This window comes from Microtus oregoni, unplaced genomic scaffold (assembly GCF_018167655.1).
Source record: "Microtus oregoni isolate MIOR12 unplaced genomic scaffold, Mior012 000006F_ref0000085, whole genome shotgun sequence".
In the NCBI taxonomy this organism is placed as follows: Eukaryota; Metazoa; Chordata; class Mammalia; order Rodentia; family Cricetidae; genus Microtus; species Microtus oregoni.
The window spans coordinates 50,111,308-50,183,396 of record NW_024543065.1 but is presented as its reverse complement, the minus strand read 5'-3'; the positions used below and the strand labels follow the sequence as shown (position 1 = coordinate 50,183,396).

Here is a 72,089-nt window from a genome sequence, read left to right as displayed (position 1 = left end):
TAATATTCTAACATCATTTCCACCTTCCCATTCTTCCCTTACAACCCTCACAGCCACAAAACCAAAGGGTAAGCCATAGTCCAAAACTATAAAGAGGAGATGAAACACTTAACAAGGTAGGGGAAAGGAGAAGCAAGGAGGTGACTCAGCCAACAAAAAGAAATCTTTCTTCCAACCTGGGTACTCAGAAGGAGAGTGATAGGAACTCAATGTACCCTAGAGACTGAAGGCACCCAGCTGAGCACAGACTGATGGCCATCACTTCAGGAGGGAACCATAGTGAAGATATAATAGAATGATCACCACAGCATGGGCCTGAGAATGAGGAAGAAGAAACCACCCATGAGAAAGGCTGTCCTTCTAGGGACTTCATTTTTTTTTATGTAGTGACCATTAGCTGTTCACATATCTTATTAGGTCACTGCCTTATCATGTCAGTAGTTACAGAGAGAATTCTGAAGGAGGGAGGTCCTGGGTTCATTATAGCAGTTTTGATACTCAGCTAGGTGTGTTGTCTTGCAGCCTTCCCTGTATTCAGGCAAATATTTCAATACTGGGTAAAGAAAAGAGTGATTAAGAATAGTTGTCCCAGAAAGCTTGGGTTCTGGCTGTATGTCATAACACTCTTCTCTCTCAAATATTTGAGCTGTGCCATTTCCTCCTCCTCCTCCTCCTCCTCCTTCTCCTCTCTCTCTCTCTCTCTCTCTCTCTCTCTCTCTCTCTCTCTCACACACACACACACACATATACACACATCAAATTAGAAACATCCATCAGGAATAAGAATATGTGGTATTGTGGTGAAGGGGGAGGAAGGATCAGAGGAACCAGAGGGGTCAGGGACAACCAGAGAACATGGCCCACAGAAACAATTGACAAGGACTCATGCTGCTCACAGAGATCAGGGAGCCTATAGGGCTCTCACCTAGGATCCCTGAATATACATTATAATTGAGTAGATTGGTGTTCTTGTGGAACTCTGAACAGTGGGAATGGGGGCAGTTGCTGACTCTTTTGCCTACATATGGGACCCTTCTCCTACTGGGTTACCTCATCCAGCTTTGACCTGATGGTGCGTGTCTGGTCTTAATGTAGCATATTATGCTGGTTTTAATTAATATCCCTGGGAGGCCTAGGACGGGACATAGATCTGAGGGAAAGGGGAGAAAGCGGGGAGGTTGGAGAGGAGGGAATGGTAACTTCAGTTAGGGTGGAATAGATGAAAGAATAAAAACGATTAGATTAAAAGGCTCGATGTAGCACACTTCCTGGCCATCCTACAGGGGCTATACTGCCCAAACCGCCTCTCTCTTCCTATCCCATTCATCTTACATCCAGATCCCCACACCCCCTGTCTCCCTCCCTCCCTCCCTTCGTTGGGGCATAGCACCTCCCTGCTCAGCCTGCTAGGGTGCTGGGACCGAACCCGAACCGGGAGGACAAAGGGGTGGCCGGTAGCTCCTTTGTTCCCATAGCCTGCACGCAGCAAGCAGGGTGGGCCCTTTGTTCGCGAGCTAACCAAGCAGCGCTGAGTTTCGATCTGGGCACCGAGTGAAACATCATTGAGGAGAAACATCTCTGGGGAGTGACATCACTGGGAAGGTACATCAGTGGGCAAGAAGACCTGATCCTGTAAAAGAAGATCCAAAGGGGAGTATTGGGAGGAAGAGATGGGCAGACGCCAATGCATGAATTCTCCCAACAATCTGAAAAACAACACGAAACCACCAGAAGCCAGTGACCCCACAACAGGAGGACATGAACACCTTAATCAAGAAGAAGTAGAAAAAACTGACTTCATGAAAGTGATTGACACCCTTAAACAGCATATAAAAAACGCCCTTATAGAAATGGATGAGAAGTATAATAGAAAGTTCGAGCAATTGAGTAAATCAGTGAATGATACCCTAGGAAACCAAGGAAAAACAATCAAGCAGATAATGGAAACAGTTCATGACTTGAAAACTGAAATGGAGGCAAAGAAGAAAACACAAACAGAGGGCCGACTAGACATGGAAAATCTAGGTAAACGAATAGAGACTACAGAATCAAGTATAACCAGCAGAATACAAGAGATAGAAGAAAGAATCTCAGATTCTGATGATAACATAGAGAAAATAAACACTCTGATCAAAGAAAACAGCAAGTCCAACAAACTCTCATCACAAAACATTCAGGAAATATGGGACACAATAAAAAGACCAAACCTAAGAATAATTGGAGTAGAAGAAGGAGGAGAAGTGCAGCTCAACGGTACAGAAAACATACTTAATAAAATTATAGAAGAAAACTTTCCCAACCTGAAGACAGATGTACCTATGAAGGTTCAAGAAGCATACAGAACACCAAATAGGCTGGATCAAAAGAAAACATCCCCTCGCCATATAATAATCAAAACACAAAATATACAGAATAAAGAAAGAATATTAAGAGCCGCAAAGGAAAAAGGCCAAGTTACTTATAAAGGTAAACCTATCAGACTTACACCTGACTTCTCTATGGAAACCATGAAAGCCAGAAGGTCCTGGATAGATGTTCTCCAAAAACTAAGAGACCACGGATGCAAGCCCAGACTACTATATCCAGCCAAACTTTCATTCACTATAAATGGAAAAAACAAAATTTTCCAGGATAAAAACAAATTTAAACAATACGTAGCCACAAATCCAGCCTTACAGAAAATAATAGAAGGAAAATCACTAACCAAGGAGTCCAACAATGACCACAATAACTCAGACATCTAGAGACTCTTCACCAGCACAAATCAAAGAAGGAAAACACACAAACCCTACTACTAAAAAAGTGACCGGAGTTAACAACCACTGGTCATTAATATCACTTAATATCAATGGGCTCAACTCACCTATAAAAAGGCACAGGCTAAAAGATTGGATAAGAAAACAGGATCCAACATTCTGCTGTCTACAAGAAACACACCTCAACTACAAAGACAGGCACCTACTCAGACTAAAGGGCAGGGAAAAGGCTTTTCAAGCAAATGGACCTAAGAAACAAGCAGGTGTGGCCATACTAATTTCTAACAAAGTTGACTTCAAACTTAAATCAATCAGAAGAGATGGAGAGGGACATTTTATACTCATAACAGGAACAATTCATCAGTAAGAAGTCTCAATCCTGAATATCTATGCCCCTAATATAAAAGCACCCACGTACGTAAAAGAAACATTACTAAAATTCAAGGCAGCCATCAAACCGCACACACTAATAGTAGGAGACTTCAACACTCCTCTCTCACCAAGGAACAGGTCAATCAGACAGAAACCTAACAGAGAAATTAGAGAATTAATGGAGTTAATGAAGCAAATGGACTTAACAGACATCTATAGATTATTCCACCCAAAGAGGAAAGAATATACCTTCTTCTCTGCAGCTCATGGAACCTTCTCGAAAATTGACCACATACTCGGTAACAAAGCTAACTTACACAGTTACAAAAAAATATTAGTAACCACCTGTGTCTTATCAGATCACCATGGATTAAAGTTAGAATTCAACAACAATGCTACCCCCAGAAAGCCTACAAACTCATGGAAACTGAACAGTCAACGACTGAACCATACCTGGATTAAGGAAGAAATAAAGAAAGAAATTAAAGTCTTCCTTGAATTCAATGAAAATAAAGAAACAACATACTCGAACTTATGGGACACTATGAAAGCAGTCCTGAGAGGAAAGTTCATAGCACTAAGTGCCCACCTAAAGAAAACAGAGAAAGCACATATTGGAGTCTTAACAGCCCACTTGAAAGCTCTAGAAAAAAAAGAAGCAGACTCACCTAGGAGGAGTAGAAGACTGGAAATAATCAAATTGAGGGCTGAAATCAACAAAATAGAAACACAGAAAACAATCCAAAGAATCAATGAAACAAAAAGCTGGTTCCTGGAGAAAATCAACAAGATTGATAAACCCCTATCCAAACTAATCAAACGACAGAGAGAGAACACGCAAATTAATAAGATCAGAAATGAAAAGGGGGACATAACCACAGACACAGAGGAAATTCAGAGAGTCATTAGATCTTACTACAAAAGCCTGTATGCCACAAAACTGGAAAATGTAAAAGAAATGGACGCTTTTTTAGATAAATACCATTTACCAAAACTAAACCAGGACCAGGTGAACAATCTAAACAGACCTGTAAGTCGCGAAGAATTAGAAGCTGTTATCAAAAACCTCCCTACCAAAAAAAAAGCCCAGGACCAGATGGTTTCAATGCAGAATTCTACCAGAACTTCCAAGAAGACCTAATACCTATACTCCTTAATGTATTCCACAATATAGAAACAGAAGGGTCATTACCAAAATCCTTTTATGAAGCCACAATTACTCTGATACCAAAACCACTCAAAGACTCAACCAGGAAAGAGAACTACAGGCCAATCTCACTCATGAATATCAACGCAAAAATCCTCAACAAAATACTGGCAAATCGAATCCAAGAACACATCCAAAAAATTATCCATTATGATCAAGTAGGCTTCATTCCTGAGATGCAGGGCTGGTTCAACATACGAAAATCTATCAATGTAATCCAGCAAATAAATAAACTGAAAGAAAAAAACCATATGATCATTTCATTAGATGCTGAAAAAGCATTTGACAAAATTCAACATCCATTTATGTTAAAAGTCTTGGAGAGATTAGGGATACAAGGGTCATACCTAAATATAATAAAAGCTATATAGAGCAAGCCAACAGCTAACATCAAATTAAACGGAGAGAAACTCAAAGCCATCCCACTTAACTCAGGAACATGGCAAGGCTGTCCACTCTCGCCATACCTCTTCAATATAGTGCTTGAAGTTCTAGCAATAGCAGTAAGACAACATAATGGGATCAAGGGGATTCGAATTGGAAAGGAAGAAGTTAAACTTTCGTTATTTGCAGATGATATGATAGTGTACATAAGCGACCCCCAAAACTCCACCAAAGAACTTATACAGCTGATAAACAGCTTTAGTAATGTGTCAGGATACAAGATCAACTACAAAAAATCAGTCGCCCTCTTATACACAAAGGATATGGAAGCAGAGAGGGAAATCAGACAAGCTTCACCATTCATGATAGCCACAAACAGCATAAAATATCTTGGGGTAAATCTAACCAAGGAAGTGAAAGATCTATTTGACAAGAACTTTAAGGCATTGAAGAAAGAAATTGAAGAGGATACCAAAAAATGGATGGACCTCCCTTGCTCTTGGATTGGGAGGATCAACATAGTAAAAATGGCAATTCTACCAAAGGCAATTTATAGATTCAATGCAATCCCCATCAAGATCCCATCAAAATTCTTCACAGATCTGGAGAAGACAATAATCAACTTTATATGGAAAAACAAAAAACCCAGGATAGCCAAAACAATCCTATACAATAAAGGATCTTCTGGAGGCATTACCATCCCTGACTTCAAACTCTATTACAGAGCTACAGTAATGAAAACAGTGTGGTACTGGCATAAAAACAGAGAAGTTGACCAATGGAATCGTATAGAAGACCCGGATTTTATCCCACAAACCTATGAACACCTCATTTTCGATAAAGGAGCTAAAAGTATACAATGGAAGAAAGAAAGCATCTTCAACAAATGGTGCTGGCACAACTGGATGTCAACCTGTAGAAGAATGAAAATAGACCCATATCTATCACTGTGCACAAAACTCAAGTCCAAATGGATTATAGACCTCAATATCAGCCCGAACACACTGAACCTGATAGAAGAGAAAGTGGGAAATACCCTACAACAGATGGGCACAGGAGATCGCTTCCTATGTATAACCCCAGAAGCACAGACATTAAGGGCAACATTGAATAAATGGGACCTACTTAAACTGAGAAGCTTCTGTAAAGCAAAGGACATGGTCACTAAGACACAAAGGCAACCTACTGACTGGGAGAAGATCTTCACCAACCCCGCAACAGACAAAGGTCTGATCTCCAAAATATATAGAGAACTCAAGAAACTAGACTTTAAAATGCTAATTATCCCAATTAAAAAATGGGGCACTGAACTGAACAGAGAATTCTCAACAGAAGAAGTTCAAATGGCCAAAAGACACTTAAGGTCGTGCTCAACTTCCTTAGCAATCAGGGAAATGCAAATCAAAACAACTTTGAGATATCATCTTACACCTGTCAGAATGGCTAAAGTCAAAAACACCAAGGATAACCTTTGCTGGAGAGGCTGTGGAGGAACAGGTACCCTCATCCATTGCTGGTGGGAATGCAATCTTGTGCAACCACTTTGGAAATCAGTGTTTCGGTTTCTCAGGAAATTCGGGATCAACTTACCCCTGGACCCAGCAATACCACTCTTGGGAATATACCCAAGAGATGCTCTATCAAATGACAAAAGCATTTGTTCAACTATGTTCATAGCAGTATTATTTGTAATAGCCAGAACCTGGAAACAACCTAGATGCCCTTCACTGGAAGACTGGATGAAGAAAGTATGGAATATATACACGCTAGAGTACTACGCTGCGGTAAAAAACAATGACTTCTCGAATTTTGCATGCAAATGGATGGAAATAGAAAACACTATCCTGAGTGAGGTGTCCCAGACCCAAAAAGATGAATATGGGATGTACTCACTCATAATTGGTTTCTAGCCATAAATAAGGACCACGGAGTCTACAATAGGTGAACCTAAAGAAGCTAAGTAAGAAGGTGAACCCAAGGAAAACATATAGTTGTCCTCTTGGCTACGGGAAGTAGACAAAATTTCCGGGGAGAAAATGGGATCTTGGGGGTGGGGTGGGATGGGGGTAAGGGGAGATGGGGAGAGAAAAGGTAGAAGGGAAGGAGGGGGGACCTGGGAAACAGGAGAATTGGGATAAAGGAAAGGTGGATGAGGGAGCACGGAACCACAATTCTTAGTTAAGGGAGCCACTTTAGGGTGGGCAAGAGACTTGACCCTAGAGGGGCTCCCTAGTGCCCAAGATGAGGTTCCCAGTTAGTTCCTTGGGCAGCTGAGGATTGGGAACCTGAAATGACCCAATCATAGAGCAATACTGAAGAATATCTTGCATATCATCATAGAATCTTCATCTGGTGATGGATAGAGACAGAGACCCACACAGGAGCACTGGACTGAGCTCCCAAGGTCCCAATGAGGAGCAGAAGTAGGGAGAACATGAGCAAAGAATTCGGGACCACGAGGCGTGCATCCACCCACTGAGACAGTGGAGCTGATCTACGGGGAGCTCACCAAGGCCAACTGGACTGTGACCGAAAAAGCATGGGATAAAACCGGACTCTCTGAACATGGCGAACAATGAGGGCTGATGAGACACCAAGGACAATGGCAGGGGGTTTTGATCCTACTTAATGTGCTGGCTTTGTGGGAGCCTAGCCAGTTTGGATGTTCACCTTCCTAGATATGGACGGAGGGGGGAGGACCTAGGACTTACCACAGCGCAGGGAACCCGGACTGCTCTGTGGACTGGAGAGGGAGGGGGAGAGGAGTGGGGGGAGTGAGAGAAGGGTGGGAGGAGGGGTAGAGGAGTGGGGGGAGGGGGAGAAGGGTGGGAGAAGGGGAAGGGAAATGGGAGGCTGGGAGGAGGTGGAAACTTGTTTTTTGTTTATGTTTTTTTTTCTTCTTTTCGCAATAAAAAAAAAAAGGCTCGATGTAACCAACATTCAAATCTTGCTAACTTCCCTAAGGGTACGAGCAGTAATTCATGGAGAATCTGTAAGTTAGAAACCTTGGATAGTTGGGCTCTTTCTGCAATAATACTGGCTACTGTTATTATTTTTGAAGTCCTACAGGTCCTTCTGACGGCTCTGATACTGAGGCACAATGTCCAGTTCAGGCAACAGTCCTACTGAAACGTCGCTCTAGTTTCCCACCCCTCCCGGGGCTGCACTTGAGCTGTAGAGGTTCTCTGTTTCCTAGTGCCCATCCTGGACCCTCTTCCGGGCTCTTAGGAGGAAAGAGGCAAAGTGGACAAAAGCCATTCAGGTCAACAACTTGATCCTATGTTTGTTCTTGGGATCTATTCCAGAGTCTTGGAATTTAGCAGTTAAATAGTTTTGATTTCTCTGGAAAAATCCAGCTCCCTTGCTTATTCGAAGTTATTGTGTGTTTGAGTTGCAATCCACACATTTACTAGTTTATATTTGTCTTCTGCTTCCATTTGGGAATATTTTTACAGAACAACTACTCTAAAAACTCAGTTCCCTGAACAGGCATAACAGGAGAAGCATCAAGAGTCATGCAATGTAACAAGGACCAGGTGCCTTGTTTGTCTCAGTCGCCTGGCTAGCTTACACAAAAAATAACCACACAGAAACTGTATTAATTAAAATACTGTTTGGCCATTAGCTTTAGCTTCTTATTGGATAACTCTTTCATATTAGTTTAACCTATCTACATTAATCTGTGTATCGTCATATGGCAGTGGCTTTCTGGAGATTCTAACTGGCATCCATCTCTGGTGGAGGATCCATGGCTTCTCTGTGACTCTGCTCTTCTTCCTCCCAGCGTTAAGTTCTATTATTCCCATCTACCTAAGTTCTGCCCTATCAAAAGTCCAAGCCAGTTTTTTATTCATTAACCAATGCAAGCAACAGACAAAGAGAAGAAATCCTTCACCAGTGCAAGAGCTGGGCAGTGGTGGTGCATGCCTTTAATTCTCACACTCAGAGGCAGAGGCAGATGAATCCCTGTAAGTTTGAGACCATCTTGGTGTACAAAGTGAGCTTCAAGAGAGCCAAGACTATACAGAGGGACCCTATTTTGAAAAACAAAATAACAAACAAACAAAGTCTTGCAAGATTCATTACAGCTATGAACATGAGCACAAGCCTGAAAATGGAAAAACTATTACAGAATGTGCTGTGCCACTTCAAATATTCAGGGTAATCCGCGAAATCGTAACTCATTGAAATGAAGGATGCAGGGACAACAGAAGCATAGAAAGCTATGTTAAATAAATAAAAGCAAAGAGAGTTGGGAAGAACATAATGAAGAAGAATAAAAGAAATCAAAACATTATAAATCAGTAAAAGAGAAACAAAAAACCCAACAGATTTCCCAATTATAAAAAAATAAAAAATAAATCTAGATTAAAAATCTTTATAAAAGGAATAAAAGTAACATATGAGTATTTCTTTAGTCTGGAGAGACAGCTCAGTGATTAAGAGCATTTGTGCTCTTGTACAGGACCTGAATTTGATTCCCAGCACCCACATGATGAAACTCCAATTCCAAGGAATCCAGTACCCACTTCTAACCTCTGTACAAACCTGGTACACATGTGGTGGGCAGACATTCATGCAGGCGAAACACCCATACACAAAAAAAATAAGATACTTTTTAAAAGCATGATTTTTAAACTAAGATAAAGTCAAGTTTCTAATTAGTAATAAAATAAGTATATTTCTAAAAGTATTTTAAAAAATTACAATCTTAAGGGCCAAAGAATAAAGAAGTTGAGGTGTTTGAGCAACTCCATTCTGGGTCCTTGAAAGTCTGATTCTACAAGCCCAGTACATGGTTGGGGAGGGACAGCAAAGCCTTTTGATCCTTTTCAGTTGTTCTCCTATACCCGATATCCCCACCCCTCATCCTCCACCCAACCCCTTCTCTTAGCCTACAATGACCTTACCTTAGTAATTTGCTTTCTTGAATAGCAGCGGCCCCTGGTGGCTAGTTGTAGCCTTACAGTCTGTGAGCAGGGCAAGCTCCCTTCCTCCTGAGACAGCTAATTCCTGGTGAACTGGGGTTAGCTAGGAAGTATATTCCAGTACACTGGGAGTGTGGAAAGCAAACCCAGCTCCGAGACTGGTCATGTTGGAGGACCTGCCATTCTACTTACAAGGCCTCCTAAGTATTAGTCACCCTGTTGAAGGGATGTTACTTAGTGTGTATAAATCACACCCCTGGAACTTCAGAGTTCCTAAGCTCTATAGCATTCTCAAATGACATATACATAGCTCCAGATGTCAGTCCATAATCTGGCCTCTGGCTCTCAAACTCAAGGAATTTTTTCAGTTGATGAAATGTTTTTCTAGCTACAGAGGGTTGGAAGCACCATTCCCCATGTACTTCCCTGCCTGAGCTGGGCCTCCTGCTAACTGCACCCTTCAACTTGTTGGTCTCTGGCCCTACTGCCTTCTACAGCTGCCTTCTTTGGTCTCCTTTCACAAGAGGCTATTGAAGGCAAACTGAGGCTCCATGATTGTCACTATTCCTTTATCTCAAGTCCCCAAGATAGGTCAGTGTGTGTGTGTGTGACATTGCCCTCTCTTAAACATTGCAGATACCTCCATGGAAAGGTGACAAGGAAGGAAAGAAGATAGGAAGGAAGGTAGAAAGGAAGGAAACAACTAGGAAGAAAGAAAGGGACCTAACTAATAAACATTTCAGATGCTACTAACTTCACATGCAAAATCCCAACACAAAGAAAATCATGAAAACACAGCCCTCAAAAGAGTGTTTTGTTTTCTCCAAATATAATCAATCCTGTCATAATGCTCTGTAATGATATTGACTTATAAGACACGAATGTATTCGAAGAGAACAAGAAACTGACATAAAGAATCCATTGCACATTAAGGAAACAGAACTCTGTCAAAGTCACTGAAGAAGGAAACTGACATAATGTTTGAAATGAAAAGTCAGTCATATCAGTGAAAAGTCTCAACAGGTGGACAGATAGGGTGAAGGGCTAGATGTCAAAGCTTAGAGGCAATGCGGAGAAATTGGATCATACTATCCAGGTCAGCAAAACTTAAGAGAAGGAGGCACTTTGCAGAGAGATCTTGCAAAAATCGAGGCTGTGGAAGCAAAGACAACACCAGGGGCTTCGGAACCAACACTGAGCTTATTCGCTGTGGCTGAAGGAGTAGGTCTGTTTAGACAGGAATCACAGACATGGCTGCAAGCATACCACCAGGCAGCCTCCAATCAGAAGAGACGCCATCACTAGTATCCTAGGAAACAAACGCAGAAAAACGAGACTACAACTCCATGTATTGGCACCTAAAATTCAGAGATTTTAGTCCCTCAGAGGTGTCCGATCCCATCCAGGATCTGAAGAGGATGTCTGAGCTATGCTTTATGGGGTTGAGACTGGACCTGCATAGCAAGTAGGAGATCCTGGACCAGCTAGTGCTGGAGAAGTTTATGATCTCTGTGGGGCCAGAGCTGCAGGCCATAGCGATAGAGAAGGGAGTGAAGAGCTGCAAAGAACTGGAGAAACTACTGAGGAGCGGCGGGAAACCGCGCCAATGGTCCATAATCCACTGCCAAGGACAAATGTACCTGCTTAGGCATCCCGGTGCTGAGAATGCTGCAGACACGAAGAATGGATAGGGTGATGTGAGATGGTCACCAGAGCACCCATCAGAGAGCGAGGAGCCCCCCAACAGAGGCCAGGCTCGCCCAGAGTTGCAGAACCTGCTGGAGACTGAAAAGCCGTCCACCAATCAGTCTGTCATCTCCCAAGGACAGATGTCCTTCCTACGTGGTTCCGGTTTGGAAATGGCCAAAGTCAAGGCGGATGACTGGGGTGAGAACATGGTGGTATTGTCGGATGATAGTCTCAGCGGTGACGAGGCTAGTCCGGGATCACAGAACCTGCCAAGGACTGAGTCGTGCATCAGCCAGGAAGAGGAAGTTTTTCTGGAGACGGCAACTGGCAGCAGAGAGCCAGACTACCTGAGACCTGAGTGGAACCAGGAGAGTGACTTGGTACAGGACTGGGATGACCTGTTTTTACCTCAGGACCCTCAGCCGACGCAGGATCCTGATTCTCTCCAAGCAGAAGCTGCCTCAGTGATGCTCCAGGGAGACAAACATGGATGCGGCCATGCCGGTCACGATGGATGCAGCCACACCGGTCACCCGTATTCTAGCAAACAGGGATACAGCTGTAAATACGGGTCTTCAGAGGCTTAGCAGCTCCAGGGCAGACAGGTTGCCCACTCCCCAAGGAAGGGCCTCCTGTGTGGGCAATACAGAAGATGGGCAGTTAGTGGTCGCTATCCTAAGGCCTGAAGAGTCGGTACTTCACCTCGCTGGCCGGGCTCCTTTTGGGTGCCATCAATGGAACAAGATTTTTCGTTACAAGTCTCAGTTTATCCTCCACCAGAGGTCCCACACAGGAGACCGACCCTTTCGGTGCCACTTGTGTGAAAAGGGATTTCTGCAGTCCTCAGACCTCAGAGTTCACCAGCGCATCCACATGGGCGAAAAGCCTTACGGGTGTAGCATCTGCAACAAGGTGTTTACCCATGAGTCCTCCCTGCTGGATCACATCAGGATCCACACGAAGGAGACGTCGTACGTGTGTGAGAGCTGTGGAAAACGCTTCAACCACAGGGCAACCTCAAGGTCCATATGGACATCCACAGCAACGTAAGACCCTACAAGTGCATGGAGTGCAACACGGCCTTTCGACAGAAGGGGACGCTGATGGGGCACATGAAAATCCCCTCGAGAGAGGAGGTGCCGTTGTGATTCTATTTCGGGCTTGAGGTCTTTTCCTAGAGAGACAGTTGCTAGGTTACCTCTGTTCCGTGCTTCCTGTACCATGGAAACAGGTAGGATTGTCTCATCTCCTGAAGGTCTGAGGACAAATGGGTTTCACTATGGCCCCCAACTGGTGTTTGTTTGAGACTCTCTGTATCTCTGGCTGTCCCGGAACTCACCATGTAGACCAGGCTAGGTTGAAACTAAAGAGACCCACTTACCTATGTAACCCAGATTGACCACGAACTTGTGACCCCACCCATACCTCTGCTGAGAGTGTTGAGATGCCGCTCCTTGGCAGGCTTTTATACACACATTGTTACTGGTTGATTATGTATTGTCAATATTGAACGGCAAAAATGGGAGTGACATTTGTCCCTGATAACACTGTAAAATGTGGCTTTTTCCAATAAATTACTTAGCAAAAGACAAAAAAAAAAAAAACCAAAAAAAAAAAAACTTAAGAGAAGATGGGAATGGAGCCTGGAAAGCTTTGGTACATGAGGGAAAGAATAAATCTAGAAATTGTGGGCACGCAAGAAGAATTTCATGCTATAGGCAAAGGAGATATGAGTAACAAAATCATAGAAGAAAATGTTTATATCTGGAGGCAGTCATAACCATTGAGTAACAAAATCATAGAAGAATCATAGAAAAAAATCTCCACATCTGGAGACTGTCACGACCACTGAGCAGCAAAATCATAGAAGAAAATCTTCACATCTGGATACGGTCACACCCATTGAGCTACAAGAGGCAGACAGAAGACCAGATTGACAGGGCCTTCATATCATATACTCAAAAACAGAGACATCTACAAAAGAGAACATGGATGCTGCAGGAGAGAAGGGCAACATCTTACATGGAAGCAGGCTGATCAGGATAACATTATTCAACAAGAAAACTGTATGGCTAAAGACCTGGGAAAGATTTATTCCAAGTTCTGAAAGGTTATTGCTGCCACCCACTATGACAATCAATAAACTATCTATCATATTGAAGAACAATAAAAAACGGACTAAAAGGATTTATGGCCACTAAACCAACTCTACAGAAGATAATAGAAGGAAAACTTTGAATTGAAGAGAAGATTAAACACACCCAAGAGACCACTGAAGGGAAAGTAAACAATATCGTGATTGTTAAGAAAAAGATTCTAGAAAAGTGACCTGGACTAGCAGATCACTCTTTGATGACAGGATTCTAAGAGGAAGGGTCAGGAGATGAGAAGATAAAGAAGATTTTTTTTTAAAAAAAAGTTGGGGTCACAAGATCTTGCTCAAAGTATGTCTTATGCCAGAGAAGCATTCTAATAAGTACAGAATCTTATATACAGTCTTTCCTGACAGGGAAAATGTGATAGAGCAACAAAAGCTGTTAAACAATGAGACAGAGTCATTGGGAAGCTAATCAAGCAACCTCAAGGACATCAGAGACAGCTCACCTTGGGACTCTGGCAATAGTAGCCCATTGTTTTCTGAAGTTGACAGTACCCAACTTTCACTTATATATGTTTATAATTTCAACATCTTTTTTCTTGGTCCCTGTGGAGTGGTTCTGATTAGGTCGGGTTTGAAGTCTGTATGTCAGCTGTTAAAATATCCTGCCTGCTTATATCCTAGTTTCAATTCCTTGGAGTACCTTTCCTCCAGCCTGTCAATCAAAAGTGCCTTTTTTTTCTTTTTTTTGCAGATCTGTGTTTCTTATAGGAAGCGTAATTACAGGACCTTTTTCATAATTTATTCTTCTTGTCAGTTACTTTTGATTGCAGAATTGAGACCATTACGTTGAGAGCTGTTATTGAAATTTGTATATTAATTCTTATCATTTTACTGATTTTGTATTGTCCTTTGTTGAGGGCGAGGTCAACCTGAAGCTTTCCCTTAATGTATGGAGAATAAACACAATTCTTTTTCTAAACCAAGAACACGCTTAACAGAGCCAGTGATGGCCCCAGTGCCAGGTCCTCACAGGGAACAGTGGCTTTGAATACTTACAGTCAAACTTTTCACTGTAGATGGATTATTTTGTAGGAGGAGAGGTGTACCAACTTACAAATAATGACATGGAGATTTATTATTAATTATCAAAGTGTAGCCTTAGCTTAGATTTGTTCATAACTAGTTCTTGTAATATAAATTAACCCACATTTTTTAAATCTGTGTTTCATCATGTGATTTGATACCTCATCACTCCATACAGCCCATCCTGCTTCCTCATCATTTGTTGGCCAGTCCACTTTTCTTCTTCCCAGAGATTCTTTTCTGCCTGCAAGTCCTACCTATCTCACCTGCCTAGCTATTGGCCATTTGGCATTACACCAACTGCAGCAATATATCTTCAGAGGGTATACAAATACCACACAGCAATAGCCACAGATATGAGACCCAACACAGTAACCATATGTGAGTTCCAAACCCCAATCCCAGTAGCATAAAGAACCGGCAGAAAAGAATTACACACATCATAGTTAAGCAGCATCATAGACCAGACATCAGAGAACATTCTACTGAAACACTACAGTTATCAGCTCATAGAACATTCTTTAAAATGAAATCTTGACACAGAAATCAAGTCCCCAAAAATACAGGAGAGTGGGATGATATAACTATCTGGCCACAATAGAGTAGAGATAGAAATCAACAATGAAAGGATCTATAGATAATACAAAACGCCAATAAAGTTTAACAACACAGCACTGAATAATGCGATGGACATGTGGGAATCTATTGAAGAAACCAAAAAGGAAAATTTTAATTCCTAGTATTAAGTGAAATAAAAAGAGAACACATAAGAACCTATGGGTTATGAATGATAAATTAAAAACTAAGAGGGAATTTACAGCTCTAAATGTCTGCATTAAAAAATCCGATTTACTGGCAATAGAGGTGGCTCATAAGATGGAGAAGACCCATGCTGGGTGGCTTACAACTACATGTCACTCCAGCACCATGGAATTCAACATCCTCTTCTGGTTTCACTGACACCTGCACACACATTGCATACACAAACAGAAATCATGTACACACACACACACACACACACACACACACACACAGGAATCTTTAAAAATATCGGGTGCCATGACAATTTTACTCCACTGGAAGCTATCATCTTCCTGCTCTTCCTGAAGACCTGCATTGAGCCTGCTTATTCCTCAGGTTGCCCTCGACAACAAGGAGATTGAATCAGCATTAATGACCATCAGTTGAAAAATGGATGATGAAACTTAGAACATTTACACAATGCAATTCTATTAGCACTGAAAGAAAAGTGAAACTGTGGGATTTGCAGGAAAATAGATGAAACTAGAAATTATTAGACTGAGTGAGGTAACACAGGCTCAGGATGATAAACACTGTGTGGTCTCTCCAGTATATGAGTCCCAGATTTGAAGCTTTGAATTTTGTGTTTACGTTGGAGGTATCTGTAAAGTCTAACAAGGACATAAAGGAATCATGAAAGGAGGATTTCCCAATGGATACAGTACATGGATACAGAAATAGATGCAATATGGAAGGAGAACATGGAAATACCAGGCATGGAAGGAACAAGTGAACTGGGGAAAGACTGGAAGAGGGACAATAAAAACTAGGAATGTATGGTAAAACCGTTTAGGAACCTGCTACTGTATAAGATAATCACAAATATATTTGTAAAAAGGAAGTTAAATGAAGCTGCCTTTCACATGAAAGCAACACTGTTCCCAGGGTTTTTTTTTTTTTTTTTTTTAGACAGGGTTTCTCTGTAGCTTTGGAGCCTGTCCTGGAATTAGCTCTTGTAGACCAGGTTGGCTTCTAACTCACAGAGATCCACCTGCCTCTGCCTCCTGAGTGCTGGGGTTAAAGGTGTGTGCCACCACCACCCAGCATGCCACCACCACCAGCTGTTATTTTTTTTTTTTAGCTTAAATTCAGCGCCTGTGAGTTGTTGGTCAATAAGTTCCCAGTGACTTCCAAGACAAAGTAGCCTATTGTTCTTGGCTGCCTGATAACCACACAGAGGTTTAATATTAATTACACAAGCTAAGTCATTAGCTTATGCTTGTTACTAACTAGCTCTAGCTCTTACAACTTAAATTAAGCCATATTCTTAAGTAAATCTACAAGTGACTCAAGGTTTGTTTCATCATTTTCTACGTGTCCTGTGTCCTCTCTAACTGGATTTTGACTCCTGAGATGCTCCCCTTCTCCTTCCCAGCCTCCTTCTAGTCTGGCTCTCCTGCTCAATTTCTTCCTGACCAGCTATAGGCCAGTCAGCTCTTTATTAACCAATGAGAGTAACACATATTTACAGTATACAAAGATTGCTCCACAGCAGCTGCCCACTGGTGCGAGGCACTAATACCCTGTAACTGAAGACAGCACACTTGGGTTGCAAGTAATGGAGACATCAATCTTGAACTGTCCAGGAATCTCTCTATTTTATGTCTAGTTTTCATAATGCCAGAAGGAGCTATACCAGGGGGAAAAGTCATTAATGTTCTCATCCAGTGCTGATCCCTGTGTGCTACAACTCCAGCCTGCCAGGCAGTGTGCCCATTAGTGCCATTGTGGCATGGCAGTTATGGGAGTAACCAGTCACTTTCTGATCATGTTTGAGGTCTGCCCCAGTGCTGTAAACCTGGGCAAAAGACTAAGTCAAGGGAGATCAAAGGCTGGGAGTGAGGGGCTGCTGCTGTTTTGCTAAACGTTCATGTTACCATGCTGCCTTCTACACATTTATGTATCCAGAGGCTACTTCTTCATTCCAGGCTGGGAAGACCTGAAATAAGCACACAGAAACTGTATAAATTAAAACACTGCTTGGCCTATTAACTTATGCATATTTCTAGCTAGCTCTTATATCTTAAACCAACCTATTTCTGTTAAGCTGTGTATTGGCACATGGTTGTGGCCTACCAGTAAGTTTCTGTCCAGCTTCTGACATCTGTCTCCTGAGGTGGCTGCAAGGCTTCTCTCTGACTCTGCTCTCTCTCTCTCTCTCTCTCTCTCTCTCTCTCTCTCCCAGACTGACTATATTCTGTTAAGCTTTTGGCCAAAAGCAGCTTCGTTATTAACCAATGGCAATAAAATGTATTCATAGCATTTAGAGGAAAGTCGCACATCACCTCCCTTTTTCTGTCTAAATATAAAGGAAGGTTTTTATTCTTTTTCTTTTTTTTTATTGAAAAAAAAATTTTGCCTCCTCCCAGCCTCCCATTTCCCTCCCTATCCTCCCACTCCTCTCCCCCTCCCTCTCCAGTCTGAAGAGCAGTCAGGATTCCCCGCCCTGTGGAAAGTCCAAAGTCCTCCCCCCTCCATCCTGGTCTAGGAAGGTGAACATGCAAACTGGCAAGGCTCCCACAAAGCCAGAACATGAAGTAGGATCAAAACCCAGTGCCATTGTCCTTGGATTCTCATCAGCACTCATTGTCCGCCATATTCAGAGAGTCCAGGTTTATCCCATGCTTTTTCAGTCACAGTCCACCTGGCCTTGGTGAGCTCCCAATAGACCAGACCCACTGTCTCCGTAGTGTGTGCACCCCTTGTGGTTCTGACTTCTTTGCTCATGTTCTCCCTCCTTCTGTTCCTCATTGGGACATTGGGAGCTCAGTCTGGTGCTCCAGTGTGGGTCTTTGTCTCTATCTCCATCCATCGCCAGATGAAGGTTCTATGGTGATATGCAAGATATTCATCAGTATGGCTATAGGATAGGGTCATTTCAGGTTCCCTATCCTCAGCTGCCCAAAAAACTAACTGGGGATATCGCCCTGAGCACCTGGGAGCCCCTCTAGGTCCAAGTCTCTTGCCAACCCTAAGATGGCTCCCATATCTTAATTAAAAGATATATGCTTCCCTGCTCCCCGAACCAACCTTCCTTTATCCCAATCATCCCGTTTCCCCAAGTTCCCCCATCCTCCCCTTCTCACTTTTCTCTCCCCATCTCCCCTTACTCCCTCAAACCCCACCCCCACGATCCCAATTTTTTGCCCAGCAATCTTGTCTACTCCCCATAACCAGGAGGATAGCTATATTTTTTTCCTTGGGTTCACCTTCTTATTTAGCTTCTTTAGGATATCAAATTATAGACTCAATGACCTTTATTTATGGCTAGAAACCAATTATGAGTGAGTACATACCATGTTCATCTTTTTGGGTCTGGGTTACCTCACTCAGGAGGGTGTTTTCTATTTGCATCCATTTGCATGCAAAATTCGAGAAATCATTGTTTTTTACTGCAGCGTAGTACTGTAATGTGTATATATTCCAAACTTTCTTCATCCATTCTTCCATTGAAAGACATCTAGGTTGTTTCCAGGTTCTGGCTATTACAAATAATGCTGCTATGAACATAGTTGAACAAATGCCCTTGTCATATGATCGGGCATCTCTTGGGTATATTCCCAAGAGTGGAATTTCTGGGTCCAGGGGTAGGTTGATCGCAAATTTCCTGAGAAACCACCACACTGCTTTCCAAAGTGGTTGCACAAGATTGCATTCCCACCAGCAATGGATGAGTGTACCCCTTCCTCCACAGCCTCTCCAGCAAAGGCTATCATTGGTGTTTTTGATTTTAGCCATTCTGACAGGTGTAAGATGATATCTCAAAGTTGTTTTGATTGCATTTCCGTGATTGCTAAGGAAGTTGAGCACGACCTTAAGTGTCTTTTGGCCATTTGAACTTCTTCTGTTGAGAATTCTCTGTTCAGTTCAGTGCCCCATTTTTTAATTGGGTTAATTAGCATTTTAAAGTCTAGTTTCTTGAGTTCTCTATATATTTTGGAGATCAGACCTTTGTCTGTTGCGGGGTTAGTGAAGATCTTCTCCCAGTCAGTAGGTTGACTTTGTGTCTTAGTAACAATGTCCTTTGCTTTACAGAAGCTTTTCTGTTTAAGTAGGTCCCATTTATTCAATGTTGCCCTTAATGTCTGTGCTGCTGGGGTTATACATAGGAAGCGATCTCCTGTGCCCATCTGTTGTAGGGTATTTCCCACTTTCTCTTCTATCAGGTTCAGTGTGTTCGGGCTGATATTGAGGTCTTTAATCCATTTGGACTTGAGTTTTGTGCACAGTGATAGATATGGGTCTATTTTCATTCTTCTACAGGTTGACATCCAGTTGTGCCAGCACCATTTGTTGAAGATGCTTTCTTTCTTCCATTGTATATTTTTAGCTCCTTTATCGAAAATGAGGTGTTCATAGGTTTGTGGGATAAAATCCGGGTCTTCTATACGATTCCATTGGTCAACTTCTCTGTTTTTATGCCAGTACCACACTGTTTTCATTACTGTAGCTCTGTAATAGAGTTTGAAGTCAGGGATGGTAATGCCTCCAGAAGATCCTTTATTGTATAGGATTGTTTTGGCTATCCTGGGTTTTTTGTTTTTCCATATAAAGTTGATTATTGTCCTCTCCAGATCTGTGAAGAATTTTGATGGGATCTTGATGGGGATTGCATTGAATCTATAAATTGCCTTTGGTAGAATGCCAGTTTTACTATGTTGATCCTCCCAATCCAAGAGCAAGGGAGGTCCATCCATTTTTTGGTATCCTCTTCAATTTCTTTCTTCAATGCCTTAAAGTTCTTGTCAAATAGATCTTTCACTTCCTTGGTTAGATTTACCCCAAGATATTTTATGCTGTTTGTGGCTATCGTGAATGGTGAGGCTTGTCTTATTTCCCTCTCTGCTTCCATATCCTTTGTGTATAAGAGGGCAACTGATTTTTTGGAGTTGATCTTGTATCCTGCCACATTACTAAAGCTGTTTATCAGCTGTATAAGTTCTTTGGTGGAGTTTTGGGGGTCGCTTATGTACACTATCATATCATCTGCAAATAACGAAAGTTTAACTTCTTCCTTTCCAATTCGAATCCCCTTGATCCCATTATGTTGTCTTACTGCTATTGCTAGAACTTCAAGCACTATATTGAAGAGGTATGGCGAGAGTGGACAGCCTTGTCGTGTTCCTGAGTTAAGTGGGATGGCTTTGAGTTTCTCTCCGTTTAATTTGATGTTAGCTGTCGGCTTGCTGTATATAGCTTTTATTATATTTAGGTATGACCCTTGTATCCCTAATCTCTCCAAGACTGTTAACATAAATGGATGTTGAATTTTGTCAAATGCTTTTTCAGCATCTAATGAAATGATCATATGGTTTTTTTCTTTCAGTTTATTTATATGCTGGATTACATTGATAGATTTTCGTATGTTGAACCAGCCCTGCATCTCAGGAATGAAGCCTACTTGATCATAATGGATAATTTTTTGGATGTGTTCTTGGATTCGATTTGCCAGTATTTTGTTGAGGATTTTGCGTCGATATTCATGAGTGAGATTGGCCTGTAGTTCTCTTTCCTGGTTGATTCTTTGAGTGGTTTTGGTATCAGAGTAATTGTGGCTTCATAAAAGGAATTTGGTAATGACACTTCTGTTTCTATATTGTGGAATACATTAAGGAGTATAGGTATTAGGTCTTCTTGGAAGTTCTGGTAGAATTCTGCATTGAAACCATCTGGTCCTGGGCTTTTTTTGGTAGGGAGGTTTTTGATAACAGCTTCTAATTCTTCACGACTGACAGGTCTGTTTAGATTGTTCACCTGGTCCTGGTTTAGTTTTGGTAAATGGTATTTATCTAAAAAAGCGTCCATTTCTTTTACATTTTCCAGTTTTGTGGCATACAGGCTTTTGTAGTAAGATCTAATGACTCTCTGAATTTCCTCTGTGTCTGTGGTTATGTCCCCCTTTTCATTTCTGATCTTATTAATTTGCGTGTTCTCTCTCTGTCGTTTGATTAGTTTGGATAGGGGTTTATCAATCTTGTTGATTTTCTCCAGGAACCAGCTTTTTGTTTCATTGATTCTTTGGATTGTTTTCTGTGTTTCTATTTTGTTGATTTCAGTCCTCAGTTTGATTATTTCCAATATTCTACTCCTCCTAGGTGAGTCTGCTTCTTTTTTTTTCTAGAGCTTTCAAGTGGGCTGTTAAGTCTCCAATATGTACTTTCTCTGTTTTCTTTAGGTGGGCACTTAGTGCTATGAACTTTCCTCTCAGGACTGCTTTCATAGTGTCCCATAAGTTTGAGTATGTTGTTTCTTTATTTTCATTGAATTCACGGAAGACTTTAATTTCTTTCTTTATTTCTTCCTTAATCCAGGTATGGTTCAGTAGTTGACTGTTCAGTTTCCATGAGTTTGTAGGCTTTCTGGGGGTAGCATTGTTGCTGAATTCTAACTTTAATCCATGGTGATCTGATAAGACACAGGTGGTTACTAATATTTTTTTGTAACTGTGTAAGTTAGCTTTGTTACCGAGTATGTGGTCAATTTTCGAGAAGGTTCCATGAGCTGCAGAGAAGAAGGTATATTCTTTCCTCTTTGGGTGGAATAATCTATAGATGTCTGTTAAGTCCATTTGCTTCATTACCTCCATTAATTCTCTAATTTCTCTGTTAGGTTTCTGTCTGATTGACCTGTCCATTGGTGAGAGAGGAGTGTTGAAGTCTCCTACTATTAGTGTGTGCGGTTTGATGGCTGCCTTGAATTTTAGTAATGTTTCTTTTACGTACGTGGGTGCTTTTATATTAGGGGCATAGATATTCAGGATTGAGACTTCTTACTGATGAATTGTTCCTGTTATGAGTATAAAATGTCCCTCTCCATCTCTTCTGATTGATTTAAGTTTGAAGTCAACTTTGTTAGAAATTAGTATGGCCACACCTGCTTGTTTCTTAGGTCCATTTGCTTGAAAAGCCTTTTCCCTGCCCTTTAGTCTGAGTAGGTGCCTGTCTTTGTGGTTGAGGTGTGTTTCTTGTAGACAGCAGAATGTTGGATCCTGTTTTCTTATCCAATCTTTTAGCCTGTGCCTTTTTATAGGTGAGTTGAGCCCATTGATATTAAGTGATATTAATGACCAGTGGTTGTTAACTCCGGTCACTTTTTTAGTAGTAGGGTTTGTGTGTTTTCCTTCTTTGATTTGCGCTGGTGAAGGGTCTCTAGTTGTCTGAGTTATTGTGGTTATTGTTGGACTCCTTGGTAAGTGATTTTCCTTCTATTATTTTCTGTAAGGCTGGATTTGTGGGTACGTATTGTTTAAATTTGTTTTTATCCTGGAAAATTTTGTTTTCTCCATTTATAGTGAATGAAAGTTTGGCTGGATATAGTAGTCTGGGCTTGCATTCGTGGGCTCTTAGTTTTTGGAGTACATCTATCCAGGACCTTCTGGCTTTCATGGTTTCCATAGAGAAGCCAGGTGTAAGTCTGATAGGTTTACCTTTATAAGTAACTTGGCCTTTTTCCTTTGCGGCTCTTAATATTCTTTCTTTATTCTGAATATTTTGTGTTTTGATTATTATATGGCGAGGGGATGTTTTCTTTTGATCCAGCCTATTTGGTGTTCTGTATGCTTCTTGAACCTTCATAGGTACATCTGTCTTCAGGTTGGGAAAGTTTTCTTCTATAATTTTATTAAGTATATTTTCTGTACCGTTGAGCTGCACTTCTCCTCCTTCTTCTACTCCAATTATTCTTAGGTTTGGTCATTTTATTGTGTCCCATATTTCCTGAATGTTTTGTGATGAGAGTTTGTTGGACTTGCTGTTTTCTTTGATCAGAGTGTTTATTTTCTCTATGTTATCCTCAGAATCTGAGATTCTTTCTTCTATCTCTTGTATTCTGCTGGTTATGCTTGATTCTGTAGTCTCTAATTGTTTACCTAGATTTTCCATTTCCAGCCAGCCCTCTGTTTGTGTTTTCTTCTTTGCCTCCATTTCAGTTTTCAAGTCATGAACTGTTTCCATTATCTGCTTGATTGTTTTTCCTTGGTTTCCTAGGGTATCATTCACTGATTTACTCAATTCCTCGAACTTTCTGTTATACTTCTCATCCATTTCTATAAGGGCGTTTTTTATATGCTGTTTAAGGGTGTCAATCACTTTCATGAAGTCAGTTTTTTCTACTTCTTCTTGATTAAGGTGTTCATGTCCTCCTGTTGTGAAGTCACTGGCTTCTGGTGGTTTAGTGTTGTTTTTCAGATTGTTGGGAGAATTCATGCATTGGCGTCTGCCCATCTCTTCCTCCCAATACTCCCCTTTGGATCTTCTTTTACAGGATCAGGTCTTCTTGCCCACTGATATACCTGCCCAGTGATGTCACTCCCCAGAGATGTTTCTCCACAATGATGTTTCACTTGGGGCCCAGATGGAAACTCAGCGCTGCTTGGTTAGCTTGCGAACAAAGGGCCCACCCTGCTGGCTGCAGGCAGGCTATGGGAACAAAGGAGCTACCGGCCACCCCTTTGTCCTCCAGGTTCGGGTTGGGTCCCAGCGCCCTAGCAGGCTGAGCAGGGAGGCACTATGCCACCCAAGAAGGGAGGGAGGGAGGGAGACAAGGGTTGGGGGGGGAATCTGGATGTAAGCTGAATGGGATAGGAAGAGAGAGCAGGTAAGTGCAGTATAGCCCCTGTAGGATGGGCAGGAAGTGTGGGCGGGCTGAGGTATGTTCCCAGCTGCCGCAGCACTCACTCACCACAATGATGTTTCACTCGGTGCCCAGATCGAAACTCCGCGCTGCTTATTCAGCTCGCGAACACGGCCCACCCTGCTGGCTGCAGGCAGGCTATGGGAACAAAGGAGCTACCGGCCACCCCTTTGTCCTCCAGGTTCGTGTTGGGTCCCAGCGCCCTAGCAGGCTGAGCTGGGAGGTGCTATGCCACCCAAGAAGGGAGGGAGGGAGGGAGACAGGCGGTGGGGGTGGGGTCTGGATGTAAGCTGAATGGGATAGGAAGAGAGAGCAGGTATGGGCAGTATAGCCCCTGTAGGATGGCCAGTTTTATGCCCTTCTTTATAGGTGAGATGGACCCGTGCTTCCTTTCCAAGACACTAGGGGAACAGGCTCACCCTCCCAAGCACAGGCAGGGGTAGGTTCATGTTTACTGAGTCTACTCCAGCTGCTTTGCCTGAACCATCTCATTCATTCTGCCTCCATTCCCACAAGTGGTCTCTTGAGCTAAGGGAACATCCAGGTCATGAACACTTTGAAGAAGCATTTAAAGGTATCTGAACTTGAGCAATTTCATTTTCTTAGGAAACAGAAGCAAGACAAACATCTATGAAGTATGCTGTGCACTAGATGGGTTCTTGATTGATGTCTGGGGAGGCACTGAATTTAGCTGTGAGCACAGGGGAGATAGGGACTGTCTTGCTACACTTGCCCCTGTTTGCATACTCTTGTCAAATTGTGAGAGATCAAAATTACTATCACTTATTTGAGCCAAGAAACCATTCATAGTGGGTAATATCCTGAACCAGAGATAGTTCAAGTTACAGCATCTATCACTGTCAGCACATGGTTTCTATGGACAAGAGGGAGCTGGACATAGACACATAGATTGATTAGTGTCAGCTCTGTTTTTGTCTTACTTGGCCTTGCTAGAGTAGTGGGAAGCTTGGGGAAAGTCAATTGTTTTGAATGACTGGAATTTGTTCTTCTTTAGATAAATATAATCTCGAGTTAGTGTGTAGTTTGGTTGCCTGCTATGTTTGGCTAGTTTATTATATACAGCAGCTGCCTCCACATAAATCTAATTCAGTTTGATAGACTATGTGGGATGTAAACATGGAAAATTTGTCTAAGGTTTCTTGTCTCTCAGAGAAATAGGCATTTCAGAAATAATTCCTTATCCTCTAGTTGTCACCACCATACCCTCATGCTTAGGGCAGAAGCCAAGGCTGTATATGTTAAGCAAGTTCTGTTTGAAAGACCCCCCCACCTCCACCCTCTCCTTGGTGCATTTTAGAAGATGCTTTCCTGATGAGCCTCTCTGCTCTCTGTCCTCATCCCCTCACAGAGGGATTTTAGGCAAGTGTTGCCCTGTTGATCCATGTCTCAGCTAGAGTGATATAGTCTTTAGTGTTTAAATGACTTCAGTATCCCTGGATGCTGCCTTGCACCTGTCTCTGAACAGTATAATGGCCTCCTTTCATATTTCAACTTCAGAGTTGTACACTTATAGAGCATGAGATGAAAGTAAATCATCTATATTACAGTCACAATTTTAGAAAGTCAGAGTTGTGGAGAAAAGGGATTTAAGAAGAAGTCATGATGGAATATATGACTAGATATGGTTAGACAGAGAAGGACATGGGTTTAGGGTGTTAGTTGGGAACTTTAGAAAAAGTAATCAGAAAAGAATAGATAAAAGACATAGTAATAATAGGTACAGACACCAGTTCATGTGTGCTGCTATGGAATGCATCAAGTGAACAAGCAAGCAAGCACGCAAGCAAGCAAGCAAGCTAGAGAGGCAGCAAACACGGAAGCCAAATGGATATTAGAGCCAAAGAGACATGAACGATGTCTATTTTGCTAGTTCTGTCATGAGGAAATTGTGTTGAGAGTGAGATAAGTCATTGAAAGGTGCTCTGGATAAATCTGGGTTATAAAACAAGGTCTAAGAGAGTCATCTCAGAGAGAATGTCCATGAATTTTTAAGCTCATCTCACATAAGTAATGGAAATGGATGCCAAAGGCAAGATTGTACTTTCCCTAGACACTCCTGCACAGGCAGTTTCCCAACAACTGAAGACACAGGGATTGCTGGAAAGTCCTTCTTCCACCTGGAAGGCTGAAACAGCCAGTTGCACATTAATAATCACTGATGTACAGGGCAGCTAGTGGAGCCTCTGCCTGAACTTTCAGGCTCCCTTTGTTCTGTGGTGCTCCATGTTCTAGGTGACAAACCATCAAGGACTCCTTATACCCCTGAGAATTCCGTGGGTGTCATAGATCTTTTATCATGTGTTCCTGAGGTTTCTAAATTGTATGAACAATTGTGTTTGGGGACTTAGTAATCTCAAGCTCAGCAAAAAGTGAGGGGAGAGTGGAGTTGGGGAGCATAGGGAGTGAGAGGAAAGACAGAAGAGAAACATGCACATAAGTCTTGCTATGTAGTTTAGGCTGTTCTAAACCCATCGTTTTCCTGACTCAGTCTTCCAAGTGCTGTACTTGCAGGCATGTGCCTCTATATCTGGATCATATAGGACCATTAATGTTAAGGTTTAAAAAAAATGCTGCAGGTCTCTAAGTGGATGCAGTGGACAGCAGGCCATGAGACCATGCCGCAGGTCTGCAGACTGGTGGCAGGCAGAGCAGCCAGTCCCAGGCAGGGACAACACAGTTCCCTAAGTGACTGCAGTGGGCCATGAGGGGCAGCGAGTCCCAGGCAGGGAGCCCCATACAGGGAGCCACGTGGAGGGTGAGAGACCTTGACAGGGCAGCCAGTCACATGAGGAGAGACAGATGGATGGGCACACCACAAGACCATACCACAGATCTCTGAAGGTGACTGGTCCTGGGCAGGGAGCCACTTGATGAGTGAGAGACAGAGACATGGATAGGCACACCATGCAGAGTGAGGTTGGATATTAATTTAGTAGGTTATCAGAGGGAAGGGAAAAGGGGAGAATAGCAGAAAGAGAAGAAGAGAGAGATAGAGAAAGAGAGAGAAATGGGGGAAGGGGAGAAATAAGAAGGGACAGGCAAAAGCTGCCTCTTTGAAAGAGAGAGAGAAAGGAGGGAACTCAGGCTGGAAGCTGAAGATGAGCAGACAGGGGAGGAAGTGGGTAAAGCTTGTCTCTTAAAGGGGCAGGACAGACCATTACACTCAAAACCATCCATTTATTAATATAAGAGTCTATCTGAACAACACCTTCACCTTCAGGGCAGTCCAATGAGATGGACACCAATCCCCTCACATGAGATTGGAGGGAAACTAAAGTTGTTGCATGTCCATGTGTACGCATAGACATTTTGTTCCTGCTGTAAGTGGGTTTTTATAGTCTGGAATTAAGGACTCTGATAATCTTACAAAAGTTAGGAATATTTCAGAAGTGACTAAGAGACATCCACCACCAAGCTAGCACATGTTTTAATTTTGTTATTCATTGTGTACATGTTGTAGGCATATATAAGTATTCTATGATGTGTGTGTGTGTGTGTGTGTGTGTGTGTGTTTAAATCAGAGGACAGCTTGTGAAGTTGTGGCACTTGGTTCTCTCCCAATATATAGGTCCTGAAAATTGAACTTATGGTCTCAGAACTGATAGCATGGGGGTTTTCTGTGCTAAGACATTTCACTGGTCCATACACCAATTCTTTAAGGATTTGGGAATCTCTTAACTTCTAGGAAAGCTCCTTCAGCTCCTTCGGACTTTAAGATATCAACCCACTTGGGTGTGGTCTCTTTGCTTTAAAAAGCAGCAGTTTCCTTGCTCTATCTATCTATCTATCTATCTATCTATCTATCTATCTATCTATATACATCTGGCTCCACTTCCAGCTGCTAGACTTTGTTCCTTGTTGCACAGAGGGCTGTTGTCTAGGACAGTGATCTGTATGTTTTCCTCTTAAATAAATAACCCTTTTGTTCATTATAATTCCAAACTGGTATGGGATTGTTTTGTGACTTAAGTCTACACTTAACATTCTCACTTGAATAGTAAGTGGGAATCAAACTTATTATTATTTCTAGCAGTGAACAGATTTTTCTGGCTTTAGGAAAGGGGCAGTCTAAAGGTTGTACTATAACATGGAGGGCCAGGCCTGCTTGTTTGGGTTTCTGTCCTGCACAGTACCCCACAACTGTTTATCCCCAAAGAAAATCACACATAGGTCTCCATAAATTATAAGCTGATTGGCCCATTAGCTCTAGCCTCTCACTGGCTAACTCTCACATCTTGATTAACCCATTTTCTGATCTATGTGAACCATGTGGCTCAGTACCTTTTTCAGTGGGGCAGATCACATCCTGTTGTTTTGGTGGTCTGGGCAGGAGTGGGAGGAATCAACTTCCTCCTTCCCAGAATTCTCCTGTTCTCATTACATCATTTCTGTTTCCTGTCTGGTTTTCCCACCTGCACTTTCTGCCTGGCCAATCAGCGTTTATTTAAAACATGATTGACAGACTATTGACAATTATCCTGCACTATTGTACACTGCCCTGGGGCACATGTCTCATCCTCCGTGTCTATAGGAAAGTGCATTTGTCTTGGGGAAGGCATTGTGTGCATTTAATTGTTCATTATTTTCCCACCGTCCCCCAGAATTTCTCTGTGTCCAGTCCTGTGGCTCCTAAGGACATTGACCTCAGTCCCAAAGAGAGTTGTTTCAGCAATATGCCCCCAACAACCAGATCTGCTTCTTTTCCTGATAACTGGTCTGATATGGTCAGGTGTTCCCACTCCTATTGAGAATGGCCCCAACTTTCTGCCTCTAAGAGACTTGCTGGAACTAGGTGCTAGATCACCTACTACAAATTTTCAAATTTTCAAAATTCCTGTTCTGCCCTGTGAAGGGCACTGGATAAACCAATTGAGTGTCTTGCTTCATGTGTGAACAGAGATATTTCTAGAGACCACATCTCATGAGGAGGCACTCCTTATTGCCCCCAAAAGTCACAGTCCCAATGTACCAGCTCCGGGTAATTGATGATCTCTGCTAATGGACTCTGTAAATGGAGTGAATTCTGTGTCTATTGAATTGCCTAATATGCATGATTCACAAAACAAGAATCACATAGTCTGTGATCTTTGCCATCTGGTGTCTTTTTCTTCACACAATATCTTCTAGGTTCCTGTGATCTTCAAGTGCTCTTGTCATGATCTTTCTCAGCAAAAGCACAATTACCTCTTTTCATGTGTTCTCTCAGCAGGTGTGGCCCAGATTTAGGGTGGTTTTTCCTGGTTCTAATAATATGATCAGAAATTCCTCACAAGATGCTAACCATTTTATTGTTAGGCACCGATGGTTCCTTCTAGAAGGGATTCTTGCTACAAACTCTATCATATTCATGCCAGGTTTGTGAAGAGACAAACTGTTGCCTTGTTTCTTGTTCTATTGTGAGAACCTTGAACAGCAGGTGAAATATGCCAGGTGTTTAATATAGTGGAACAATAAACAATAAGTAAATAAACAACTCAATAAAGTGACAAATCCAGCAGTTCCTTAAACTTGCCCAATGTGTAATTGTCTGTCTCCAATTTCTGTCACTCTCTTCTGATGACCAGAATAAATCCTTGTCCCCAAAGTCCAGTTGACCCCAGCTGTGTGAGTCATCTGCTTTTGCTGCTTTGTCACCTCTGACATAAGTGTCTGGGAGCTACCCTTTGAGTAGTGTCCCTGAAACTCAGCTTCTACACACCGCTTTATGGGGACAAGCATGTGTTTATGAAAAATGTCATTTATTTAATTCAATCATCTAGGAAGATGTCTCTGGGCAGTCATTGGCCAGTCATCAGGCAGCTCTTAACTCATCTCATTCTACTTGCCTCACCAAGCTCTCTGTAGCCCAGGGAGAGTCAGCAGGAGCTTTGGCAAGGTAGAATCATAGAACACCCTCTTCCACCAGCCACAGACATAGCACAACAAAGACAGCAGCCACCCTTCAAGTAAAACAGAGACATGTCTGCCAAGGGAGGACAATGGCACTCCTGTTTCAACTGAATCTTGTTAGACTGGACCTGCGGTGACTCTAGCTCAAGGGCGTCTCTCTCTTGGGCAATAGCTTCTGGTTTGCTGAAGAACACTTTGCAAACACACTCTATGAGGTTAATCAAATCCTTCCAAGGGGTGAGATGTGGCAGAGGTCAGGATGAGGAGGCAGGCAGTGGGCAGAAAGAAGTGATGCTGACAGATAGCAAGGAGTTGCATTGATCAGGTTTTGAATTGTCTTCTTCCAGTCGTGGTTTGGCACTAATGAAGCTTCTAGAATTATTAAGAAACAAACAGTGGGAAGGTAGTTAGGGAGATAACTTCTGATAGATGTACTAATATCTTCATCCTGGAGAGTAGCATTTCATGTGTGGAGCCTGTGAAACTCATAATGCCCAAAGGTGCAATGTTCTCAGGAGTTCTGTGACCAGGGCCTTTGGGTAAGTGTATGAGAGATGGTCACATAAAAGCACAGAGTTCAAGTATGGATTCTTTCCTGGTGAGACCCAGACAACCTATCACCAGGGAGTGTGATTCAGTGAGAGATATGACCCATTACTTGGGTCAGATTGTGAGATCCTGGCCTTGACTCTGCAGTTGAGGGAGAAATATAGAGATACTGTTACAGACTACATGGTTCTTAACCTATTCTACCCCTGGGTGGACATGAGGTGATATGGGAGGCCCTAGTGGAGCAGGCTTAATCTTTCTCTGAATAAAGTTCATCAATGTTATCTGTCCTATCTTCCAGGAAATCAGTGAGTGGTGGGACCAGACTAGCAGCTGGAGGAAGGAAATTCATGTCCATGCTCATGTCTTCCTGCTCTACCATGCCAATCATATTTGGTCTCCCCCAGTGGAAAGCCTTGTTACATTCCTGAATATTTCTGTCTGAGCACCATGGGGGGCTTTGGGATGGAGAAATGGAGCACATAGCAGTGAATCAGAAAAAAGATGAGAGTCTAGAGGCCCCAAAATGCCAAAGGCCAGAGAGTTGGGACTTGTTTCTAGTTCCGTCAAGGTTATTATGCTTCTGCCTCAGACCAATTTCCCACCTAGTTGTAAATCAGAGAGTTCTGCTCTCTCAAAATTATTGTCAACAGGTGTGGCTAATTGCTAGCCCTTATGCTCCTGGAATAGGGAAGTAGTTTGTTCCTACCTCAAACAAAAGTCTAAGGATCCAACTAAGTTCATGTTCCCTTTATGGAAATATCTTAGTATTTCATCCTCCCTCTATACCTTCCCATCACTCCCCTTCTGTCCCTCCTTTCAACCCCTCCCTTGCTGCTTCCTGTCATCCATTTTCTTTTTTTCCATCATTCCATCTTCTTCTGTTCTTCATCTTTTATTCTAATCTACTCTCCTTCCTTTTTTCCTTCCTTCCTTCCTTCCTTCCTTCCTTCCTTCCTTCCTTCCTTTCACATGTACTCCAGTCTTGCCTTGAACTCTCTATGTGGCAGAAGATGATCTTGAATTCCTTGACATGATTTTCTTGCCTTCATCAGTTGTGCATGCCTGCTATTTTTGATACTGGGGATAGAACCCAAGTCACCAAGCAGGGCCAACATTCTACCAACTTAGCAATATCTTTTGTGTCTCTCTTGGGTAGCTTCTGCCTGTTTCTTTGCGGTCCTTGCTATTCTCTCTGTATATCTCCCTCTCTCATATCTTCATTCTCTACTTATTTCCCTTAATTTCTTTTAGCTTTTGAACAAACAACCCATTTTTTTCTCTGACTTTTTCTTGTTCTCTGTGTCCTCAGAAGCCCTTTATCCTGGGCTTTCTTCATTTAACAAAGGATAATCTTTAACGTATGATCTTTTTGTCTCTGCAGTGTTCTTGTGCCATACACATCTCTTTCTTACTCAGTGCTTAAGGGAAGATTTAGATGGTGGTCATTACATGATGCTGTGAACCTAGAGAGGAATTAAAAGATATTTTGAAGGAGCATAGGAAAAGAGGGGCATAAAGAAACATTGTCTTTCTCCCTCTTTGGAGTCTTCTCACTTTTCCTCAGTTTACTAACACAATCTTTTAAAATCTCATTCAGTTAGGCACATGGTGCATGTAACCCCAAATTCTAGCAGGAATGAGGGAAAAATGAGGGAGAAGTTTCCGTTTTCAATACTTGCATGGGCTACAGAGAAAGTTCAAGGATAGCATGACCAATTTAATGAGGGATCTTGACTTAAGAGAAGGGAGGAAGAGGGGGAGAATGGAAGGGGAGATAGAAAGAGAGAGAGAAAGGGGAGGGGAGAGAGAGAGAGGTTACTGTGACAGAGGACTTGCCTCACATGTTTGAAGGCATAGGTTCAACCCCCAGGACCACAAAAACAAAACAAAGACAACACCACATGGGACTTTCAAAACCCTTCCCACACTTTTGTTATTGTTAGATTGGACAGAATGTGAAAAACCCTCATGTGACTCCGTTTTCATCTGGAGTCATTTCTGACTTAAATAAGTCATTTGAGTTCAAGCTTGCTTACCTGCTCTGCTTTTTCCAGTAACCTTGAGGGCTGTGAGAAAGTTCTGATTAAGTCCATGGGAATAGCATTTTGCCCAGTTGAAAGAGCACATTTTTCTACTAAGATTTGGGCTGGTGTATGCCAGTCAGAGGCACTCCTCATTAGAGATTACAAGAAGCTTAGCTGAATAAGATAATGGTTGTGCTTGAACTTCCTCCCAAGTAGAGTGCAGGGAGGTGGTTAGCTGACTGTACTGTTCTTTGTTCTGCCTATTGCCTGAAGTGTACATGCTGCCTGAGAAATAAATTCGGGTATGTTTGGTATTGACCTTCAGTCTTCCAAGTCTATTCTATGTTTCAATTCTCTCTTCAATTCTCTTAATCTAACTTTTTATTTTATTTTATTTTATTTTATTGAGAAAAGGAAAAAAAAAGTTTCCCCCTCCTCCCAGCTTCCCATTTCCCTCCCGCTCCTCCCACCCTTCTCCCCCTCCACCCACTCCTCTTCGCCTCCCTCTCCAGTCCAAAGAGCAGTCATGGTTCTCTGCCCTGTGGAAAGTCCAAGGTCCTCCCCCCTCCATCCTGGTCTAGGAAGATGCACATCCAAACTGGCTAGGCTCCCACAAAGCCAGAACATGAAGTAGGATCAAAACCCCGTGCCATTGTCCTTGGCTTCTCATCATCCTTCATTGTTCGCTGGATTTCAAGAAGGAAAAATGCTCTTCTTTCTTGTGTATGTGTTGGTGGTGTGGATGATAGTTCCTTGAGAGACAGACTGATATGCTGACCCCAACTCTGCATTTAATGTCAGGTTCAAGACAAGGTAGATAGCTTAGTGAATACAAGGAGCTGAATACTGATCTCTAGCACCCATGTAAACAGCCAAGCATGCTGGTGGTCATCTGTAATTCCAGTGATTAGGAGGCAGAGACAGATATACCAATATAGTTTACTGTGGATGTAGCACAGTGGTAGAGCACTTGTGTAGACTGATCAAGGCTCTGAATTCAATCTGCTATCACCAGAACAAAATTGAAAAAAAAACCCAGCATTTGTTCATAACAGCTAAAATTAAAAACAATTCAAGGCTCCATTGGTGGGCAATCCAATGAATGTGGATGTAGTATGCATACACATTATTCTGCCTGATGAAGGAAGGGGATTCTACACATGCTAATGAACCCAGAAGGCAATCTTCTAAGTGAGACAAACTAGTCACAAAAGCAGAAATATCACCAGGTTTGGTAGGCAGGAGTATAAATTCAAGACCTGCCTGAGGTAAACAGTGAGTGCAAGGTTGACCAGATCACCATAGTCAGAATCTGAACTACTTTTTATGATGGTCTTTTCTTATGTTTATTTAATATTTGATAATTTCATATACATATACAATATATTTTGAACATGCCCACCCTGCCTGATGGAGGAAAGTCATTGGTTAAGTAAAGAAACTACTTGGCCCCATTGGTTAAAACATAGGTGGGAGGAGTAAACAGAACAGAATGCTGGGAGGAAGAGGAAGTGATCTCAGAGATGCCATGCTCCCCTCTCCTGGGCAGAATGGCGCCCAACGTGGAAGCAGCAATTTCTTGGGTCTGCTAGAGGCAAGCAAGCACCCTCATCTAAGAGAGGCTTCCTGACTCCACTTCAGCTGCAAAACCCTGAAGCTCCTAAAAGGTTCTGCCACAAAACATTTAAATGGTGTTGATAAAAGTCCACTGAATGCTTGTTTGTTTTCAGCAGTAGCAGGAAAAAATCTGTGTTGTTTTAAAATGCCGGCTTTCTGGGCCGTCCTGCCAGGGCAAACTCTGACTGTTTGAGGCAGGAGGGCAAGCTACAGAGAGAGGACTTGAGTGTTGTCTGTTGCAGCTTGTTTGATGGCAAGGACCTTGAAACACTGTAGACTTGTGGCACTGAATGCAGCTCTGGCCAGTACCTAAGCCACAAGGTTGGAATGGCAGAAAGCTAAGGAATGGGCTACATCTAGCCAGCAAAGCCACGGCTTTATTCCTACTGAGATTGTTGGTAATTTTTTTAAATTTATTTATTTATTAAAGATTTCTGCCTGCTCCCCGCCACCACCTCCCATTTCCCTCCCCCTCCCCCGATCAAGTCCCCCTCCCTCATCAGCTTGAAGAACAATCAGGGTTCCCTTACCTGTGGGAAGTCCAAGGACCACCCACCTCCATCCAGATCTAGTAAGGTGAGCATCCAAACTGCCTAGGCTCCCCCAAAGACAGTACATGCAGTAGGATCAAAAACCCTTTGTCATTGATCTTGAGTTCTCAGTAGTCCTCATTGTCCGCTATGTTCAGCAAGTCCGGTGTTATCCCATGCTTTTTCAGACCCAGGCCAGCTGGCCTTAGTGGGATTGCTTGGTAAATTAAAGACTCATGTGGTCAGAAAAACAGAGAGAAATACAGTAAAGAGAGCATCAAAGACAAAGAAAATTTTTAAATGATTTACAGTGTTAAAAATATATGCAGACTAAAAGTTAAAGTTCTTTAAATTAAAAAACAAAAATAAGGAAGAAAGAGAGTAGTTGGGTGTGGTAGTACACACCTTTAATCCCAACACTTGGGAGGCAGAGGTAGAGTGACCTCTGTGATTTCAAGGTGTGGTAGAACACGCCTTTAATCCCGAATGCCTGGGAGGCAGAGACAGGTGGATCTCTGAGAGTTCACGGACAGCCTGGTCTACAGAGTTATTCCAGGACAAAGATATATACAGAGAATATAAAATAAAAGTAATAATAAACAAAATAGAGTTAAAATAAAGCTGTACGAAATGGAAAATAAACAGAGAATTTTGATACTGTATGCTATTATGCTCTCTTTGAATTGTTTGAATGCTGAGGAAGGAGCAACAGCTGCTAAAAGATATTTGTTTATAAATGCTGCTGAACTAATCCAATATAGATATTTTGAAAATGCCTTGACTTTGAAATTTGGATCTAAGGACATGATGCTTTGAAAAGGAGTTTCTTATTTTGTTTTCACAGAGGGTGAGAGTCTGTGGATTGCTTCTATCCCAATATGGTATGATGGACCACGCCCTCCTGAAGGGTTGCTGTGAACATCTTCAGAAAATTGCTTCGCTCAACTGCCAACTGAGATGAAACTAGCACACAGGTTATACCATGAAAGACCTAATTAACGACGCCCCCATACAGCAGGAAGCAGTTTGGAGAGAAAAAAACTGTGCCCATGTTCCCAAATATGCGTTATAAATGTTCTTTTACATTTAAAGGGGGATATGATATAGGTATGAATAATTTACATTGATATGGATTTTGCTTTAGTGATTTAAATTTAAGGTCAATATTGTTATATGTATATGTGTTTCTGATCTTGATTAAGGTATTGTGATTGTATAGTTCATTTAAAAATGTAATGTATATAAGTTGTTAATGGATAATCATTAATAATAGTCAAATTTATAGTTATGTTAGATTTTCTAGACATACAGATACATATTTCAGTTAGATAGGCATTCTTCATATCTTTCAAAGACTATGAAATATGCTATTTAATGTTTTAATAACTTAGGGTTTTTATGACAGTGAGACACTCTGCTCCTGGCAGCAGCAATCTACTTCAAGAGGAAGATGGGCATCAAAGAGGATCCTTATGGAATTTGATAGCCATTTGGGCAAGAAACCGCTCTTGCCTGGACTGTTGCATAAACTGGATACTAAGAACCCACAGAGAGAGGACTGCTGAACTTGCCTAAAGGTGAGATGATCTTTCGGGGTTCCTGATTCATGAAAGAGTCTGCAAGACATTCTGCAGAACACAGCAGATAGTGACTGAACTGCCTTTGAAATTTCCTGCTTCATTGAAATGTCTGCTGGAAACTATGGGCCTGTAGGCCGAAGATGGATGCCCCAATGGTACAGAGGAACTTTGGGTGACTGTCCAGGCGAGATATCTCTGTGATTTCTAGAGTTTTGTAAGTTTTGTAAGTTTTGTAAGTTGCTTACTTCTCATTTACTTAGGTTTTTGATGGAGTTGAAAAATAGATAGTTGTAGTTTTCCTTAGTTATGATAAAGATAAAATAGATATAAATATTGTAATTCTTACTTGATAACTCTTTTGTTATATGTAATTTTGCTATGTTAAAGTTAAAGCCTTCCTTCCTTTTTGTTTAAACAGAAAAAGGGGAAATGATGGAGGAAGGTCATTGGTAAGTAATAAAGAAACTACTTGGCCCCATAGGTTAAAACATAGGTGGGAGGAGTAAACAGAACAGAATGCTGGGAGGAAGAGGAAGTCAGAGATGCCATGCTCCCCTCTCCCGGGCAGACGTGATAGCTCTGCTCTCTGAAGCAGACGCGATGGATTAAGCAGCCAGGTCAGACTTGCTGAATCTTTCCCGGTAAGCACACCTAGTGGTGGTATGCAGATTATTAGAAATGGGTTACGCAAAGTATGAGAATTAGCCCGTAAAAGGCTAGAGCTAGTGGGTGTTTAAAAGAATACAATTTGTGTGTTGTTATTTCAGGGTATAAGCTAGCGAGGCAGCCAGGGTGCTGGGGACGCAGCCCCACCACTCCTATTACTACACCCTGCCCACTAAACTCTCATAGCTTCTAGACTGTTCTTGCCAATGAGTTCCCCTCCGATTTTTGTGCCTTATTTCCACAGCTCCTGTGATATAATAATTATATTGGTCTTGACATATCCATAAGTTAGGCATTTCATAGCTGAAAGCTCAAATGCTTTTTTTCTTTAAAGCTGAGAACAGAAGTCAGGGATTTATGCATACTAGATAAACATTCTATTGCTGAACCACTGCCCCTCACTTGGAGATTTTAGGTAGGTGATCCCCCACTGAACCACACCCCAGCTCCACTCTGGGGGACTCTGAGCAGGGGCTCTCCCACTGTGCCACACCTGCTGCCCCTCACAGGGGAATTCTAGAATGGGAATCTACCACTGAGTCTCTCTTTCTCTTCTTTCCCTTCCCTTTTTTCACTCCCCCCCTTTATCCATCTTCTCCCCTTTTCTCATTCAACACAGTTTTCGTTTATCCCCTTCCCCCGTTTCTCTTTTTTTTTTTCTGTTCTGTGGGTGGACCAAAGTACCTTGCACAGGCCAGGCAAATATTCTGTTACTGAGCTGCAGACTATGCTCTCTTTTACCATATTAATCATTTCTATAAAGAGCCTTTTTATGTAGGTGATGCCTACTTATATTTATATTATTGGATATTGAGAAAACTCATAATTTATTGGTTAAAAATAGTGATGTTTGCTGGGTGGTGGTAATGCATACCTTCAATCTAGGCACTTTGGAGACAGGAGGCAGATCTCCATGTTTAGTTCAACCTGGTCTACTGAGCAAGTCTCAGGACAGCCAGGACTACACAGAGAAACCTTGTGTTGAAAAAAGTAACAAGGAGATATTGATGCTGAATGCATTGTGTATTTGCATGAAAAACATCTCTGAATCAATTATCACCATATTTGACCTTGTATCTGGGGATAGAGAAGCTTCCCTAAGGTAAAGTATTAGCTTATTTTGGAATATGAAATAATAAAATGAAGAAAAACTTTTGGAAAATGGCTCCTACCTGCCTTTCTAATTTTTGAGTTTGATTATCTTCTATGTTGAAATGTTAGTGATGTCCATTCAACCCCGATGTTCTTTCTAAAAGTTACTCTTATTTTATGTGTCTTCCCACAGGTATTTATATGCACCATTTGCATGCAGTGCCTGTGAAGACCAGAAGAGGGCACTGGATCACCTGGGATGGAATTTCAGATCTTGTGAATTACTGAATGGGCACTGGAAAGTGAACCTGGGTCCCCTGGAAGGACAGTCAGTGCTTTTAATTACTGAGTCATTTCTCCAGTCCCAACTTTTGATGTTCTTAGTCATCAGTGATGTGCCCTATGATAGAAAGTTCTTCTCTTTATGTGTAAGGTATCTGAGTTCAACGATTCTATTCTTTAATTAATTAATTTCATACTTATTAATCTATACATGAGTGTTCAAGGAAGAAAACAAAACAATGAGAATTGTACCTCATTAATGAACCATTAAAGTTCTTTCTTTCAGGTTATCTGTTTATTTTTACATGCTATATCACTGTAACTAGGTTACAGTATATAACTGTATTGTTATATACAATATTGTTTCTCTGGAATTAGATTTTTTGTTTATTGGTTTTTGCTTTTCAAAATAGGGTTTCTCTGTCTGTTCCTGCCTGTCCTCAAACTCACTCTGTAGATAAGGCTGGCCTTAAACTTATAGAAATCCATCCCTCTGCCTCTACCCCTTGAGTTCTGGAATTAAAGTTGTGCACCACCACTGTCTGGATGTAATTTTAATTATTAATCTTAAGTGATGTGAATGTATGTTCGTGTGAATATGCACATGGATGAAATACATGGGAGCACGAATAACAGGGTCATATCCTCCAGGAAGGCTAGTTCCAGGCACTTGTAAACTTCCCAGTGAGAACACTGGGAACCCAACTCAGGTCCTGCGAAGAAGAGTATGGTGCTCTTAACCTTTGAGCTGCTATCACAGCAATTTACAAAATTTAGATTTAATTCTCAAATAGTTAAATGAGGCTTATTGTTGTAGTCTTACTGGACACTAAGAAATGAGACCATGATGGGTTTATCCACTGAAAGAGTCTACATGAGCTAATAGGAGCTCATCAACACCAGTCTAACTGGGAAATACCAAGAATAGGACCAAACTAGTCCCTCTGAATGTGGCTGACAGTTGCATGGCTGGGGCAGACTGAGGGACCACTAGGATTTATCCCTATTGCATGTAATGACTTTTTTGGGAACCTATTCTGTTGGAGGAGGGGCCGCTTCTTGGTTCCCAGCCACTTAAGCCCAAAGTAATCACACAGAAACTGTATTAAATCACTTCTTGACTTCTAGCTTATTGTCTAACTTTTGCATATTAATTTAACCCATTTCTATTAATCTGTGTATCACCTTGAGCCTGTGGCTTACTGGATAAAATTCCTAGAGTCTGTCTCTGGTGGAGGATTCATGGCTTTTCCCTGAATCTCCCCCTTTTCTCCCAGCATTCTGTCCAGTCCTCCCTGCCTAGCTCAGCTCTGCCCTGCTCTGCTATAGGCTCAAAGCAGTTCTTCATTCATTAAAAGTAATCACAGTATACAGAAGGAAATCCCACATCACTATTCTCTTTAGATGGATATCTTGCTCAGCCTAGATATAGTAGTGAGGACCTTAGACCTTCCCTAAAGCAATGTGCCTTACCCTCTCTGAGGAATGAATGGAGTGGGAGTGGGAGGATATGTGGAGGGAATGGGAGGAGAAGAGGGAGTGGAAAGTTGGATTGGTATGTATAATGAAAAAAAACGTAGTTTGTTTTCTTTTAAAAAAATAATACTTTAAAGAGAAAAAGAGGTTGGATATAAACATTTAATGGCCACAGTCAATTTCTAAATGAAATAAAGGGGGATATGATATAGAGATGAATATTTGCTATTGGTATGGATCTTAGTCTATTGATACAAATTTAAGATCAATTTTGTTACACATTGTATATGTATTTCTGCTCTTGTTTAAGGTATTGTGTTTGTGCAAACCATTTAAAAATATAATATATAATTAAAATTACAGATTAATACATAGCCATTTATAATAGTCAAAGTTATAGTGATGTTAGTTAGGTTTTCTAGATATACAGAGATATATTTCAGTTAGATAAACATCAACACTTCAAATATCTACAGAATATGGCATCTAAAATGTTTTAAGAACTTAGATTGTTCTCCACAGTAAGATATGTCTGCTTTTGACAGTACTAACTACTTTGGAGAGATTGATGGACATTGAAGAAACTCATTATGGAATTTGTCTTCAATGTGACAAGGCTAACCATTTGTGTAGAAAACTGTTCTTGCCTGGACTGATTAATGGTGTACTGTATGGGCTGGATTACAGAACCCACAGAGAAATGAGTGATGAACTTATCTAAAGAAGATGAGACAGTCCTTCAGGGTTCTAGCTTTATAACAGAGTATGTCAGACATTGATGTGGGAGTGTCATCTATCTGTTGCTTTTATTGGTTAATTAATAAAGAAACTGCTTGGCCTTTGATAGGCCAGCCCTTAGGTGGGTGGAGTAGACAGAACAGAATTCTGGGAGAAAGAAGCCGAGTCAGGCAGATGCCATAGCAGAGTAAAGTCATGTAGAACATCCAAACAGAGATATACAGAGAGAGTGGACAGAGTCAGAGAGACACCATATAGCTTCTAAAGGAGAAGGATCAGGAACCATTCAAGTAGGCCGCAGCCTCATGGCAATACACAGATGAATAGAAATGGGTTAATTCAAATATAAGAGCTAGGTAGAAATATGTCTGAGTCATTGGCTGAATAGTGCTGTAATTAATATACTTTCTGTGTGCTTATTTGGGTCTTGGTAGACAGGAAAAGAATGAGCATTCTCCTCTTATAATTGGTATCTAAAATGAGAAAAGGTTGTATAAAGAAATTTTAAAAATCATATCTATTTACTGTGTGGGTGTATATGATTTGGCACATTTGAGTCATAGTCTATATGGAGGTCAGATGATAATTCTGATGAAGTAGTCATGAAATCTGAGCTCAAGTTGTCAGGTTCAGTAGAAAGCATCTTTACTGATGACCCATTCTACCATTCTGGTTTCTTCTTTGATAGTGAAGTTCTGTTTAATGTAGTTGCATCAGTTTGGAGGTGTGTGTGTGTGTGTGTGTGTGTGTTGTTTATGTGTGTGTTTCAATGTGGGTGTTTGTGTTTATTGAGTTGGTATATGCATATCTGGCTCATACCTACAAATACACCCTCTATTTGTTCTCTGTGTACTTTGTCATTTTATCTCTGTTCCCAGATAGCTTAACTTTGCAACCTTTCTGACCTCTTTCACTGACTCCTCTTAGAAGACACACATACTTTTCTCATACTGTGAATAAATCAGTTTTACATTCCACTTAGCCCCTATGAAATTCGGAGTTCTATAGTAAACCTAATCTTGTTCTTCAAGGCCTTTTTTTTTTTTTAGTTTTTCGAGACAGGGTTTCTCTGTAGCTTTGGAGCCTGTCCTGGAAATAGCTCTTGTAGATCAGGCTGGCCTCACAGAGATCCACCTGCTTCTGCCTCCCGAGTGTTGGGATTAAAGGCGTGTGCCACCACCGTCAGGCCTTCAAGGCCTTTTTCAAGCCTGTGGTCCAATATTGACCCATAACAATAATTTTTTACCAACAAAATACACAAAATCTACTCTTGCTGATCTGGCATGGTTTTGTCTTCAAGTATTTGATAAAACCCTACCTCTAGGACCAGAAGACAAACCATTCAGAAATCCTTCATCCTTGCTCATAAAAATGATTCCAGAAGTCAACAAAATTTGTGAGATTTCCTTTTCAGAGCCAAAATCTTGTGATTCAAAGTTGCTTGTATCCAATAGGCCAGGTCAAACAGAACATTCTGGGAAGCAGTCTCTATTTTTGCTCTCCTCCTACACTTCTGATACAGAATCTTGAAAGGGCTCATGAGAGAAAGTATCTGCCATCTATGGATAGTCTTCATATACTCTGTTTGTAGCAAAAATGCCAGAAGCACCAGAAGCCTTTTACTCTTACATTCTCATGGATAGCCTTGGTCAGAGAACCACAAACTAGTGAACACAGTGGTCACTGCAAGACACCTGTGGACAGGTGTGTGAGAATTTCAGAAGCTGCTTCCTTAAAAGTTCCCAGGAGGCCTGGAGGGATAGTTCAGAGGTTAAAAGCACTGCTCTTCCAGAGGTCCTGAGTTCAATTCCCAGCAACCACATGATGGTTCACAACCATCTATAATGAGATCTGGTGCCCTCTACTTGTATATAATACATGCAGGCAGAATACTGTATGCATAACAAATAAATAAATCTTTTTAAAAGTACCAGGGGTAGATGTGGCTGCAACTCCATGAATATGAGTGATCGTCAAACAACTATATCACTGCAGAGCCCCACTCATCACAGATAACTTCATTGTTACAAGTTTTCTACTAGAACTTTCTGAGTTTTAATGAGCTTCATTTCAAGATCAAACATTCTAATTCAGGGGAAATTAATATATAGGACTTTTGAAAAATGTAATGTGGAGTCCTGCCCTGAATTCATCTCTCATTGGCTCTTTGTCCTAATTTTACTTTCAGTACATTACTTTTGGACCCAATCTTAATTTCTGCCCATCTCCTGCTTAGGGGTTTGATTTATTTTTAAACATAACTTTAATATTCCTCATAAAGTTATTTATTTGAAGTTACTTTCATTTTTATTATTTTATTTCTTTTGAATACTTTTAAATTCAGGCACATATATCAATAAATTTTTCTGCTAGGGCTGAATTCCTTGGGTAGATTTTTAATAAGTTGTGATATTTTGTAATTTTTTACTGTTGATTTCTATCTATATTCTATTATGATCAGATAGAATATAAGAACATATTTCAATTTTCCTATATCTGGTAAGAGATTTTTTGTGTTCCAATGTGTGGTCTACTTTAGAGCAAGTTCTACAGAGTGTTGAGAGTAATTCTCCTTCTATAGTATGTGAGTGGAGTGTTCTATAGACATCAATAGGTCCATTTGATCTATGAGGTTAAATTCAGTGTTTCTCCAAATGGCATATCCTGTGGTGAGAGTGGGACATCGCCACCTTATACCACGATCTTGGGATTAATCTTCTATTACGCACCATATTTTTTATAGAACTGTATGTATCCACATTTGATGTGTATGTGTTCAGAATCAGCTTCATTTATATGGATTGTTACCCTGGTTAGTAAAAAATAATGCTATTATCTCTTCTTATTGGCTATGAATCAAAGTCCATTTTGTCAGATATTAGAAGAGTGATGTCTACTTTATTCCTGATTCCCTCTGCTGCATTCCATCCTTTCAACCTAACATAAATTATGGGATGTGTTTCATGTAGACAGGAAAATATGGAAAGATCAATCCTGTTTATAAAAGATACCTGCTAGCTTATGTCTTTTGTTTGGACACTGAGACAAGTTAATACTAATAATATTCAGTTATTATTGATAGGCATCTGTTGACCCCTGTCATGTTCATTTCTTATTGCTTGGTGCTTTATTGGTCCTTGTTTGCATAACAGATGCCATAGCATTACATGTTTTCATTTGTTTATAGCTACTTCCAGCTGCCCATCTGTTTCTGCCCACTCTTCTCACTTCTAAACAATTACTCACATATCTCAGGCTGGTCTGCAACTTGCTATGTAGCCCAAATAGCTTAACCAATTTGTCTTCCTTGCCTCTGTCTAACTAGTGCTGAAATTACAGGACTCTTTCCTTCTCTTCAGTCAGCAAATTTACTTTTATTCTGCTTGCTCTATTTATTTCTTATTCTGGGTATGTAACACAATTGCTTTGCATATGCCAGACAGGTACTCTTTTGCTGAGTTAATACAACTCAGTCCATCTTTTCAGTTTCTAAATTGTCTTTGCAAATAAATTTGTTCAGGTAGGTGATGTCTGTTTATATTTACAGTGCTGGCTATTGGAATGGGGAAGGTCTAAAAAAAATTTGCCGATTCATTTGAAAATAGCAGTGATGAAAGAATTGTATAGTTACATAAAGAGCATCTCAGCATCAACAGAGAAACGAGTAGAAGCACAGGTAAGGGGCAGCGGGTGGGGCAAGGAGGCAGAAGGCAGGGTTAGAGAGAAATGAGGTAGGAGGTATCCTTAGGTAAAGTTCCAACATTTTGTGAATATGCAAGAGAAAATGAATAGATAAAATTTGGAGAACAAACCTTGCTTGGCTTTGATTGTAGTGTCTGATGTAGGAACTTTGAAATGTTGTAATGTTGACAGAGTCCATTCAACTTTGATGCTGTTTTAATCATTAACAATCTGGTCCATGTTAGAAAAGTTATTCTTTACTTTTCATGTAATAGTTTCAAACATCAATGTTTCTGTTCCTCACAAGAATAACTTTCTGTGCTTTATGCTGAGTATTTACACAGTCATCACTAGGTTTTGCCACTCAGTCATGCTTGGTCCTGCTACCATTCAGTTCTCTGATTTTTACCTTCCCAAACTGAATCCAAAATAAACAAAGAAAAGCTTTGATCTATCTTTTGTACTTAAAATTACTTTTGTAGTTATTGAAGGGGGACCTGGGGCCAGGGAGGGGAAATGACAGACTGGCTTTCTTGAGATACAATATTATATTAAAATAATTAGACAAGTTTGAAAAGTTGCATGTGAATATAGGCCAAGATAGAATTTAAATCAGATTTTCCATACTTTCAATTGCTACTCAGACAGGGAAAATCTGTTCTGTCCAGGAAACAAGAACCCTCTGATAGATAGAGGGGCCTTCAGAAGAAGCACAAAAGAGATGAAATGCCCTTATCATTGATTTATTGAATTGTCCTAAAGACCCCCAAAGATCAGTGCATATTTTTGAACCATTTTCTGTGTGGAAATGTCAATGCATAAAAGTGTCCAAATCTTTATTCTTGGGGAATATTTAGATTATATCATTTGAAAAACTCCTAATTATACTAGAAGTTCCATCCCCTCTTGATTGAACCCCTGACTGTGTACTGTTCTAAGCTAAAAGAATTGTACGCAGTTCTCCACAAACCATAAACAACTCTGTTAAATTAATATATGCTGAATTCCTTATAGATTCCAAATTTTAGCTTCTTGTCAGATGTTTTGTCTAATTTTATGTCAACTTGACAGAAGTGAGAGTCATCAGGGTGGAGGAAGCCTCAATTGAGAAAGTGCCTCCATGAGATCAGGCTACAGGCAAATCTGATGGTGAGAATCCCAGCACACTGGGAGTGGAGCCACCCCTGATAGAGTTTCTCCCTCCCCAAGATGATGGTGTAACTCAGAACATAATGGAAAAATGAATTGCTTTTAGACTAATACCCAAATTTGTCTGCATAATTAGATACAAATTAAAATGTTAGGTTGTATATAAAAGTAATTCCCATGCGTGTATTTTCAGGTGTTCTATATTGTGTGGGATACTCAACAAAGGTGGGTCACTCCAGAATGCAATTCAGGCTCTTTAGTAGCAAGGAGGTCCAGCCTGCAATGGAACAAACTTTGAACCACTGTACAAAAGCATATTTATGGATTGTTACACAATGGTTGCATTTGGGTACAAGTTCCTCATTCCAAAGCCCCATTAATCCACGGTATAGGTTTTATGAAAAAAATAATGGCACCTGTGTGATGTTAGCATCTTCTCTAGTTGTATGTTCTCTTCTTAATTGGTTGATTAATACATTAGTTAGTTAATTTAATTAGTTTGAGACAGAGTCTTTCATTACACCTGAATATATTTCATCAGTTCAGTTAGGCTGACTGACTGACCAGTCAATGAGATCTGATTTTACATGCTCTACCCTCAAACAATGGGGTTCCATATATATGCTCCATGTTTAAACCTGGCTTTTATGAGGGTACTTGGGGTCCAAACTTAGCTCTTTATACTTGTGAGGCAGGTACAATTCAGCTGAGCTATCTTCCCAGTTCCTCTTCCTACTTTCAATCATTTTTAGTACATAAATATGAATTTCTTCATGACATTTTCATGTATATCATATTTTATTCCTCTTCCAGCACACCTCTCTCTGTTATGAGAATTAAAATGGTAGTATCATGCTGGGTGATAGTGAAGCACACCTTTAATCCCAGCACTTAGGAGGAGGAAGTAGGCAGATTTTTGTGAGTTTGAGACCAGCCTGCTTTACGAGAGCTAGTTCCAAGACAGGCTCCAAAATTACAGTTTCTCGAGACACAGTCTCGAGACAAAAATAAAATAAAATAAAATAAAATAAAAAATTGTAGTCTCATTTATGCTAGACTATGGTCATACCATTGAGCCCCAAGCTTCTCACTGTTGATTCCCAGAGTCCATGCATTTAGTTTGAATGAGAATGAACCCATAGACTTATACATTCGCATTTCTGGTTCCCAGTTTGTGGAAATGAGTACATACCATATTCATCTTTTTGGGTCTGGGTTGTCTCACTCAATAAAGTGTTTTCTATTTCCATCCATTTGCATGCAAAATTCAAGATGTCATTGTTTTTTACTGCTGAGTAAAACTCTAAAGTGTATATGTGTCACACCTTCTTTATCCATTCTTCTATTGAGGGGCACCTAGGTTGTTTCCAGGTTCTGGCTATTACAAATAGTGCTGCTATGAACATAGTTGAACAAATGCTTTTGTAGTATGATTGGGCATCTCTGAAATGTTTGGGAAGAATTAAGATGTGTATCTTTTTAAGGAGGCATGTCATTAAGGGTTGGCTTTGTTTTTTTTCTTTTACATTTTTATTTATTTATAGTTATTAATAAATGCACAAATATAGTATTCCATGTGATGTTTTGATGCATGTTTGCAATGTATAATGCTCAAATCATTGATAGCCTTTGCTGGAGACATTGTGGAGAAAGGGGTACACTCATCCATTGCTGGTGGGAATGCAAACTTGTGCAACCACTCTGGAAAGCAGTGTGGCGGTTTCTCAGGAATCTGGAAGTCAACATACCTCAGGATCCAGCAATTCCACTCTTGGGAATATACCCAAGAGAGGCCCTATCATATAACAAAAGTATATGCTCAACTATGTTCATAGCAGCATTGTTTGTAATAGCCTGAACCTGGAAACAACCTAGATGCCCTTCAATGGAAGAATAGATGAAGAAAGTATGGAATATATACATATTAGAGTATTACTCAGCAGTAAAAATTAAGGGTTGGCTTTGAAATTTTAAATGTCCAACCATTCCCTGTTAGCTCTCTCTCACTTGCTTCATGCTTCTGAATAAGGTTGTGAGCTCCCAACTACTGCTCTAGCACCATGCCTGCCTGCCAGCTGCCATGATAATCATGGACTCAAACCCTCATTCCATGCTTCCAACCCCCCTCCCAGATCCCCCAAGATAGTCTTTCCTCTATAAGTTGCCTTTGTCCTGGTGTACATTCACAGCAATAAAAAAGTAACAAATACACCAGGCAAGTGCTCCACCACTCTGTTATATCACCAGTGCTTTTAGGGTCTTAACTGGACATAGGGTTTTATTAAGTTACTTAGGCAAGGGTACATGCTTAATGTAAGCCTTCCTAGTGTAAAAATGAGAAGCATGGGAGGCCATACCCATCCTTAGACTTCTCTTCTTAATAAGACTTCATTTCTCTTTACTGGAGTGAAGTGGGGAGGCAGCACCCTTCTAGTGATGTTCAGCCAATGCCTGTTGTTTTTGGCAGTAGAGCTATACTCGAGTAGTTGAGTAGGTAAGTTGGGAAACCACAGTGATTTCAGAAAAGCATCTGTGCTTTTCTGACCTTGACAACGTGCCATAATGGACCTGAATGACACTAGGACCTTGTTCCTGCCTTTCTGTCAAACAGGGTAATCCGGCATTGATCTTGTGTCATTATTCCAACCCAGGATTCACAGTGGGAGCCATGAAGCATATTTCATGCAGTAAGGATTACAGTCTTCACAGTTTGGGGGAGATATACTGCCTTCACCTAGTAATAGGCAGATATACATAGATATTTAGAACCTTTATCTTAAGCCACATAGTGTATTAGAACTACAGTGTACTTATGATATCTACTCCCAAAATATGACTGTCAGATATTTGAAATATCTCTGGTGTGGTAGCACATACCTGTAGTCCCAGCATTCAAGGAGTTTAAGAGGAGAACATTATTGCTATGCTCTTGTGGTTGAAAATAAATTTCTGGAAAGTATGATGATTTTAGGCCTAGCATCTGTACTTTTTTTTGACTTCAGCAAGGTGTCAGAATAGACTTAAATGCAACCAGGACCTTGGGCTTGTCAAACAGGATCATGTGGCACAGAATTTGAATCATTGTTCCAACCCAGGATTCCCAGTGGGAGTCATGAAGTGCATTTCATGAAGTAACTGTCACAGTCCTCACTTTAGGGAAGGTGTATTGCCTTCATCTACTAAGAAACTTTATCTTAGGCCACACAGTAGATTACAACTTCATCAGCCTGGGACACAGAGAGAGATAAACAAAGAGGTCAACCACCAAATGCATTTCAAATGTGATATAGTCAATCAAATGTAAATTTAAATCAACTGAATTTTGACATTAATACACAACTCTTGGAATACTTTAGATATTCTTGGAACATCAGAGTAATGGAAAATTCTTTTTTTTTGTAGTGAGAGAATACATGCACTTTAAATATATATACAAGGTTTTTTGTTAATCTTATTTTTCCATTAAAATTTTCCACTTCCTCCCTCTTCCCATTCCTCTCCAGCTCACCCACTCCCCCACCTCTCTCCCCCTCCCTCCTTTGAGAGGGCAGGGTACCCTGCCCTGTGGGAAGTCCAAGGCCCTCCCCCTCCATCCAGACCTAGGAAAGTGTGCATCCAAACAGACTAGGATCCCAAAAAGCCAGTACATGCAGTAGAAACAATTCTCAGTGCCATTATTAATGACTTCTCAGTCAGCCCCCCTTGTCAGCCACATTCAGAGAGTCAGGTTTGATCACATGCTTGTTCAGTCCCAGTCCAGCTGGATTTGGTGAGCTCCTATTAGATCAGGCACACTGTTTCAGTGGGTAGACCAACTCCTCACTGTGCTGACTTCCTTGCTCGTCTTCTCCCTCCATCTGCTCTTCAAGTGGACCCTGGGAGCTCAGTCCAGTGCTCCGATGTGGGTCTCTGTCTCTATCTCCATCCATCGCTGGACGAAGGTTCTATGGTGATATTCAAGTTTTTTTAAGAAGGGTAAAACAAAAAACAAAGAACAAAAGAACATCTTAGAAGAAAATTTTGGTTCTCAATTAAGACAGGCAAACACTGCCAAAATGTACACCATATTTCAAACATAATGTGAAAACCAATGACAGCAAAACCATAACCAGGTTTGTTGACATTAGCTGGCAAATCCAGATACTTCACAAGTTGAGGCAAATTGACCACATGTTAAAGACCAGTCTGGGCTATAAAATAAGACGTAAAACAAACAGCTGTGTTGGTAGCAAAAAAAAATATCTATAATCTTGATATTTGGGAGGTAGAGGCAGGAGGATCAGGAGTTCTAATTTAGCCTGGGCTACATAGTGAGGCTTTTTTTCCCACAACAAAACAAAAATACAAGAAATTATGGGTGCCCTGGGTATAGCTAAGTTGGTAGAATTCTGGCTTACAAAGCATACATGAAACCCTGGATTTAATCCTCAGTGCCTCTTCATATGACCGTAGTGGCTCATGCTTGTATACCCAGCACCTGGGAGGTAGATGCAGGGTGATCACATTTCAGTATAATCCTTGGCTGCAAAGTGAATTTAAAACCATCTGAGTTACATTAGACCTTGTCTCTAAAATAGGGAAGACATTATGGTACATATAAATCTCTTACAATTTATCAAGAGGACCATATTTGTAGAGTCATCTTTGACCACTGAATCATGATGGTGCTGATGGTTTTGGGTGTTTGATAATTGTAATTTCTTTTGATGAAAATACGTATGGAAAGTCATTATTACTGAAAGTGCATTAACTATGTATTTTAAAATGATTTATGTTCCTGTTCCATTTCAAAAGTCATGGATTTGTATGCATGTACCCTCACATACCACTGATGACCAAGTCCAGAATTTAATAAATTCTCAGCAAAAACTACCAACTGAACTACAACTCCAGCCAATTTTGTCCTATAATGCCTCTGTATTTGAAAGGTTTCTATAGATGTCAATATTGTTTACCGGGTTCTTGCTCAGTTTCTCCCCCTTCTTCCTCTGTAGTTGAGTCAACATGACCTTCCAGTTCTCTATTTATCAATTCTATTGTAGATAGAAAACAAGCTATGAGAAAGAGAAGATAAAATCTCATTGAAGGCATACACATATATAAACTTTCCATTAGCAATATACATGCACAATATAAGTTTATCCTAGTTTATATTTTCTCAGGTGTATGATGAATAATAAAGTCCACAAGTAAATCGTTGTGTGAAGGATTGTTGGCAAAATGAAACTTGGGACTTATTGGTATGGGAAAAATATATTTAGTGTGTGAAGGGCTATGTGTTCGAATGTGTGTGTTTATCTATTTTGTGTGTGTGTGGGGGGCAGAAGGCATCAGTTTGAATGTCATCTCTACAACCATATGTTGAAATTTAAATGTCATTATAACATTGTTAAGAAGTGTGATCTTCCATGTGTAATAAGGTCGTAAACATTTTGCCTTTATGTTGGATGGTTCATTGTGAATGTTGCCCAAAACATGTGCTTAAGCATTTGGCCCACAGCTAGTTGTTCTGTTTTGGGAAATTATGGAATCTTTGAGAGGTGAGGCCTGTCTGGTAGAAGTAGGTTACTTACAATGGACTACAGATTGATCAGTCACAAGCTTCCGTATCAAGACTTGAGTCCCAACTGACAGTGATTCCAGCCTTCGAGTAATATGGTCATGTTTACAATCTAATTCCTGCATTTGTTGCTTTTCTTGTCACTATGGACAAATTCCTACTGCAAAGCAACTTTTATTAATTTTATGGCAGGTTAGGCATGCCACTTGGGGCTTTGATCTAAGTATGGGGGCTGGTATTTGTTCTTATTTGTGGTAGATGGAAAGAAGAGGAGGAATAGGACACTGAGGAAGAGAGAAAGTCACATGCCATGAATTTATGACCCCATCATCTTCTCTCCAACCTACTACTTTCTTGCAAGCTTTTCTTCTTATGCTGTCCGGCCACCTCCTTAAATAGTATCATCAGTTAGCTACAACGTGTTGACATGGAACCTGTGATAAATATTTTACATTCAAAAAACAATACTTTGAGAATAGATAAAAATCACCATTGTAGGGTGAGCTAGCTAAGAATGTTCAGTTTCCTTTGTAGCTTTCGCCACTAGTTTTAGGAGATACAGTTGCTGAACCATGTATCATATCAAAGTGCAGCAGTAAAGCATTCATCAGATGCCAGTTCAGTGTTCTTGAATATAAGTGCTTCCAAAACCACAAAACCAAAATTCCGTTACAGCAGAATACAGACTAAGACATTCTCAGTACAGCGGTGAACAGAGAAAGTGTCAGATAATGATAGGAAGAGAGAGGATCAGAGAGCTTCTGTGTTCTATCTATTGTCAGTAGGACAAAAGAAATCATTTTTATCAGTCACAATCATCAGAGACTATTTTAGTCAGGCTTTCTACTTCAGTGACAAAACATCATGACCAAAAGTAATGTGAAAAGGAAAGAGTTTATTTTGCTTGCATTCCCACTTTACAGTTCATCATCCAGGGAAGTCAGGGTAGGAACCTGAAGGTAGGAGCTGATGCAGAGGCCATGAAGGGGTGCTTCTTATGGGTTGCTTCCCATTACTTGCTAAATCTGCTTTCTTATAGAACTCAGGACCACCAGTGCAGAAATAGCCCCACCCACAACGAGTTGCCCACTTCTCCATCAATCCCTAATTAAGAAAATACCTTACAATTAGACCTTATAGAGGCATTTTTATCAATTAAGGTCCCCTACTTTCAGATATCTCTAGTTCGCTTGTCAAATTGACACAGGACTAGCCAGCACAAGGTCCATTCTTATATTACTGAGTAGACTAAGCAAAACTATCACTAGGTACAATCATCCACAATTGATAAAACGTAAGTGTAGATTATTAAATTTATTTTAAAAACAATTACTAGTTTTAAACGTTTTACATAGTAATAGACTTTTGTATATTGTATACAAATTTTGTATATTGATACAAATTTGAGATTAATTTTGTTAAAACATATGTTTCTAAACTTGTTCAAGGTATTGTACCTATACAGCTCATTTAACAATGTAATGCAAATTTCTAGTCTTGGAACGATATTATTACCAACTGTTTAATATAACAAGGAAATGCAGGTTAGTAATTAGTCACCTATTATATTTGAACTTGTAGTTATATTACAATGTAATGGATGTTTTCAAGGTAAAGCAGAGATATATTTTAGATAGACAGGTCATCTTCAAACAATTCAGAGATCGTCAGAATATGGCATATAAGATGTTTTAATAATATAGGCTCTTTTTATGACAATAAGACATGTCTGCTTCTGGCAGCACCAATATACTTCAGAGAAGGTAAAGGGCATTGGAGAAACTCAACTGGCAAAAAAAAATGCCCTTGCCTTGACTGCTGACAGTATGCTTTCCTAATTGGACAAGCAGGACACAAAAGAAAGCAACTGGCAAACATTGTCAAGACAAGGGAGGATAGCCCTGCAATACATCCTGTTTTACAGAAAAGTCTGTTAGATATGCTAGACCTATAAGCTGAAGAGAGATGCCCCAATGTTGCAGAGGAACTCTGGGTGACTGTCTAGAAAGCCAAATGTTTCTGGTATTTCTCACATTTTTTGGAAGTCGCTTGCCTGCACTTCCTTCTTTCTCAGTTAATATTATTTCCTTTTTAGGTCTCTAAGGGAGAGTTGAAGACTAGATAGTTATAGTTTTCCTTGTTTACCTGACACAGAAAGCAAGCTATGGCAGAAAGCAAATTAAGGACAGGATTTGGATTCACCAAAATAGATATTGATAGGATAGATATGGAGTCCTTTCTCTGTATTTGTCAATTGGAAGTGGACTAAATATTGTTGATGTGTTTATTGCCCGTACATATTGTATAAAGTTATTGTATTTACTGTATATAGTTTTTCTTATATTAGCAAAAGCCTAATTTTTTTTATTTTAGACAAAAGTGAAATGTAGTAATATTTCATTTTTATTTTAATAAATAAAGCTTGCCTGAAGATCAGAGAGTAAAACAGCCCCACTGGTCAGTCTCACAGTCCAGGTAATAGTAACACACACAGTTAATCACAGTAGTCACATTAGTTTGCCATAGAAACTGGGTGGTAGTAGTGTATGCCTTTAATCCCAGCCCTAGAAAGGAATATAAGATGGGAGGAGACATCTCTCAAACACAGTAGAGGATTCCTAGAGGCAGGATCACCATTTCAGACTGAGGTAGAGGTAAGAGCCAGTGGCTGGCTGTTTTGCTTTTCTGACCTTCAGGTTGAACCTCAATATCTGTTTCTGGGTTTTTGTTAATCATGCTACACACAACCATAATCATATCATAATCATATCATAACAGATACCATTCCGGTGGGGTGTGTGTGTGTGTGTGTGTGTGTGTGTGTGTTTGGGAGGGTCATGAGAAAGGGAGACAAAAAGGAAATAAGAGTCATGAGAGACCCCGGAGATGATAGTTCTCCGCCTTATGAAAGGCATCCTAGGAGACACAAATGAGAGTTTGTGTTATTTTTCCTTCTGAGTTTGTATAACCTCAATTAATATTATGTACTCTAAAACTTTTCATTTCCCTGTAGATTTTGTGGTTATATTCTTTTCTTTTAGAGCTGAACAAGATTTAATTTTAGACACACACTAGGTTTTCATTATCCTTTCACCTGTTGATGAACAGCTATGTTGATTCCTTGCTGTAGTGAATATAGCAGGTACCTCTATGGTAAGGTATGGGATTCACTGGGTGGATGCCCAGGAGGGAAACAGCTGGTTGATGTGTCCGTTTGGGTTTGCAGGAAATTGTTGTTGCTATTTTCTTGTTTGTTTTTGAGGGACCTCCAAAATTATTTCTATCATGAATGCATTTATATATGTAAATATATGTACACTCACGTGTATATTTAACATGTAGAAAGGAAATGAAGAAAGGGTAACATTAGGTGGTGAGGAAGGGTAGAATGCAGCTATAGGAAACATGAGCCATGAAAGAGGATGCAAACTAGTTGTTTATCTTGTTTCTTTAGAATAAAAGGAAAGGTGTCTGAAGAGGAGGCCTAGCATGAAGAAAGTGATACTTTCAGTCTTCCTAGAAATCTCACCATTTCTCCTGGACATGGGACACCTTCTTAGCCAACTAAATTCTCATCATTTTTCCTGTCTAGCTCTTGCCACATATCCCCAGGCTGTCCCTAAATCCTGATTTAGCTGCTGATATTACAGTCGTGGGTGCCATGCATAACTCATGCTCTGTTCTTGGAATCTGCAGGTAAATAAAAGGAACTCAGTTTCCAAGTGTGAGAACCCAGACATCCAAGGACAGGGTCAGATCTGTGTGGTGGTACCAATGCACACAGAAAGGGAACAACAGCCTGCAAATTTATTTGGGGCCAGGATAGAAGTTTTACAAATATTTGACATGAAAAGAACTGGGAACTTTTTATTAATATTCTTAAGGCAGCATCTCTAATGGTGAATCCTGTTCATAGGGTGGGGTTCTAAGTCTCTCTGCATCTTAGACATCACATCATAAATTTTGGATAAATCAACGCAATCTAATCTTTCATTACTGCTTGTATCTGGAGTAGATAAGAACGTGTATGACATCCTATAAAATTTGGTTTACTTGTTTTATAGTACTTTATTGAATACTCTCAATTGAATATAATGTGTTTGGATCAAATTCATTCCCCATTCCTTCCCCTCCAATTCCTTTAATATGCCCCTATCATTTTTATAATATCCTCACAACACCACATTCTCTGTGTGTGTGTGTGTGTCTTTCTCTCTATCTCTTGCACACACACACACATACACACACACACGGATGCACAAACACATACAATCATCCTCATTACTTACATTAGATGTGATTCAGAGGGATAGAAGTCTCAGGGATAAGTGGGAAAGTCTCAGGGGTTGTATGTATAATGTCCTTGGATATGCTGAACCAGGGAAGTAAACATCTTGCCTCTGAACTTCTCTGGACAGGTGGAAGTAAATCACTAGAAATTGGCATTCCAAGGTCAATAAAAACAAGGTCTAAAGGATAGTTCATGCAGCAGAACAATGTAGGAAGGATTAGGAAGGTCTATACCTTATGCAGAGTCCCTATAAACTGGCTGTTTCTCAGATGCTACAAAGAATATGAAGCTGAGGGAAAGATGGGAAACTAGAAATGGGAAGAAAGGGGAAAACCTCTTGTAAAGTTTTATTGGTAAATTCAATATAACTCTATTAACTGTATCACTATTGATAAAAAAAAAACAAGAGAAAAATATTGGGGTTCAACCTGAAGGTCAGAAAAGCAAGACAGTCAACCACTGACTCTTACGTCTGCCTTAGTCTGAAATGGTGATCCTGCCTCCAGGGATCCTCAGAAATGAGACTAAGTCTGAGAGCTGTCTCTTATCATTTTGTGTTTCTCTCTGGGGCTGAGATCAAAGGCATGCACTACTACTGCCTGGTTTCTATGGCAAAGTAATGTAACTACTGGGATTAAACATGTATGTCACCACTGCCTGGTCTAAAAGACTGACCAGTGGGGCTGTTTTACTCTGATCTTTATCCAAGCTTTATTCATTAAAATACTAATGAAATATCACTACAGTGCAGATGAGAGTTTAAAAATTACATAACTGTACATCTATCAAACAATTGGACTACTGATGGCATAATACAGGGACATTTTGAATTCCACAGGGTTCAGATTTTAGTGTAAGCTGATCTCCTAGAAGCTATGTAGGCAGGATCTGGATCCAAGGTCATAACCCTTTCACTTAGCACCATGGAACGTAAGTGGGCCTTCAGCAACTTTATGGTACTCTACATGCATTGCCTGCTCATCTTGATTGTTTGGAAGAGAACCAGTAAGGAAGGGAAGCTATTCCCTGGCACCACACCAGTACTATTTTGAGGGGAACGTATTACAAGTCTGTGTTGATGCCTTATTTCAATTCTTCCTCAAGGTGAGTGTGTTCATTGCTTCTTATAGTAATGAAGTCAACAAACAACATAGATGATTACACACAAAAACTCATGATTCCTAAACAAAGACTCAGAAAGAAACTTTGGGAAACTTAGGATTCTGAAATTATAGAATCCTAAAATGAAGAGGAAAAAATTTAGACTCTGAGCACACTAGAACAGAGCTCTCTCTTCTCAGGACTCTGGATCACATTCTAAAAATTTTGGGAATCTCCTTTCTTTAAGCACAACTTTTGTTCTCAAATTGTCCTAGACTTTTAAGACGCTAGAAACCTAGCATTTCAAAAAGAGAATATATAGATCACAGAATTCATCAAGTCAAAGTCCATTGTTTCACAAACAAAACTAAGCAGTACAAAATTCGGGACATGCACTGCCCAAAGTCAAGGAATCATTTTGATGCTTTTTTCCCCAATAGCCCTTCTACCTTTCTCTATTCTATGCTTTCATCCTCCTAGAATTTCTACCCTCTACATTCCTTGACTGGGTGTCCCATCATTTTGCAATTTACTCCTTCCTTCCGTATTTTCCTTCATTCCTAGCTCCAAGAAAAATATGGCTCTCTGTTCACTGTACACTTTGGTCTATAGCCAGTGCCTGTCTTATGTGAACATGAGGCTGTGAAGGAGGCCCTTTTAGACAAAGCAGATGACTTCAGTGACTGTTGTGAAATGCCTGCACTAGAGAACTTCAAGGTCATAGTAAGTGGCATCAATAAGGACAGAAATGACTGCAATGTACTCAGTATATTGAAGAGTCTCTGACAAATGATTCATGAATCACCTACATGGATTCCCTAGAGAAGGCTATGAATGCTCTGCTAATTTTGCGACTATAAAAGCTGATAGATGAACATCCAAACTGGCTAGGCGACTTTCCACAGGGCAGGGAATCCTGACTGCTCTTTGGACTGGAGAGGGAGGGGGAGAGGAGTGGGGGGAGAGGGGCGGGAGGAGGGGGAAGGAAATGGGAGGCTAGGAGGAGGAGGAATTTTGTTTTTTTAAAAAAAAATAGAAAAAAAAGACAATAAAAACATAACTAAACAAAAAAAAAGCTGATAGATGAAAAGGCAAGGTAATGTCACACAGAATGTTTGAGGAATAGTTTGCTTTTGAATTCTAGAATTTGGACTCTAAAGTGCTTGCAGTGCTATTTTTTATCTTACTTGTAATGAATTACTGTGTGGTAATATTTGTGTACCCCCTAAAGCCTTTGCAGCCAAACTTAGTTCCTATCTGCCGATAGGCACATACAACTATCACCAGAACCTGTATTTAGGAATATTTTTGTCTAGTGTTAACTATGCTTAAGCTATTGGCTAAAAGATATTGCCAATAATATGGTTTCTGTGTGATTACTTTGGGTTTGAGTAGCCAGGAATAAATAAACAGCCTCTGCCTACACTTCCTCTTCTGGATCTTTGATGTCGGAAGACCCACCTTCAATCTGAAGACAGCCTATATAAAGGACATGGAAGAAGGTAGCTGGCTTTCTTTGCCTGTTTATTTTCACTGTCACTAGAGCCTAGTTCTTCATGATTCTCGCAGATTCTGAAGACCAGCTGAAACATCCAACCGCATGGACTGAACAATTACTGGATTCTTAGACATTCCATTGGTATGTAAACATATTGTTTGGCCAGTAGCTTAAGAATATTTTTAGCTGGCTCTTATATCCTAAATTAACCAGTCTCCATTAACCTGTGCATCACCATGAGGTCATGGCCTACGTGCAAAGTTTCAGCAGGCTCTGGTGGAGGTATCTGTCTCCTGTGGTGTCTACAGGTCTTCTCACTGACTCCACCTATTTTCTCCAAGCATTCAATTTAGTTTCCCTGCCTAACTCAATTCTGCCCTATCACAGGCCAAAGCAGCCTCTTTTATTCATTAACCAATAAAAGCAACACACATACAGAAGGACTTCCCACACAATTTCCCCATTTCTGTTCAAATAAAAAGGAAAATTTTAACTTTAATCTAGTAAAATTACATATAACAAATCAGGTATCAAGCAATAACTACACTTATAATACTTACATCTACTTTATCTTTTATCATACCTAAGGAAAACTATAAACTATCTTTTCTTCAACTCCACTGAAGACTAGAGAAGGATATAATATTACCTAAGTTAACAGGAAGTGCACTGGAAGCAACTTCCAAAACTCTAGAATTGGCAGAGACATCTTGCTGCTTGGACAGTCACCCAAAGTTCTTCTGTACCATTGGGGCACCCATCTTTAGCCTTCTGCACCATAGTATCTGGCATACTTTTTCATGAAGCAGGAAATTTTAAAGACAGTTTCACTTATATTGGCAAATTGTAAGTCACTTCCTTATATGTCTTGCAGAATGTCTGACAGACTCTTTCACGAAGCAGGAACCCTGAAGGATCTTTTCACCTTAGGAAAGTTTAGTTTACATTTCTCTGTGGGTCTTGCAGTCCAGCCAAGAGCAGTTTCTTGCCCAGATGACTTACCTATACCAAAAGGTGCCCATCATCCGCTTGAAGTAGATTGGTGCTGACAGGAGCAGATGAGTCTCATTGCCATGAAAAGTCGATGTTTGTACTTAAAGTTGACAAACAAGAATAGTTATCACATATTAGCTGCATGTTAGTGGACTTTCATGTGATACTTCATTAAAAGAATACAGCATGCACTGGTCAAAACCAACACCCCTTTTCTTTGTGAGCCTGGCCTACTTTTAATTCAACATTTCCTAGCTTCCATCCATGATAGAGGACATACAGTAACTGCCTCTGTGCCTGACTTGTTTCAAGTAAACTAATTCCTCCAGTTCTACCCATTTTGTGGCAAAGGACAGTTCCCTTGTTCTCCATAACTCCATGTATATATACCATATTTTGCTAAAATATACTTCAAATTTATAAAGTTTAGTATAAAGAAACTTTAAAATTACAATTTTAAGACCATCTATGCAACAGACATATTGTTGAAAGTCAGAATGTACCTTAAAAGTCTTAGATTTGAGAACTTTGGCAGCTCAATCTCTATATTTCAGTTTAAATTTCAGAAACCAGCACCTTTGCTTTCATTGTTTCTTCTGGATTTACTTAATGCAGCTTTCCTCCTTTCACAAATGCATCTTCTCTACACAGAGAAAAGGGTAAGATAAAGGCTCAATGGGGTTCTTTTGTTGGTGATCCACTTTGTTTTCAGGATAAAAGAGACCCCAACACAGAATTAAATTTCAAGGAGTTGGTACTCACTACCCTCAACCTCTTTGCTGGCATGGAAACTGAGTTCCACCTTTTGCTATTAATTCAGGCTGCTGATGAAATATCCCAAGTTGAAGGGTAAGTTTCACTCTGAGCAGATAATCTGGTACCTCCCATACCTCCTCAGAAGGATAGCAATCTTGAAATTGTAAAGTCCCACAGCCGTAGCATTTCTTCCCTTAATGACCTCAGAACAGGGGCCTTTTCCTCTCTGATTGTCCCTGTATTCGTTCTCTGTGGTTGATGAGACTTAGTAGCCTGTATTTATCATCTGACCTTCTTTGTCAGGGCTTCTGCCCAGAGTGGCTTCCACTAGACTGACACCAAGGAAGACAGTGACTTTTTTCTGCTTTTCCAATTCCCAGAGAATCTTCCTTGATTTCCTGGGCCCAAGCTTGTTTCCTGCATCTACAAATATAAAGCCGAGCAACTTCCCATCTCTTTGTTTCTGTTACCTTCTCTCCTAACTCTCACCTGCCTGCTTCTCTAGATTTAGATACATGACTACTCATAGCCAATAGGGATAATCTGGCTAACCTATTCATTTCTCAGAAACTTAGTGACAGCTGCCAAGTCCCCTCTGACCTTATGTAATCCTTTGTACATAATGTTGAAGACAAGGGTTTGAAAAAAATGTAGGGGTTATTTGTTTACTAATGAGCACAAATGAAACTGTTCGAGGGCTATGTATAAATCTAAACCCAGACAAGCATGTGCAGGCACCAAATGCTCATCTATACACACTATGGATCCATGTGTCTGCAAATGTACACCATAATGGACACAAAAATATACACTTAGTAAGAAAAAGTCATTTCTTGAACATACATTCACACAAGCATAAATATGGAGTTAAGTACCACATTGAACATACACATGGTAGACATGCTACAATGGGAACATCCTAAAACATGCATGTATTAAGATGTTTACCTGCAGAGAATGGTGAGTGTGAGACCCTCACCCCTTATTCTCAAAGGGACAAAATTTTCCTAACAGAATGTTTTAAAATTAGAAACACAGACTAGTTTCACTTTTCCCTTCCCACCTGAGATACTCCAAAGGACAAGGACACTTAGCCAGTCACCTGGTAATAAAGGAAAACAAAGGACAAACTAACATAGCAGGATGGGAAAAAGCAAAAGACCTTGCACCCGTGCCAAAGCGGCTCTGAAAGGCCTTCTTGTAGTATCACCTTTCAAAAACTAACCCGCAAAGGAAATTTTTAACTTCTCTCTTTACCTTGCTGTTTCAGGGTTTTGGAGGAGAAGTTCCTGGCTAGCCTGTACTTGCAATAAAGGAGTTAACCTTGCATTTTGCAGTCTGGTCTGCTCTGGGTTTCTGGTGGTTTCCCTTGGGGGGTCGTGATCTAGGCACATCAGTGAGCATGTACACACACACAGACACCCTCAGATACACAGATGTGAAGATGTTGATATGAAGTATATACCCACTGATTATGTTCCCATAAGAATCCAACTAAGATTGGTACAGATACAAATTAATCAGTCCACATGGGCATTGTAGTGCTTTGAATGAGATTTGTCCTACAATGGTAGCTCTGTTGGAGGAGGTTTGGGTGGTATAGCATCCCAGGGGGAAGTATGTCACTTGACCTTGGATTTAAAATTAAAAGTCCATATACCAATTTCAGTTTGCTCTTAGCTTTGTGTTTGGGGTTGAAGAGGTGAGTGCTCAGTCTCCTGCTACTGCCACAGTCCCTGCCACTAGCTACCATGCTCTCCACCACAACCAACTATTACCCATCTGGAATGGTAAGCCCAAATAAACTCCAGTACTTTGTCTTAGTCATGGTGTGTTATCATAGCAACAGAATAGTAACTAATACACAGATGTTGCAACATGCCTTTCCACAGAGACCCCAAACATACTCAAAATGATACATAGGGAAGAATATGTAAACAAAGCTAAGCCAGGAAAAAGTACCTATTGTAACTTACTTGTCAAAATGATAATAACATGAAGACATCCATGAACACAGAGAACTCTTGGGGACCACAGTGACTTGCTAGGAAGGAGAAAGAAAGTAAGTGGATAGTTTAAGGTAAAGGGAGGGAAGATAGACAGTAAGGCAAAGTCCTGTACAGGCTTCAGCTCCATCCAGAACAGTCTAAACATCTACTAATAATCTATGCTTGCTCAGAAGTTGCCCAATAGAGCATCAGTCTTCCAGAACAAATTTCCTAATCACAGCTGCAGAGATAGAAGGGTAGTAATGATTGACTTCAGTAAATAAGTATTGGGGAAGGGGGTTTCTCAAATGCTCTCTTCTGGCTGGTCCTGGAGGCACTCACAACAAGACAGACTATTGCTATAGTTCTGCCTTTACCCCATAACTAGATGTTAGGACCCTGTTGCTGAAGACACCACAAACTTTGGCTGCAGGACATAGAGAGATCAATCTTGAACTGACCAGGAAATTGTCTCCTTGCTGGCTAACTTTCATAGTGCTAGAAGGTGTGGGGCAGAGAACTCTGGGGGAGAACACCTGGCAATGGTCTTCCAGTGCTGGACCCTCTATGCTACGATGAAAACCGTAGATTACAAAAGGCAGATTGAGGTTTAGAGTAACATCAATCCATCTCCTTTTTCTTATAGATTAATAAGCTACAATAACACTTGGAAAAATAGCTAATATTTGTTGGTTTTATGTATTAACTCATATATTGATGGGGAATCTCAACCAATCACCTAGTTTGTGGAGTGTGTTCCCCTGGGGCCCCAAATCGCCTATAAAACCATCTATGTGCACTTGTTTTCCCTCTTTGTTTTTCCTGTGCTTTGTGGGAACTCTGGCTTTGTAAGTCCCCCCCTTCTTGCCCTTATTAAAGCTAAATATTTTTTCCGTTTATTTATTTATTAAAGATTTCTGTTCTTCCCTGCCACCGCCTCCCATTTCTCTCCCCCTCCCCCAGTCAAGTTCCCCTTCCTTGTCAGCCCATAGAGCAATCAGGGTTCCCTGACGTGTGGGAAGTCCAAGGACCACCCACCTCCATCCAGGTCTAGAAAGGTGAGCATCCAAACTGCCTAGGCTTCCACCAAGCCAGTACGTGCAGTAGGATCAAAAACCCATTGCCATTGTTCTTGAATTCTCAGTAGTCCTCATTGTCTGCTATGTTCAGCGAGTCCGGTTTTATCCCAGGCTTTTTTAGACCCAGGCCAGCTAGCCTTGGTGAGTTCCCAAAAGAACATCCCCATTGTCTCAGTGTGTGGGTGCACCCCTTGCGGTCCTGAGTTCCATGCTCGTACTCTATCTCCTTCTGCTCCTGATTTGGACCTTGAGATTTCTGTCCGGTGCTCCAAAGTGGGTCTCTGTCTCTGTCTCCTTTCATTGCCTGATGAAGGTTAATATTCAGGAGGATGCCTATATGTTTTTCTTTGGGTTCTCCTTATTTAGCTTTTCTAGGAGCACTAATTATAGGCTCAATGTCCTTTGGTTATGGCTAGAAACCAAATATGAGTGAGTACATCCCATGTTCCTCTTTTTGGGTCTGGCTTACCTCACTCAGGATAGTGTTTTCTATTTCCATCCACTTGTATGCAAAATTCAAGAAGTCCTTGTTTTTTACTGCTGAGTAGTACTCGAATATGTATACATTCCGTACTTTCTTCATCCATTCTTCCATTGAAGGGCATCTAGGTTGTTTCTAGGTTCTGGCTTTTACAAACAATGCTGCTATGAACATAGTAGAGCATATACTTTTGTTGTATGATAAGTCCTCTCATGGCTATATTCCTAAGAGTGATATTGCTGGGTCCAGGGGTAGGTTGATCCCGAATTTCCTGAGAAACCGCCACACTGCTTTCCAAAGTGGTTGCACAAGTTTGCATTCCCACCAGCAATGGATGAGTGTACCCCTTTCTCCACAACCTCTCCAGCAAAGGCTATCATTGGTGTTTTTTATTTTAGCCATTCTGACAGGTGTAAGATGGTATCTTAAAGTTGTCTTGATTTGCATTTCCCTGATCGCTAAGGAAGTTGAGCATTACCTTAAGTGTCTTTTGGCCATTTGAACTTCTTCTTTTGAGAATTCTCTGTTCAGCTCAGTGCCCCATTTTATAATTGGGTTGATTAGATTTTTATGGTCTAGTTTCTTGAGTTCTTTATATATTTTGGAGATCAGACCTTTGTCAGTTGCGGGGTTGGTGAAGATCTTCTCCCAGTTAGTGGGTTGCCTTTGTGTCTTAGTGACAGTGTCCTTTGCTTTACAGAAGCTTCTCAGTCTCAGGAGGTCCCATTTATTCAATGTTGCCCTTAATGTCTTTGCTGGAGAGATGGCTCAGCCGTTAAAGGCTGGGCTCACAACCATAAATATAAATCTGAATATTTTATAATAAAGTTAGCCTGGTTAATTCTAGTTGCCAATCATTTACACCTCTTCAGTATATTACTACCGAGAGATACATAAACTCAATCCTAGAACCCATAAAATTCAGTTTGTCAATGAAGTCAGCTCTTCAAGGAAACACAATAAAAGAGAAGATTTTAGGGAGACTGACTGGATTGTGAGGTGGTGGAGGCTGGTATCTGCCCAAGTCAGGGTTCCATTTCATGCCTTACCCTTGAACTTAATCACTCAACCAGAAAGGGTAACTGAGGTCCATCAAAGGGGATTTTCTGCATCAACACTAACTCACTCTGGAAGCCTGTCTTGTGGTACATCCACTTGGACATGTCTCTTCCAGGTGATTACAGGCACCCACCCATTGTTCGTGTGCCTGTGTCTCTCTCACCTGACTTCAGTTTCTGCTCTAACATTCATGGGCCCACAAAAATCATTAAGAGCAAATACACTTGATCTCTCTTGAGCTTTCAACCTCAGTTCCCATTCTGGCCCTTTCACCCCATCCCCTATACAGATCATGGGAGCCTGCCTGAACACTTGGGCTCCTTGCTGGTACCACCTTCACTGAGAAACAGTGTCTCCAAAATGATTCCCTTTCTCCTATTCAAGTGGAAACAGTGGGAAGGAGAGGTCCAGATTTGGGATTTGTGTAGGTGCAGGCTGGTAATAAGGATTAAGGAGATAATGCTACCTGCCAAGCCTAGGCTAATACCATTCCCTGCCTCTTTCTCCTCCAAACTCAACAAATAGCTTTCTTCTCTGCGTTTCATGTCTCCCCAACCTGTCTCAGAGTCCAACAGCCTAGAATGAAATGAGCAACATGCCAGCTATAGAATTTCCAGCCTCATCCACCTCCTCTTGTCTAAAGCTAGGGTACCACCATGAATGGTCCATCCATGAAAGCCTGCCAATGTCCACCAGAGGTCCTTTCCAGGATCTAACTCAGGTCAATCTCAGCAAGTACGTGGTGTTTATGTCAGAATCTGCTGGAACCAAATCCAGAGACTGTATGATGGCACACGTATGCCTTCAATTCAGGTAATTCCAGTGACAGCTTACCTCCACTCTCAAGGTCCCTCTTAGCTTAAGAGGTGATTCTACTAAAATACCCTTGGTGTCAAGTTCAGTGCTAACTACTTTCTGGCCTCAGTGCTTTCTGGGGACAATCTCAATACCAACCCCATCCCCTCCCTCCTGGGTTTGCTTGAAACTGACAAAGTAACTGCTGGTGTCTTTTCTTTTGTCTACTGCAGATCTCAATCTCAGCACCCACCCTGTCCCTGAATGACTCCTAGAATGAGGTGGGCCAGGCAATGAAGAGAAAAACAAGTCAAATTACAAATCCTTTATGATCTTGGCAATCTCAGTGAGGTTGAAGATGTGACAATTACATAATTATTAACATTCCACAGATGGGATACACATAATCTTATCAAAAGGTAACTATCTTAGCCGGGCAGTGGTGGCGCACGCCTTTAATCCCAGCACTCGGGAGGCAGAGGCAGGCAGATCTCTGTGAGTTCGAGACCAGCCTTGTATACAGAGCTAGTTCCAGGACAGGCTCCAAAGCCACAGAGAAACCCTGTCTCGAAAATCCAAAAAAAAAAAAGAAAAGAAAAAAAAGAAAAACCTTAATTATTATAAAAAAAAATCATTGTGGTAAGAACAGTGGACTATTCCTTTCTCTGTGACCAGATTTAGCTTCCCAGGATTCTCTTTTGTTTCCCATGCTGGATGATTACCTAAGCCCCTCCCTCAATCTCACTTCCTGCTCTTAACGTCCCTAGGTAGTGCAGGCATCAGTTTGCTTACCACACATCCCAATGTTGACCTGCTCCATGTTCTCCTGCCACTGGCCGGGAAAAGAAGTCTAGAAAGAGAAAGCTGAAAATGTAGGCTCAGGAAGATTTTGATGGCTTTGGCTTACAGACTTTTCATGTATGTTGTCCCCATGCCACGCTCTGTGTCCTATTCTCAGTGCATCCATATATAGAACAGGGAACTTTTGTAAATTACAACAGCCATGAGCCAGTGAACCTGGTAGCCTTTCCTAAGGATCTGGAAAGGAATGGGGGTACTTTTGTAAATTAGAACTTCTCTAATGTATTGGTGGTTGTTATCATCATTCTTCAATGACAGACCCTTTGATGATCATGATCCTCAGATATTATCTCTAGTACTGAGCAAAGTTCCTTTGAAATAGGACTCTGGTCTTCCCCAACTTTTCTAGTTCCTACATTCCTATTCTAGCCTTAGGAACTTCCTTAATGGTTCTGAGTATCAAATATAGTCTAGGGCCAAAACCAAAGTATACCCTGCCTGGGTACAGATATTTACTCCAAGATCCTCTTGGAATTTCCATGTGTTTCTACCAGGTACTCCTCATCCACAGTCTTGCTTCAAGATCCAAAACCTACAGTCCTGAAATCTCCCCTTCCGTAAATCCAGGACCCTCTGCATTGAAAGGCTCAGGAGTTAGGGGTAGTGATGTTGGCCTATAATCCCAGCACTCAGGAGGCAGAGACAGGTAGATTTCTATTACCGACATATTGAGCTTGAGGCCAATCAGGACTATATAGAGAGAATTTGTCTCAAACTAGAAAGAAAATGAACTTCCAAACTTATAGCCATTTGTCCCATTTCAAACCAATGAGACCCTAATATCACATCATTTTGGTTCCTTCCCAGGAGAACCCACACCCAGAGCTCAGAAGGGTCTCTAATACAAATGTCATGAAGGATTCAGTTCTGACTTCTGTCTACTGTCCCTTTCCTCTGTAACACATAGCCCTGGAGTACTTCATCCTCAGATGTCACAAATAAGTCCACTCCGTCATGTGGCCTCCTCCTCCTCGATTTTTGGCTGTGTCTCAAGCTAGTTGCATGATAGGGGGTGGTAGTCTGGAAGGTGAAATAAAACAGTTGCATAATCAAGGCCAAAGGACACCCTTCCACCTCAGGATGTATAAAAGCAAACCAATTCAGCCATCACCATCTGTCCGTCACCCTCATTGCCACCATGCTGGTCTCTGGACTGCTCCTGGTGACTGTACTGGCCTTCCTCATCGTTCTGGTCTTCATGTCTGTCTGGAAGCAGAAGAAATTTTCAGGGAAGCTGCCTCCAGGACCCACCCCACTGCCCTTCATTGGGAACTACCTTCAGCTGAACACAGAGCAGATGTACAACTCCCTCATGGAGGTGCCACTGGGCAGGGTGAAGGGTAGAATGGGGCACAGAGGGATGCCAGATTTGATAGAGGCTTTGTAGTAGGGTATTGACCCTAGGGGGTGTAATTTTAGGCTGGAGGAATTGTGAAGAGCCAGCAACCAACTCCTAGGCATGTGAGACCACATCTTGGGGCAACCCATCTGAGAGCCGTTAGAACTCCAGAGAAATCAATCCCAAACATGTCATCAAGGTCTGACCTGTTCCTCTAACTTTGCTCATCCTCCTCCATCAGTTCAGTGAGCGCTATGGTCCCGTTTTCACCATCCACCTAGGGCCTCGCCGAATTGTGGTACTATGTGGACAGGAAGCAGTCAAGGAGGCTCTGCTGGATCAAGCTGAGGAATTCAGTGGGCGTGGCGAGCAGGCCACCTTTGACTGGCTGTTCAAAGGCCATGGTGAGGGGGACAAGATACAGGGGAATGTGGCAGGGAACAATAGGAAGGTTTCAGTAACCTGACTTCTCCCTGACTCTTCCATCCACATCACTGCCTCCTTCTGTGTTGGGTATTGGACCCATTGCTTCCTAATCTTTCTGTCTTTTTCTGCCTCTGTCTCCTGACCCCCTCCCTCACCACACACACACCACCCATGCCTTGTTTTGCATCTTGGAATTTTCTATCTGAATCTTCTGCTTCTAACATGCTCCGGAGATTTCCCCGACCCTATCCCATTATTCATAGTTTCTGTGATTGCCCGGGATGCTGTCTCTCTTCCTTTCTTCTGATTTCTTCTTCCACTGTCAGAGCATCACTGAAATCTATTTCCAAGCCTAATATCATGGCAGAAATCTTGTTTCTTCCCAGACTCTCTTTGTCTTCTCTCCCTATTTCCCTCTCTTATTATAATTATTCCCTCTCAATTATAATTCTTTCACAACTGTATTCACATCCAGATCTCTCCAATCTCCATTCTCTCACCTGTGCCCTGTCCCTCCGCCTCTGTGCCTCTGACATCTATCCTCCTTCTGTCTTCCTCTTTATTTTATTCTCTAACTTGCTCTTGGGTAACAGCAAGGGTGGTCAGTATTCAGTCACATCCCTCTTCTCTGACCTCTCCTTGCCCCTCATTCTCCTTCTCAGGCGTGGTTTTCAGCAATGGGGAGTGTGCCAAGCAGCTAAGGCGCTTCTCCATTGCCACATTGAGGGACTTTGGTATGGGCAAGCGTGGCATTGAAGAGCGCATCCAAGAGGAGGCGGGCTTTCTCCTGGAGGCATTCAGGAAGACAAATGGTAAGCAGAGCTCTGCAAGTTCTCAGGACCAACGAAGGGGAAGACAACCTAGGAAAAATAACACCAACATTCAGGATGAGAACTAGGCTAGGGAAGAGAGTACTGGTCCTGCTGTGGGACCTGGTTACTGGGTTTTGGTGGAGTTGAAGGACTCCACACTGCAGCAAGTGCTCATTTTGAATTATCTGATACAAAGTATCTGATGCTATCCATCATGAAAGCCTTTTTTAAGCTCCAAGGTCTTGCTCTCTGTCCTCCTCCTTACCTACAGGTGCTCTCATTGACCCTACATTCTACCTGAGCAGAACAGTGTCCAATGTCATTAGCTCTATTGTTTTCGGGGACCGCTTTGACTATGAGGATAAAGAGTTTCTGTCACTGCTGAGGATGATGCTGGCAAGCTTCCAATTCACAGCTACCTCCACTGGGCAGGTAATCTGTTTCACCTTGTCCTACCATCCCCAGACCACAGCTACCAGCTCACTCCAAAACTGCCAACCTCTTTCCAATAGGTACCTTCAAAGTAGCCTGGCAATTGTGCCTGAACCAATGTCAATATACAGTCTCTATAGCTGCTCCTGAAATCAGAACCAGCAGTACAAGCAGACATGCACACACAGACAGGAAGAGAGAGAGAGAGGGAGAGAAGGAGGGAAGAAGGGAGGGAAGGATAGAGAGAGGAAAAAGGAGAGGAAGAAAGGAAGAGAGAGAGAGAAAGATAGAGAGAGGGAAGGGAAGAAGGAATAGAGGGGGGAGGGAAGGAGGGAGAGAGAGAGAGAGTGAGTGAAATCTGCCTCAGCATGGTGAACATTACCATGATATTTTATTTTATTCTCTAACCAAGGTTGCTACAGGAATTCATGCTGAATACTCCAGCTCCCTTCAGTTTCCAAGTGCCTGGTGCTGCAAAATAATTCAGGTTACTCAAATCATGTGCCATAGGCAAAATATATGGAGCAAGTTCATTGTACTATGTAGATGAGGGCTCTTTACTCAGCCATGGAAATACATAAACTTCTGCATCTCTAAGCAAAATTTCTGCAGACTGTCCCTCAAACATCCCAGTTAAGGTCCTCCAGCACAGCTCACTCACACATCTAAGTGGGGTCCTCTGTGCAGCAGTTTGAATAGCAAGGCAGGTGAACATGTGAATATCAGCACTATTTTTAAATACCTATTTTTTAATATTTTTTGGACAAGCATATATTGTATATTGAGCCAATCACCCCCATGACCCCTACTTTCCCTTTTCTCATACCTCATTCTCCTTTAGTTCTCATTGTCCTCTCAGACAGATTTTTTTACTTCCAAGTGATACACATGTACACATATATACATAGATATGTGCACACATGATTTAACATATGTCTACCACAAATGAAAAAATAATACATGTGTTATTTCTCTAAGACTGCTTAAATTTGCTTAATACAGTTATCTCCAGGTGGACCCACTTTGCTGAAAATGCTGAAACTTTGTTTTTAATGGCTGAAGAATAATTCAGTTGTGTATATGGATCACACTTTCCTTCTTCATTTCCTACATGCTTTTGGACACTTAGGTTGATTGCGTGATTTATCTATTGTGACTATCCAGTACTCATTGAATGTTGGAAAGCCTGTTAGAACTCACCAATCCAAACCCCATTAGTGTATGAAGAGCTGTCCCCAGCTGAAGTCACCAACCTCCTAAACATCTACATAGGTAACTCCTACCCAACCTCCTAAATATCTACATAGGTAACTCCTACCCAACCTCCTAAACATCTGCATAGGTAACTCCTACCCAACCTCCTAAACATCTGCATAGGTAACTCCTACCCAACCTCCTAAACATCTGCATAGGTAACTCCTACCCAACCTCCTAAACATCTGCATAGGAAACTCCTACCCAACCTCCTAAACATCTGCATAGGTAACTCATACCCAACCTCCTAAACATCTGCATAGGTAACTGCTATCCAACCTCCTAAACATCTACATGGGTAACTCCTACCCAACAACTGGATACTTCCCACTCCAATCTCGCTTGAACACCCCAAACCTGCATGTGTTCCCAAATCCATCTCACTTAAAACCTTGAGCAATAGCCCTCACACTTAATCTATAAGAAGTCTGTTGCCACATGGCCCCACGTGGATCTCTAAACTCCTGGATAGGTGATGTGAACATCTGTCATCCTAAGACAGATGTAACATCTATTGGGTTTTGTCTAGTGACAGCTCCCTTGGCTTCTCATCCCTTTCCTACCACCAGCTCTACGAGATGTTCTCTTCAGTGATGAAATACCTGCCAGGGCCACAGCAACAGGCCTTTAAGGAACTGAAGGGGCTGGAGGACTTCATAACCAAGAAGGTGGAACAGAACCAGAGCACCCTGGACCCCAATTCCCCAAGGGATTTCATTGACTCCTTCCTCATCCGTATGCAGGAGGTAAACCCAGAAGCCAGGGAGTGTGATGGGAGGTACACAGCCAAGTAGGATGAAATCAGGGACAGGTAGGAGGGAGTTAACAAAGGACAACTCATCAGTCCCCTTGCTATAATCCTCATTCAACATCACTGTTCTATCCACTATCCCTTGTTCTCAGGAGGGTGTACAGGCTGAGAGAGCAGCCAGTGTACAAGGCTGCCATGTTCCAGGCACTGTTTTAAAAGCTTGGTTTTATTCACGTATTTATTACCCACAACTCTTGAAAAAGGTTGTGTTTCACCTCCCATTCTACAAATGAGGAGGCTGCAGCCATGTGAAAATAGGGGACCTGCCTGATATCACAGCAAGAAGGCCATGCATCCTACCTCACTGACTCGGGCTGGTGCTTTCAGCTAACACACCATTTGCCTTGCCTGTCCTCATAGTCATTTACATCAGTGAAGCCTAACAGATATGAAGATTTTGTCATTGTTGGTTTTGAGACAGAATCTTGCTAATGTAGACCTGACTGACCTGAAACTTGCTATGGAGGCCAGACTAGCCTCAAACCTGTGGCAGTCCTCCTAGATCTGCTATCTGGAGGCTGGGATTACCATTGTGTGGTGCCTGGCCAAGATGAAATTTCACATACTCTGAAGTACAAAGGGCTGAGGGTTGGATTTTTTAAAGAGAATATTAAAGATTATAGTTAAGAAATAGGATCATGTTGCCTAAAACTCATTGTCTGAGGGCTGGAGAGGTGGATCAGTAGTTGTGAGCACTGGCTGCTTTTCCAGAGGATCTGGATTCAATTCCCAGAACCTACAAGATCGTTCACAGTTATGTGTAACTACAGTTTCAGGGAACCCAACACCCTTGGTAAACACATTAAATAAAAACTGACAATTAAATTTGTCATTAAAGTTCAGACAATTGACTAAATCCTCACTGACAGATGAAAATGGGATTAGGGAACCGGATCACTTCCAAAGGTGTAGAACCTGAAGAAAAGCTGTCATAGCCATAATCCTCTTCTCACCTTAGGTCTGGGTCAAAAAGAAGTGAATTAGGGCAGAGAAAGGGAATAAAACAGAAGGGCACGAAGAGCATATAGAGTGGGTTGGACTTGAATACTTCTCTCCCTGCAGGAGAAGAAGAACCCAAATACAGAGTTCTACATGAAGAACTTAGTGTTGACGACACTGAACCTCTTCTTTGCTGGTACAGAGACTGTCAGCACTACCCTTCGGTATGGCTTTCTGTTGCTCATGAAGCACCCAGATGTACAGGGTAAGGCTGCAAGGGGAGTGATGTTGGAGATCATAAACGGGCTTCTCTGATCATCCCCAACCTCTCTGAAGAAAATGGACTCTTAGCTACTCCTTTCTCT

General features: G+C 41.2%; 2 protein-coding genes and 1 long non-coding RNA gene across 3 annotated transcripts in view; 2 read left to right on the top strand and 1 right to left on the bottom strand.

Annotated features, from left to right (window-relative positions):
* The first annotated feature begins 11,834 nt into the window (after positions 1-11,834).
* On the top strand, positions 11,835-12,484 carry LOC121449925 (zinc finger and SCAN domain-containing protein 5B-like). The gene is given in 2 exon segments (XM_041654586.1): positions 11,835-12,342; positions 12,345-12,484. Coding segments are annotated over 2 exon segments (648 nt in total).
* Positions 12,485-49,137: 36,653 nt separating this feature from the next.
* On the bottom strand, positions 49,138-61,573 carry LOC121449378. Its single transcript, XR_005974523.1, has 4 exons — positions 61,425-61,573; positions 58,702-58,792; positions 50,205-50,303; positions 49,138-49,193 (listed from the first exon to the last, which is right to left on the bottom strand). It is a non-coding gene; the product is annotated as an uncharacterized LOC121449378 (long non-coding RNA).
* A 5,246-nt stretch (positions 61,574-66,819) lies between these two features.
* LOC121449375 (cytochrome P450 2A3-like) overlaps positions 66,820-72,089 on the top strand; it is a 7,642-nt gene continuing 2,372 nt past the window's right edge. Inside the window, exons 1-6 of the mRNA XM_041653740.1 lie at positions 66,820-67,029; positions 67,292-67,454; positions 68,139-68,288; positions 68,560-68,720; positions 70,544-70,720; positions 71,848-71,989. Coding sequence (XP_041509674.1) covers positions 66,850-67,029; positions 67,292-67,454; positions 68,139-68,288; positions 68,560-68,720; positions 70,544-70,720; positions 71,848-71,989 — 973 coding nt within the window. The 5' untranslated portion in view covers positions 66,820-66,849. The remainder of the gene's footprint in view (positions 67,030-67,291; positions 67,455-68,138; positions 68,289-68,559; positions 68,721-70,543; positions 70,721-71,847; positions 71,990-72,089) is intronic.